Genomic DNA, 72,089 nt, shown 5'->3' on the forward strand with positions numbered 1-72,089 from the left:
TTTTTTATTTCTCTTGTTCCCTAGTGCTATGGTAGATTTCTCTGTTCACAGTGTGTAATGCTTTCCATTGCAGAGCCTGTCAGATTTCGACAAAGTCTCTGTCAAGCTCTGTGTGGTTCATGTGACAGTAAACAGAATTCCTGGCTTTGATCATAGACTTAGTGGGGTATGATAGTCAACAGCTTAAATAAAGGGAAAATCCTGCCTTGAGGGGAAAAACCCCAACACCTCACATTTTAAAAAACAGCGTATTTGAATCCTCTCCTGGATGTGGATAGAGCTTATTTTTTTCCAAAGTGAATAAAGTGACAGTGTCTATGATGGCAGAGCTTGGTTAGGTTTTGTAGAGTCTGCATTTTTTGACAGTGGACTCATTGCTGAGAGAAATCTCTGCTCACAGCTGATGGATGGTTAATGTTCCTTTTGTTGACCAAAGCTGAGAGTTTCAGCCATGGCCTTCAGCCCAAAAAGCCTGTTAACAAAGAGGATTTTCATAAATTCTTTTGGAGAGGGGCTAGATATAAAAAATGGAAAACAGTGGCTAGTACTGAGGCATCAACAGAAATGAAAGGGCACAGGAAGGTCATAAGATGCTGGGATGTACAACATGCTGAAACTGGGTATCCTTAAACTAGATGATCTTTTAGAATCTGTCTAACCCAAACCATCCTATGATTCTCTGAAAAGTCTGCTAGTGACAAATAGAGTATCAAAATAACCTTACAATACTGAAGGATGTGGCAAGTAAGTACAGAAATAGAATATAGACTCATAAGGAAGGAGAGACGAGCAGGTGATCCCATGGGGTAGAACAGATGCAAAAAAAGAAACAATGTGGAGAGAAATAAGGCTGATAAATGCAGAGAAAAAAATGTGGTTATTCTTTCAGTCCACTCGTTGTAGTACCTTTCTGCAGCTGCTAACAGAGCTTGAATATAATTTCTCCCATTTTATCATCTCCTTTAGAGAAGTCTAGACTTCATTAGTAATCATAAGAAAGAAGAGTGTTACAGGTGCCCAGGAATGCCATCTAGAATGAAGGAGTTAAGCAGAAATGATTGACAGTAAATCAGATGTAGGAAATTAATTGCCATGAACAGATAGAAATGGGGAACTGGAGGCTGAAAATTATATGGATGTGAGATAGAAACATATTTGTATGATATTTCAGGTGTTATAAGAATAGGCTAAGAAAAATCTTAATAACAATATTGTTGAAGCATATTTCTTAAAATAACAAAAGAAATTAAAATATGTAAGACAAGTCGTAGTGCTTTGTGGAGTATTTGCTGGAATAAACACATAAAATATGAGATTTGGACTGCATGTGTATGGTGGGTTCAGTTGTGGAAATAGCTTTCTGAATAAAGAGAAGAACCAATTATGTGAAAAATTAAGAAATGAAAGGAAAATGCCAGGAAAAATATGAGGAAAAGTAATAATGTCCACAAATAGTGGATATCACAAATTCACAATGACTTTAATAAAAATGAAGTAATCCTTTTCACATTTGTGAATAAACAAGTAATGATATAGAATTTTACTGAATCAATTATATTATCAATATATGGTATAACAGAATAATTTTATAGAATTAAAAATAACATAAATTAATGTACATGTGTTGCAGTGGAAAAAGAAAATTGAATATTTAAAGCTATCTTCTCAGAATTTGCTTAAAATTATATTCAGATAAACCATCCTTAATAATTTCATAGCTGATCATTGAAAATGTTCATCATTCCAACATAGCTTAGGACTTAGAGTAGATTCAAAGAGGCACTTTGTCATACAGAGGTGTTGGAACACAAGGTGATTAATTCTGAAACCCTGTTGCCAATATCACTCAGTGGATTGGGCTTTAGACTGAGTGAGGAGCTACCTAAAATTAGAAAAAATTGGCTTGTTAGGGCACTTCAGCCAATGACAGTTTGACTTTAAGCTGCTGCTTTCTAGGGTGGAGGTATGATTTCAAGACTGCTATGAGGTTTTCCTAAAGCTCCTGATTTAGGGAGGCAAGAGTAACCTTTCCTCTAGAAACTGAAATGGAAGAGAAATAGGCAAACTCCCTTGGCTCCTCAGTGAAGCATTTAGTGCTGTGAGCTGACTTATCAATTGCTCTTTTATAAAATTTCAACCACATTGCTCTTCTCCACAGAGTTCTACTGTTTATTCTGAAACTGGTCCTAAGAGAGGGACTAGTAGTGTCACTATTCCTCTTTTAAAATTTGTCATTACAAATGAATAAATGGTGAGATTTACTAGGGCAGAAATTGAGTAAAAATCAAAATTATTATATAGCCAAGAAGCTAAAGGTGGAAATAATATTCCAGTATAATTCCACTTTTGCAGCTTTTCCAGTGATTACATCTGTATTTATTTTTCCCACACTGAAAAAAATAATGGTGTGCCTCTATTTAAGAAAGTTGCAATTTTAAACCAGTGAAAATTACTGTAATTCTGTGTTTCTTCACAGATGTAGCCCATGGTCTAAATCTGTGCTACAAACTTGGCCAATCTGTTGCAGATATGACAGATGGACTTTGCTGGCTTTGGACTCAAGTCTGGCTCTGCCCCAAGCAAGGAGCTGCTGCTTTGCTCCCCCAGACAAAGCTGCATCACGAAAGGTTAAGAATTCACAACCTGTGTTCTTTGCTGTCCTCCACTCCAAAGTAAGTGCTCATCACCAAACCAATATCTTTTGGCTATTTGCACCTCCTGCATAAGGGCTCTCTGCTTCTCCCATGGTGCTGCATGTTTGGTAGTTTGGAAAAGGAAAGTATAGAGGAGTGAAAATATTGTCACTTTCCATATAATCTGAAATTTCATGGCTAGATGAAACTACATTTTAACCAATTTCTTGATGATGATTGAATAATTCAGTATGAAGGGCATTTCATTAACTGTAAACAAAATAATATTTTTAATATTTTAGAGGATTTCAGTTTGTCAGTTCTTAAAGAATACTTCAATTACATTGAATAAGACATAGAGGACTGTCTGCTATTAAACGTAGAAACTTGACATAAAAATCTTAACTACTTTTCAGATTTTGCCACAGATTTCTTGTTTTCCTTGGGTAAGCTGTCTATTTTTGTTGTCTAGGAAGAGCATTAGTGAAAATTTTCCTCTGTAAACAAACAGTTTAAAACACAATGCCATCTTTTTTCTGGTGTTAATCACCTGATCAAATGATTGAACTTTGCTGATACATCCCAGAAGTCTTTGGCTTTATGCCCTTGTATTTCAGTAAGAAAATTCTCTCCTCTCAACAGCCCCAGGCCCCATCCTCCAACGTGCCTTCAAAGATTTCCACAGAGATAGGAAATTCAGAATTTCTCTTTAAATCAAACAGAAAAGTGCATCTTGGCATTTTACAGCCAAGCCACAGTCACTGTTCACAGTCCAAGACATCAGGGAGTCACGCAAATGCAGATATTTTGGCATTGATCTTGTGCAAATGCGCCCTCCTTCTTAGTAGGTTGTTGGTCTTTGGTATACCAAAGAAAACTTGCATCTGTTCAGACCATGAGTAGATGAAGCTCCTTATTACCACCAAAATACTAATATATAATATCAGTAAAAAATACACCAGAGCCTTGGTGGACTAAGAGTAGACGGAGGCATCCTTTTTTCCCAAGGCAAGGAATGCCACTTCTCCAAGAAGAGCAGTAAGTTTATACCTTGGATTCTAATCTGGAGAGTAGATTTATATTTAGCATACTCCTCAGCACAGTGCACCAGTGATAGCCAGGGCACCTGGAAAGGTGTCATAGGGAAGATTCATGAATGCTTGCAGTTTCTTACCCTGGTGTTTTTAAACATCTGTTATGACCACTGCTGAAAACAGCATCTTTCATTAGACTGACCTTTTCTCTGACCTAGCATGTCAACTATGTTACAGTTGTAAGTAATTAAGACAATTCATTTTACCTCTTGGTGTACATTTAAACTCCCAGGTTCCCTGATGATGCTAATTTTTTCTGCTTGAATGAATTTACATGGTGAAGACATACATTTCTCCAGAAATATCTTTAGTCTTTAGCATTTTTCAGAATTTTTAAGGACCTTCAAAGCTTAGGGCTTATAATTTTGAAGTATTACAATTAAAAGTCAGTGCTCTTTTCTGTTATGTCTTTCTTGACATGTGAAATTAACTAGGGAAGTCTGGGGAGTGGAAGGCAAAACAGAGAATTTTTACAGTGTGTCAATAGAAGACAGAGCATGGCTGGGTTTGCACTTCAGATTGTGAGGGAAATACATGGAATACAGAATTTATCATTTCAATTCAGTAAGTAACTTTTGCCTTTAGAATATAAGAGTGACTGTAAGATGTCCCTAGCTGAAATGCAACATTGGATCCCACAATAAAAAACATTAATTAATTAATACTGGCTTTATAACTGCACAACCCTTTCAATTCCAGATGCTTTACTATACCCGAAAAGCACTCAGTTTCATCTTATACCTACATGTGAAGTATTCATCACTTCAGAAAGACAAATAAATCTTTTTTTACACTTGTCAGTATTGACTCAAGCAATTGTCAAGTACTGTCTATATTTTTAACCAAATACAAAGTAAAACAAAATAAAGCTAATTTGTTTATGCCAAAAGCAAGTTTGTTATACCTGACAACAGGAGTAATACAGCTGTTGCCTAAAAAAACCCCAGAGTTATTACTTCAAGAACAGACAACCTTTAAAATGTATTTGAAGTTATAAATGGCACACTTACAAATCAATGCTTTTCTTTGTTAAATGGTTAGTTTCTGAAATTCTACAGCTCTTCAAGTGTTTCTCTGTAATTTTATATTTCTCCTTGATACAATTTCAGAAGGTAATTAAATACATCTTTAATCAGGCAAGCTATGTACATGCATGCTTGACATAAGGAGACGTGCTTTGCAATAGCAGATTGAGAGTGAGTGAAATGTTCCTGTACATTATACCTGGCAGCTGCATTTTAGTGTTTGAATTTTCAGGCACAGGTTCATAATTTAGCAATCCCTAGGTTGCTGGCCCTTGTGGTTGTGTCTCCATTTACAAATGGTAATTTATTTTCTTAGCATGATACCCTGCTTTTCTTGCAGCCCTTTCTGAGGCTGTCATGCCCCATTGGCAAGTGCATAAAGCCCTAGGACACAGATTGCCACAACTCATGCAATATCACATTCACTGGCAAGCTCTTGTAATCACTAGTTTAAAAAGGAGCTTATTTCTCTTTCAGTTTATTATGATAACATAATAAAGATGAAACATAAAGATGGAGGGAATAAATGAGTGCCAAGTTAATATATTTTGCCTCACACTTGTTCATGTAAACTGAATTGCAAAAAACGGCTCAGTGTGAAATTATTTTTCTTTCCTTGTTTCCAGCAGCAGTTTTTGCCTTTCCTATATGAATGCAGTGAGGCAATTCTGAAATGTATGTGTATATCTATACATGCACCTGCTAGTGCATAGTTGGAAATATTGTGTGAGAAGGTTTTTCTTTCTTTGAATTTCTGTTCTTGTTTCTTTTCTTTTGAAAATGCCTTGATAATTCTGATGTGCATTGCAAGAAAATCAATTTTCTTCTGCTTTCTGAACTGTTACATTTATGTAAATAATAGCTCCATTCTCTGTCAAAGGATCAAAGGTTTCAGTCGTATCAGGAACTGTATTTTATATATATCCATTGGAAGTAGTGAGATATAATAGCTCTTATGCTAATGGTAGTAGCTAAGTGAATAATAGGTTTCTTTTTTACTTCACCTTCAGTTCAATTTAAAATACTGAAGAATATATTAGAAACTAGAGTAAGAATATGCCAGAAACAGTCTGCACAAATGAAAGATGGAAAATGTTTTTTTAGGACTTCTTAAAACTGACTAATTTCCATGTATTTCCAAATTTCAATGTCATAAACCTAAAAATTAAAGGAAAGTTTGAAACAGTAACTTCTTTAATAATATGTGCTGAAATAATTCACCTGGCAACATTATTGCTCAATCTCTGATGCCACATTTATTTTTTTTCCTTGTGGATCCTGGGTCTATTTCCTCTAGCAGTACTGGTCAAAGCAAAACTAGTTATTGCATGTGATAATTTCTTACATCTGCTCCTGGTGAAACTGGTCCTGATGACCTCAGAGAGTCAGCCACTCCCAGGTGTCCAGAGACTTCAATAAATCATGATGCTGAAGATGCAGCGGGATTGGCTTGTTGTTAAGGAGCCCAAAATGCCATCCGGTAGCAAGCATAACAATAAATTCTGTCCTTGGAGTAGTTCATGCTTCGATTGAAGTGACCCAGCCACTGTCCTCAACATTGCAAAGCACCTGCAAGAGGACTGAGTCTCTGGTCTGAACTTCAGTGTGAGACAAAAAACCATTCCTGCACACAGCCAAGTACCTGGATGACAGATATTGGATAGCTACGAGGATCTGACACCTGAATATGTGTGGGATTGGGAATACCTGCCTGAGGCCTTCCAGGTACAGCAGGCAGGATGATTGATGGCTTTATACATCTACCTCCTGCCTTGTACTTGGGTGCTCATGCTTCAAAGGATGGATGGAGCATATGAATAGTGGGACAGATTGAAAGATGTCACTGCCTGTACAGACAAAATAATGCCTGTCTCAGTGCACCAAAGAGTGGGAAAAAGGGTTTTGTCAGGAAACAGAGCAGGCTGCTCTACTAGGAAGTGCAAGCCAGGAGCCAATAGTGACAGCCAGGCTGGAAAAGCAGGGCCCTTACCCTCAGGCTGAAGCCTCTCTCACAGTACACCAAGAAAAGAGGAAAGAAAGGGTTCAATAATCCGATTCAGCTAACAGCCCAGTGGTGAAGGGGCAAGCCTGTAGTGAAGAAACATACCTGAGTTCAGGCCAGAATGACAAGCTAGGAAGGTAAGGAAAAAATGTATTGCCAGGCACAGCACGCCTCTGATAACTCAGGCTAGAGCAAGAGACTGAGTGCAGCTGCAGCTCCTGAATTAATACTCAGGAGGTTGCATGGTTTGGTGTCCCAGCTAAGACTTCCCACAACTTCACTCTTTCTATGGTACTCAGATCTAAGCACACGCAGTTGTACTGTATTGCTCTTGAAAACAGCCAAGTAAGCATCCAGAAAAGGAGAGTATAGGTAAAGAGGAGAATGACAGACAAAGACAGTTATTAACTGGTATAGGACAGACTGTGCCATTGGCAGAAATATAACTAATGTGACTCCTTGTCTCTTGGTTGCAGGTGGTGGCACTTTTTTACCTTGCCAGGCTCAACCTGCAATGCTTCTGTCAGCAGTGTTGCAGTTATCACCACAGGAAAACTGTGGTTTTCACTGTGGTCAAAACCTTTTAGTGAAGTGTCCAAGGTGAGTAATGGGAGAAGCTTCATCGGGTAGGAACTGAAGGACCTTATGTACCAAGTAAGAGGGCTTATGTGAAGTACAGAAGAATTTACAATATCCAGGGCAAGAGTACCTCATCATGTGAGCTAAGATGCACTTTGTGGACCTGGAGGTTTCTCCAGTTTGGTCACAAGCACCGGATGGCTTTTGGCCTCAAGGGCGTGCCCGAGGGCGACACAAACTTTGCCTCTCATTAGGTATTGCATCTTGGATCCTGCCTGCTGTGCAGAGTTGTCCTGTTCACTGAACTCAACATCCCAATGGAAGTGTATTGCTTCCCCCCTAGCCAGGAGCATAAAGTTCATCATTCCTACATGATGGCATACAGGTTCGAGGAGAAGCAAGAAGCCCTTTGGGGAAAACCCCTAGATTTCTAGCTCAGGAGTCTGTTTTGGGATAATACAGCACTGAACTGGTGTCAGTAGAGATGCCTCAGGGTTTTATTGTCTTAGAGTTAAATCACAGAGGCGGATACCCAAAACTGGTCCCAAAGAGGATGACAGGTTAGCTGTGGTAGGCAGAGCTCTTGAAGAAGATTGTGGTTTTAATACTACTTTTTGTTAAGGGGAGATAGAGCTGCTGTTTTCTGGGCTCTGGAGAAAGATTGGGATGGTGTGAGGGGAGGAGTTTAGAAGTGAATAATGTGCACAGTCATTGCCACATTCCAAATACATCTAAAACAGGGATGTTATGAAACATAGAACGTAAGGAAAGAAAACACTGGGTGGAAAAAAGAGCCGATAAAACCAGTGAATAATGGGAAACCTGAGAGAGGAATTAAAGACATGAATGTGAAAATTGTGTGAGAGAACGTAAAAATAAGCGAAGATACAGAAAGATTAATTGAAATTTAAAGATGTTTAAAAACTGCCTTTTCAATCAGCTTCTGAAACGTCTTTGAATTAATTAATGGCAAAATTATTTGCTGCAGAGAGTGCTGTCTAGGGGAATATGGTTGGTAGAACATTTACTAGTGTTTATTATTTTATATGACAGCCATATGAGTTCTGTCATCAATTAAATTACTGTGCACTTTAGTGGCACAGTATCTTCTGGAATCAGGAGCAATGCTAGTCCTGACCTGACATCTTGATGCAGTTAACATTATGGAAAATATTATTAAAGACTGATTGAAATGCTCTCTGGGTAAATCATATGAAGACATCATAGAAGGTACACTTTAGTGTCACAGTACCTTCTGGAATCAGGAGCAATGCCTAGTCCTGACCTGACATCTTGACGCAGTTAACATTATGGAAAATATTGTTAAAGACTGATTGAAATGCTCTCTGGGTAAATCATATGAAGACATCATAGAAGGTCACACCTTTAATATGTTCAACGTTTTTCAATACCTTTCCAAAAGTACATATTAAAAGACTGCTGTGCCTCTCCATTTATGACATTTGAAACTCACATATTTTGCTGGAGAATTAGTTGTCAAATTTTTAATTGGTCTGGAAGAATATTATTTTTTAGCCAATAAATGAAATTAAGAAAGATCAGTTTTTGGCACTGGAGATCTCTAGTTTGTCAGCGGAAAATGATGCATAGTGAAGTATTACATTATAAATTAAATCTATGAATCAAAACAGCTATCTAATATTGCAGACCTATGATCAATTCCTTAAAACAATCATGTATTTAATTTTGTGTATGCAAATGAACCAGTGGACTGGTCCATTAGTAATATTAGGCATGTGAATATGTGTTTGCAGATTTGGAGCTTAATTATTTCCCAATTCTTGTCTTTCAATTTAAGCTTGTTGTCTAGACAACATAGGTCTTGATGGCCCTAAACTAGTATAATCTTCTTTTATTTATTCAACAAATGTCTGAAGCACTTTTAGACAAATTTAAAAAACTCTTTCTTGAGACTTTGTACTTCCATGTACATCACTGATGTTTTAGCACAATAAGAAAAAGAGACATCTCATATCTTCCATTTTAAAAACTCCACAAAATAAGATCTATATAACAATTTTGCAAATGCTAGCTTTCAGTTCTTCAAATGATTTATGCTTATGTTGATCTCACACCTGTGAGTATTTGTATAAGTGCAGAATCAAGGTAATTGGTAGGAATTTAAACCTATTTGGTAACAGACTCTACTGTCTGTGTAGCTCTCACCACAAAGCAACTTCACTTTTTATGATCTTTTGCATAACGCCAGTACTGAAAGAGTTGTTTATTTAAATGCTAAAATGGTTAGAAGTTTTCAAAATACCTTGTTGACTGACAAGGAAAAATCATATTCTACAATCTAGGTAGAGTTGCCTGCATCAGTTTGGCAATTCTTTAATATGTGTTTATTTATAAAAACATCACCAAACAAAAACCAAGCAAAACCACAATGAAAAGTCACCAAAAAAGGCCAGTTAAATGCATGGGTGAGATATTACAAACACTTTAAGCAATGTTGCAGAAAACCTTTTTTGATAAACTGAAAAGTACTTCTCACTGTACATACCACCATTACATTAGGACTTTAAATGCTTAAAATAGCATTTTTTAAACTCTCAGGCAAATTAGAAGAGTGGTTTTACAACTAAAGTGTGAAACTCCTACCTTGTTTCATACATGAAACTATTATTTTGCCTGTTAAAACAGCAGGGTAACCTGGGCCAAAAATAAATGTGACTTTTACATGTTTTTTTCAAAATGAAGATGTAGTCACATGTTATTGGATAGATAATCTTACATCTTTTCATTTAAGCTGGATAGCCAAATTATTTTTAGTTCGTTTAAGAGTCAAGCAGAAGCAGATACACGGAAGCAATTAATTTTGACAACAAACCTTAAGCTTTTTATCTCAGTATTCTGTAATGCATTCCAAATTCTAAGCAGCTCAAACACAAAAATGTCAAGTAGAGAGTCTAGTTTGAAATACAAATATGAAGTCTGACTTGCCTTAAGCAGTTCAGATAACATGATGTGCTGTTTCTCAGTAAGAAATGCATTCAAAAGTGTTTAGTATCATGCACACAATGCACTGCCATAGCAGTATGTTTTGAAGGTATGCTCTGATTTTGCATGCCAGGTGACTGACACGTGAGCACCTTTTCCTGTTCTTTGCCTGAATGTTTGTAGATCTTGAACTCTTGCTCCAGTGTTGCCAGACGCCTTTACAGCCATTCTTATAGAAAAATTAGTTCAGTTTTATGGTTGAATTGGGTGTTGCATTGCTGCCCATCCCTTACCAACATTTTAATCAGGTACTGAATTAACTTTGAATTTCTGTCTGCACTTCTCTAGTTCCACTTTAAAATGAAGAAACCTTTAGGATCTTTTCATTGCTCATAAACATTTTGTCATTTCCTCTTTGTAGACAACCACAGGTTATTTTCATAGTCGTGATTTTTGTACATTTAATGCTTTTGCATTGGTATTTTCTCCTTGGTGTGGAGTCTGTATGCTTCCTTGCTAAATACTTGCTCTTTACCTTTGTGCAGTCTTTACAGCAGAGCTGTGAAACATTACGATTAACAATGACTTGAGACTACTCAGTGGTGTAGATTCAAACTCAAATGGAGAAATCAGCAGCATATTTTTTTAATGCACTGGATCTTAGCAGGCATCAAGCTTCTTTGTAGAGAGATGGTACCTTCAGACATAAGAAAGAAACCTGTAAAAGCAGCAGAGATCCATAGCAAAGGATAATTAGAAACCATCACTGAACCCATTTGAAATTCAAATCCCTTCTCTCTTTATTTTTTTCCTGCAATTGACACAAGAATCACATAATATGATTATAAACAGATTTGTGCATCTATTGGCTTTTCCCAGCTTTTAAATTAATAAGATACCTTTATTTTAATCAGGTTTCCTCCTTTAAAACCTTGACACTGGTGTAACTTTTTTTCTTCACTCATAAATTCATGTGTTGTGGGATGAAGAATGTGTTTTAACAATTTTCCCAAAACAGAGTGAAATTAAACTTCTCTGGGTAAAGAAAAGGTACTAAAGGGTTACTAATTCAGCCTCACGTTGTCTCCCACAGTTGTTCAAGAGTCTTCTTGGTCCATAAATTTGTTTTATGAAGTTGCACAGACCCAGAAATTACAAAATCCACATTTTGGGGGAAAAACACCACATTTTTCCTCCCAGTTTTGATGTTGCAGAGCGATCCCTGGGCTGCCATGTCTCCCCAGAGACCTTACAAGTTACCTGATGTAGCATGTTCAGGGACACCTAAACTTGGTAATCTTATCTATCAAATGTGTAAAATGTCAATATCCACAAGGAGTGTTCCAGTCTCTAACAGAAAGCACTGCCAGGTAAAAAACTACTTTTCAGCATGAAAAGTATGATATGCATGTCTAGGAATAGTTCAGCAGTGAAGGTACTGAAGTCTTTAGTTTTATTCTACAGCCAACCAAGTTTACATCTTCATACAGACTGTTTGCCCTCTTGATTGTCATATTTCTTAATTGCTTCATATTGAAAATGAGTAATGACCTTGCTATCATTTACATCCTTGATATTTTCTCATGATTTACTGACTTCAAATTAGAGCTGAAAGTTTTCAATGTACATGAAAAACTTGTACCCTTCAGCAAAATGCTTCAGCTATGAATTTGTCAAGTAAGAGAAAACAATTTTGACACGTTTAGACCCCTTGACCTTTTATGAATGAAAATGAACAAAACACTCAAAAGTCCGATGGAAAGGACTACAGAGGTAGGTCACTTGGCAGGTCTCAGTTGCCAGTTTATGCAGTACATCTCCTTAAGTGAGCAAGGGGAATGACAAAGCCATTTGTAGACATCTGCAATTCCAGTTTCAAATTAAAGGACATATATCAATTCTATAGATCAACTGGTGGCCGTGGAAGGAAATAAGAATTCATGTTAGAACCTAGTGAGCAGAAGTAAAATGAACAGCCTGGCCAGACATGTAGGGTTGTAACAATCCATTAAGGATCATGTTAGTCTCAATAAATGAAAAATTAATTATGCACATACGTACTTACCTGTACCTAATCAATACCCAAATAGTAGTTTTCAACATTTCACTAGAATTAGGACAAAAATTGTAGATTCATAAAATTGTAATAGAATTTTCTTTTTTTTTTTGGTCTGGAGTCTTTTTGTTTGGTTGTTTTTTTTTGCTTTCTTTTGGTTTTGTTTGGGGTTTTTTTGGTACAGACATGACAGTCATATTTATACACTTAAATTTGCTACACAACAAAACAAATATGAAATTCGTGGCAGAATTTGCATCTTCAATGAACAAATTTTAAGAAGACCCCGATTCAGAAAGCCTCTAGTCCTGAAAAATGAAGATTGACAGACATTTTACTCTCAGACCCCAAGTCAAGGAACCATTTACCTGGGATATGCTTTGCTGTATATTCATCTCAGTTCAGATGTATTTAAACAACAGCATACAAATACATAGTAATATCTGACTTTACAGACTTAGCTCATTTAAAAATAGCTTTAATATTAGAGCTGGAGAAAATGTTTATCATGGTTACCATGTTCAAATAGGGAACACTATGCATAATGGTCACTACTTTTGACAGTGGTTTCACAGCAGAGAAAGATGTTAGTGCTTACAGCAAAGCTGCCTTCCAGACAAAGGCCAGGGCACTAGGAATAAAAAAAAAAAAAAAAAAAAAAGTGAGAGTGGATTCATTTAGGCAGAGATGGGGTTGAAATGGAAATAGTTCAAAAGTGGTACAGGTGTGTGGTGTATTAAAAGGGAGTTGGTGCTGTACATTTGCAGATCTTGTGCCAACTGCTTGTATTACTGATATGGAATGTAGTGTGGTGTAAATCTGTGAGAAAGGAATCTGTTTAAAATTTTGGCTCCTAAAATGAAAGTCTGAGAGAGTCTCAGAGATCTCCCAGAGCATTTGGGCCACACAAAGCTGATGTTTCATATTTGCATCACAGGCTGTTATGCCCTGAGAGCTTTCTATGTTGTTTTTAATGACGAGAACAGACAAAGGCAGCACTGTAAGTCAAATTCCCCTAAAGACAATGTAACTAGGCCAGCTGACACACTGAGGCCTTGCTGAATAGAGACAAGTGCTGCTCATCCCCCTGCACATTAAAAGCTGTGTCAAATACCTAAAAGCTTCGTAATGCTCTTGCAGTCTTAATATAGCTCATGTCTGAGCATGCACTGTGTACTCGTGTTTGATGAGATGGACCCTTCAGAAGTTCCAGCTGCTGGAAGATGACATCTACTTGATTTGCAAATTCTGGTTAGTTTTCCCCAAAAGCTCAAAAACTTCATGAAATTTAGTGTACATTCAAATAAATAACTAGAGCCATTTCATCATAGAAACTTTTCCTCCTGATCCTGCCTGCAAAATATCTAGTGCATGATCCTGACCCTAAAGCTGCTAGTCCCCTTCTAAGGGATTTGGGAGAAAACCAGGAGAAATGTTTGAGAGCTTGAACAGCAGACTGCTAGGGAACTCCTGTGTGTGTGTCCATGTGCTGTGTGCATAAGTGCATTTCTGTTTCAGCTGTCCTGAACTGATTAAGGAGTTTTCTCAGCTACCAGACAAAATTACTGCTCCAGGACTAAAGATGCTGGTTCACTTCTGTAGGGAACAAAATGTGTCACTGCGACTTAGCACAGCAAATGCAGCAGAGTGCAGCAAGGAGTGTACCCCACTGAGTTCACTCTCAGAATTTCCTAAAGAGCATGTATTGTAAAAATAGAAATGTACTTTCGACTCTCCTGGGTTCTGGTGAATTCCTGAAGGGTGGGAACTGTGCTCCCATCCTGTTTGCCATCAGCTTCTTCCAAGAACATACATTCAGAGCAGGAGCTCTGAAATGAGCTCCTTAATTCAAAGTGTGCCACTCTTAACAGGGCTCATGGCAACACATTGTACACCCTCAGTTGTACAGGTACGGTAATGAGCAAGGTGCTGATTTGAAATTCTGTTATGACTTGTATGATTTCAATGTAATACAAAGTGCTGAACTCCAGTTTTCATGGTCTGACCTGTGCCACACCATGGGATCACAAGCTCCTAGCTGACCCTAGATCTAAATGTACAACTTCTGCTGACAGCTGCAAAATCTGGTGTAACATATGATAGGACCAAAGACAGAGGGTAGATTTAAACCAACAGAGGGTAGGTTTAGATTAGATGTTAGGAGGAACTTCCAACACAAACCATTCTATTATTCTATAAATGCCCTTGTTAGAGCATAAGCAGTAAAAGGTAGTGAGTATGACCAATGCAACAGAAAAATCTAATTTGGTACCGTGGCAGTGACCTAACAGAGTGGTACAGAACTGAATCAATACTAAAATTCTACCTGTTTATGTATGTAATATTGCATAGAGGATATGCTTTACTAACATTTTTGGCACAATGAACCGAAGAGATTTAAACTGCAAAAATATATATTCATGATAGATATAAAAAGAAATGGGAAACTTTCTTTTAATGGCCTTGGGACAGAGCTGTAATATGAAAAACATCAGCAGGTTAGATACATTTTAGAATCCAGCATATTGCTGTGTCATGCCTTAAACAAACAATTTTAAACAATGGAGTTTAGAATCATAGAGTTGTTTGAGTTGGAAGGGATGGGGGTTTCAAGGTCTGGAGCTGTTGCTGTAATTAGAAATGACTTTTTAAAATTTTGTTGTTGTTGTTGTTGTTTTACATAAGTGGTCTATCAAGTTTACTGGGTTTCACAACCTACCCCAAAGCTCCACTTTTGTTATGCAAGTTACTGGTTATGTCCTTCTTCACCAATGTCTATTTTACAATCTTCGCTAATAGTCTTACAATTTTCTTCACTACCAGACTCTGATATGACAGGGCTTGTGTTCAAGTAAAGCAATTTAGAAGAGAGAAACAGCATTATTAACCTCTGACCAATGTGTAACATTAGAGTAACAAAGATATTTGTAGTTGTATTATTCTAATTTATTTCTACAGTAATGGAATTCTTAAATTTTCTCACTGACAGAGGGTAAGACCTATGACAACATTTAGTCTGAGATTTTCAGAAAAATGGAGGATAAATTTAGGCTTTGATGTATCTTGTGACATTCCAATTCATACCCAATATTCACAGCAGTCAAAAATAGCTCCCTAGGAGTACAACAGGACAAGCTCCATAGCAGCTGTCAATATTGCATAGCCTAAATGGGCTTGGACAAGGTGACTGTTCATCACCTCCAGCTCTGCACATATTAAGACTCCTGTCAGTGAAATACACTCAATTTCACTAGGTGACAGCATGCCTCTGGTATGTCAGCAGAAAAACATGAGTATTATGTAGAGACTTTGCTCAGATTGGCATGGATTATATTTTGCCTTAATAGGTAGCTATTATTTTTATAGACATAAATTTCTGGAAATTAGTCTTAGCAAAACAGCCCAGAGCAGACAAAAATTAGAAAGGACAATAATTTGATCAACAAAAGAGAATTATTGAAATTAGACATTTCCCTTTGACAAAACAGTCTCTGGGGATCTGGGATTATAATAATGAGGCATAGCAGTGTGAACTGTCCTTCCAACAATTCTGTGATACTTCCCTCCATGGCAGTAGAAGAGCACAAGCATAAAATCACTACTCTGTACTTATCAAGAGCACCTTGACAAAGCAGTGTGATACCTCAAGGGCAATGCTCCAGGGGTACATAGAGGCTCAGATTCTATCCAGAATACTGATAAACTGCACTGCTTAAATTAGAGTCCACAACTATTTTAGCGGTCAGGAAGTTTGTTGTGAAGATCTTGGCCTACACCTTGGAACAATATGAAATTCAGGAAGATTTGCCAAATTAAATGCTTGGATTAGTTACTCACCCACAGGAAAACAAGCCAGTGAAGCAGTAGTACCACAGGAGAAAATTATTGTGGCAGATAAATAATTACCATCATTCAATAATGTAATGTTATAGCACAGAAAGAAGACATTATTCTAAGTTGTCATACAAAATAGATGTTTGAAAATTTCAGAGACTGGGAAAAAAAAAGTTTTCTGGCTTTGTTCAGTACTGCAGTTGAAGAAGAGAGTCAATCTTCTGCCCAGTGAAAATCTGCTCCCTAGTTGTATGAGTGAAAAAACCTTAAACTATGTACTGAAATGTTATGGAAAAAATTATGGTAAAGCTAATCTGAAGATTTCCTAATGGGGAAACTTCTACTTTTCAGGATACAACCACAGGAGGTCCACTTCTTTGTAAGGACTGGATGATATTTTGCAACAGCACTATATTAATGGGACAAGGCACTCTGTGTAATAAGGACTGAACTATAGTCCACAACAGTCACTTTCCCAGAGGGGCACACAGCAGCAATGTTTTCTAAAACCATATAGATCATCATCACAATGCATTAAATAGCTAGTGACAGACTGTTTTGTCAATAGAGAGATTGTTTGTAAATAGGACAGCTGGAAGCTGACTGTTACTGAGTCAGGAGTCACAGAAAACTTCATAGTGAAAGACAAAATTGGAGTCCCTGGCTCTTAATTTAGTTCTTATTCATGAATTACATCCTAAATTGTCTTAAAAATTGAATTTAAAAATCAAATGTGACTGCTAATGGGTATCTTGTTTCATGCTGTAAATAAACTACATGAGTGTAAAAGAACAAGGTTGCCGTTTAGGTGAAAAATATGCCATGGTACAGAAAGGCTGAAGTTATCTCTAAATACTTTCAGATGACACAGATTGTTAATTGAATGAGTGTTTTGCTGCACATAATTGGCAGCACTTTTTCAGTATAATAAAAATAAAGCATTGGAGAGCTCCATAGAATGACCCCCTCTGGAGAACTGACCCAGCTTTTAAGAAATCTCTTTGGGAGTTCTTAATAATCAGTGGAAATGGGACTTTAGGGACTGACTAACTTCTCTCCTTTTAGCTACTGACAGTGTAAATGTCATGCATGCTTCAGTGACTCGTACAGAGAGTCATGCCAGGGTATGCCACACTTTCCTAATAGGAGTTAAGCACCTGGATGAGGATTGTTTTGCTTTCTCAGTCCCACAGAGAGTAATTATTGCTCACTTGCTGATCAAAATACAATCTTAAATCTGACCTCCTGGAAGTAATGGCAACACAGCCATTGTAGCTAGCATCTCCATAAATGACGTTCAGACAAGGCTGCTTCTGAATCAGGTCAGTTTTCCTTCAAGAGACAGGTCAGCCCTCATGGCATATCTCCCATGTCACTGTGTACACAATTGTGTGTGAGCATTATTCAGTATCAGATAAACAAGATACTAGCTAGAGTAAGGGGCAGTGATAAATGAATTGAGCCTGAGGGCCAGCTCCCCTCACCAGCTGCACTACAGGCAATGAAATAAAAAAAAATTCTTCCAAGTATTCATCAAGAGTAAGTGAAAGTTTTCATTGTTTTGCTCATTTTCATGCTGTTGGAATAGAGAAGATCACTTCCTACACAAGAGATTAGACAGAGATTAAGTTTCTGACATGAAGTTTCCCTCTGCTTTTAACAGGATTAGGAATCCCAGAGTCTCAATGGATCTGCGCCATTTTGTGTGTGGCTACAGTAAATGATGATACAAAAAAAGACTCAAGAATTTTTGTGGGACTTAAGGCACATATCAAAACCAGTTTAGGACTCCTGTCTGATATTATCATAGGCATGTTCTCAAAACATAGGTATAATTTAGATGCTGTGCTTATTTCCTATACCCAAATACAGTGCTACTGCTACTCCTGTAGAGTAGGTACTCTGCCTCATCTGAAAGAATGGCTCATATATTTTAAAAGCATTAGTCCCTTAGGAGTATAAACTTCATAATACCTACAGGGGTTGTGCCAGAGATATGTGTATTTCTGCTATGAAGATAATGGTTTCTGTAGTGATTGTAAGTACCTAGTACAGCTGGAACTACAAGTACCTAATTGAAAATATACTTCCTGATTAGAGATTCTCATTAGTACACAGGAATCTCAAGTGCAGTGTGTGTTGAAGCCAAGCAATGTAGTTGTGGGTTTCTTAAAAAAAAAACAACACCAAAACCAATCTTTTGAATAGTGCAGCTGTCAGGGGTTCTAGTTTCTCTGTGGTTTATGAACTGCATTTCTACAGCTCATTTTCACAACACTGCCCACGCTCATGCCAAACGGATCCTAAGTAATTGTGCTGTGTGTAACAGGCTGCACAGCTGAGGCTATTCCCACTGCAGTAGTCAGTCTATTGCATACAGGTATCGCAAATTATTTCCCACTTTCTTCACAGTCAGAATGTTGTGTTCCACAGTACTGGATATTCTTTTTAAAGTTACACTTCATTAAGTGGTTAATAATCTTTTAAAAACAAAACTGCTACCTTCACATCTGTAAGGACTGCAAAAGCAGTACCACTCAGGAACTGCTGTAGGAATTAGGAGAGAGTACCAAAACCAAAATGCAATAAATTTATTGTTCAATTTAATTATTTTAAAGAACTATACTGATGACACCTTTAAATAGAACATTACACTCTCTAAAACCAAGTGCACTACATGCATATATTACTAATTCCCAACAGGTGTCTGCAAGTTTGATGGAATGAAATAATTAAGTCTGTATTTAGTTTGGAATAAATATAAAATGCTCGTACATCCATTGATAACTCAATGACAATGGTGAGGCTCTTTTGTTGTTCAAAAACAGCCAGTTATCAATGTTTGCAAATTTTCCAATGCCTTATTCAGCTGTCTCAATAAGAGGACATCTGCTTTCGCAAATGGCATTTAACTCTGTGCCCGAACACATGGAAAGAAGAGTGACAGAGGGAAGGGGAGGCAAGTCCCTTCCTTTTCCTCTTCCTTCCTTTCTCTCTCCCTTTCTCTCCTTTGTACTGCTTCCCAATGTATCAGGATTAGCAATGTTCTGATGGCAGTTCACAGAGGTTACCAAAGGCAAAGGAACAGAAAGGAGAATAGGGCTCTAAAACTATGCTTACAATACACTGATAACTTCAAAAAAGCTGAAATGATGACTGGAGAAGGCAGCAGCCTTAAAATGGGATGTCTTGTCCATAACTTGTCCATGAACTACCAGTTGGTATGACACACCTAATAAGATACTTATAATACACTGTCTTCCTCACATATTTATATTAAACATATACAATTTGTTGTTTAAAATTTACACTTTTTCCTTCATTGAAGGCACTGTATGGCTCTACTGCTCAAGAAAGGCTCTTGGGAAGCTGCTTTCTTTCCAAAATCTTCATTGTTACAACCTTTAAAAACATGTCATGGGGAAATAGGCTTCTGTCTCCCCATTAGGTCTGCCTGCAGGGCTGGATGTCTTGTCAAGCTTCTCTCCATCCCTTTCCCTGGTCTGCCTTGCAACATTTATATGTGCTGAGAACATCAAGCCCATGGTATTAAAGGGTCTATGTCTCCTGGTAGAAATTAGACATGACTGAACACCTGATACTGATGGATAGGGTGTTGTTTCACTGATACCTGACCTTGCTGTGATTGTCTAACTGTCTGCATTTTATTTCTAAAGTAGATTGGCCAAGTTTAGCTCCCTTCTGTTTTATCCCTTTATACTATCTGTGTCTTTATTTAAGTACAATGAACTTCTATCAGCTATCTTCCCTTGTATACACTGGCTCACTGTGTCCAACTTATCACCTAAATATTTTATGGTAAATTAAATAAATGAAACTTAATTAGCATTTATGGGACATATCAGTCAGCAGACAACAGAATGCTCTTCTGAATCATGTTAAACTTACCAGTGTCCTTTTGAAATTGAGGACCTCAGAACGGGATGCACTAATTCTTTCAATGGTTTCTGAAACCTTCCCCAAGTGTAATGTCAGAGCTTCCTGATTAGGCATCTAATGATCAAGACTGAACCCAAAACTTCTGTGCATGTAGCTTAGTTTGCAGTGTAAGTCAGGCTTGTTTAGAGAAACAGACAGCTCTACAATTTGATGTGACAATGTACACATGGCACAGACAGGGATAACTGAGCCAGTCTTATTCTAGGCTGGGTAACAATGAAACTCTATTTAGAGTTGCTTTACTTAACCATAATTAGTTGTCTTTAGAAACCATAATATGGCAGCTTCACAGCTTTTGCTAACTGAGCTGGATAAACATTTGGCTCTTCCAGTCTGACTCAATTTTGAAATTTTACTGTTAGAAATAATACTGCCACCACTAGTTTTTATGCACATTCAGTCAGGTGCAGAAATACTGTTTCAAATCACTGTGACTGTAATTTAGGGGTAGGCAGATGAAGGATTGTAGAGATGTTTTACCTACACCTTAAAACAAGGCCAAAATGCCCATAAAACCTTAACACTACCTCTAAAAAATCCCATTTCTCAATCACAAAATTTTAGTGTGCATAAAGAAGTTCCCTGGAAAGAACTGAGCCTTTCCCCAAAGCTTTGACAAAGGTAGTCACTAAAATCAATCAAATAACTCAATCACCATGTAAATGGTATGATTAAAATAGAGAGATGTCATAGGAACTTGAGAAACTACAAATAAAGCCTTTCAGTACTTGCATTTTTTTTCTAAGTTCATTCCGTTTTGCCTTGTCTTCAATGGCTTCTTTGTTTCAGTATCTCTTTGTAATGCACAGCTCTTTTGTGTTCAGAGTGAGAGATTTACAGCTGCTATATAAGAAAGAAACACTAAAGCTGCACGAAAAAATTCAATGTTAGAAGAAATTTGGATTTGTCTTTCAAAACTAAATCATCAGTGCAGAGGTAGGCATTAAGATCAATTATCTGATTCTATGTTGATTTTTTCATTAAATATTCAGCTCTGGCCAAATCCCCTCTTGGACTCCTTCATTACAAATTCTAATTAGTGAGAAATTTAATGGCCTAAAGAGAAAGAGAATAACATTTGGCAATTGAGCTGTTGAGGGACTTATGCAATACTTACCTGTCTAACAGGATTCATGATTTCCATCTTGAAATTCTCTCTCCTCCTCCCAACAGATCTTTGTCTTGGAAAGCTGAGGAAGATCTCCATTCTTGACTGAGCTGCCTAACTTAATGACAATGTCCTGATTAAATCATCACAGGATCTGCAAAATTTTGTGTTTGCATTATCATTTACAATAATTCTTTTGCATTAAAAGACCAAACCCAGACCTTTGAGTTGATGTGTGGGGACACATCTGTGAAAAAGGAACTTAAGCTGGAATAAGAATTATGTACAAGTTTTATACATCTCAATGACATTTACATCCCAGGCTCAGCTGTTAATGTGATGAAATGTCCTTGCTGTGTTTTGAAAAGAAGAACTGAAAGTGCCTCAGATTGTTTTTTGGTTTTTAAAAATAACTCAGGTCTTCAGCTTTCAGATACAGGATGTTAGATACGAGGAGAAATGCCTCCCTCACATCCCTTCATAAGGCTCTAGGGTAAACCATTATACCTCTAATTTCCTAATTGGTTATATCCTGCTATAAATCCCTTCCTCAGGGACCTCATTTCAAGGCATACAGGAATCATGGGAATGTGATTTAGTCTGAGAAACTGGACTGTGGCTGACAGGCACCTAAAAAGTCTACATATGTAATAATGTGAAATTTGAGCAGTGAGTACTGAGCACCTTGCTTGCTTCCAAGATTAATTTCTCCTTCTTTTAATGACTATGTAGTTATTGATATACTGCTCAGCACAGGACTATAGGGTAGCTTTTGTCCTTCATGGACCCACAGAAATTAAGTCTTTTTCTGTTCTATAAAATACTGGTCTGTGGAGCAGGAAAATTTTTTCCTATAACTCTAGTAAGTCTTCTTGTAAAATTTACTGTTGATTCTGAAAAGTAGTGTTACTGAAAACACTCATTTTTACTGTATAATATACTGTATTCAAAGTTGAGAACAAATGAAAATGAAACTTAAATTTGTCCTTACTGCTCTGAAAAGGTAGATATATAAAGTGTTATTAATTTTATAGCAATAAATGCATACAGTTTTCTTTTTTAAAAGATAATTAAAACTAAAATAAAGAATTATTTTCTTGGATGCATAATTTAATCAAATTTTCACGTTTTCTCTCTAATTTCTTTTGTTTCTAAAAAGAAGCTGAAACTTTAATTTGACAAACATAACACGTCTTAAAATATTCTCCTTTTTTATAATACAGTGACCATCAAAGGCTTCATGAATGCAATATCACTAAACATAATAATGCTGCTATGTATGTTTTTAATGTTATACTTAAGGAATGGAACTGCATAAGATACTACTAGTGCCACATACAGCTGACTTAATTTCAAATTATACTGACATTTAGTTAACTCTAAGTTATTCCTAGAATATTAAATATTTAGTTATATTTAGGGCCAAGATATTAACTATGTTGGTCAAATGGTGCATCAGCTTTACACATGACCCAGACTTTCCTGTGCTTTAGAAGGAAGACAGATAATGCACATTATGCTTTGTGTATAATTTTGTGTATAATTTTCTTCAGATTTATGGTAACCAGTAGATATTTGTTAGATATCTGAGAAAAATATTTTTCTTCCTTTTTTTTTTTCTGTAGGAACAAAAACATTTCATAAAAATTCAGTTTTTACTCTTGAAAATTATGATGAGCCATTTTGCAAGTACAACATCATATATGAACTACAGTTCACATAAGTAATTTTCATATGACTCTTTTAATTTTCTTTAGTGAAAATTTATTTAAGTCTGTACAGACTTGTTTCTTACCTTAGTAACAAACAAGACTGATTATTTAAAGTAAGGTGAAATAAGAAGCCTTCTCTACTTCAAATTAAAATAGCTCCATTCTTAATGTTTCATATTTGTCTGCCAATAAAAATAAAACACATTACATTTTAATGAAATTGCTTTCAATATAACAGCAACTTTTTGGCATGCAATTACTATTGCTGCAACTAATAGATCATTAAAATATATACTGATTAAATTATATTCCTTATATATTTAGATTATATTATATAGATATTATGTAATAATATTTATATTATATTATATATTATATATTATATTATACATTATATTAATTATACATAATATTATAATATATATTATATAATATTTATGATATTATATTATTTTATTATATTATATTTATTATATTATATTTATTATATTATATTATATATTAATTTCTCTTCCAGAAAATGCAATGTAGTAAGGTCACTGTCATGACCCAATCATCATCTTCTGTTTATGCCATTTAGCATTCGTTTGACTTGTTTGTACCTTCTTGCTGTCAGAGTTTAAAGCTGTTTTGCTAACCTTTCTGTGGGTATTTCAAATGGAGGAATTCAAACACACTTCATCCAAACAAAAAGAGCCTGTAGACCCATATAAGGTCAACAGAGGAAATAGAATTCCCATGAAAGCAATTCTTTCTGAAAGGCAGAGCTTACAGCAAAAGTCCTACTGTTCAGTTTAGGTACCATGCTTGGAATAAACCCTATCATTCTGAGTTGGCTTATTTAAACTACAGATCAGTTAAGAACTTAGCCATAAAAACATACAATGGATAACTTATTAATTTTAATAATTGATGACTTAAATGCAAAAATTTATTTCATTCTTTTTAAGTATTCTTTCCATTGTTTTCAAATTAACTGAAAAACCCCAGAAGGCTCTTATTGTAGGAATATGTCAGGGAAAACCTGTAGCAGTAGATTTAATGAAATTATTTGGCTTGTTCTTTGGCCTAGGAGAAATACTGTAGCAGGAGTTTTGATAATGACTGTTCTTTTTTGAATTCACTAGTGTTTAAACGTGCCTCTGGGGCTCTGGAAACTGAATCAGTACCCAAATTAATGAAGTAACTGGACTCTGCACCTAGGATGAGATTTACCTATAGAGTTGAAGAGCTGGCCAAAGGTCTCTACTGTTTTGATGGAACTTATTCTGACCCTCTGCACTGCATTAATCTTACCTCAAAGAAAACCTCTCTGCAGTCATCACACTTCACAAGTACGTATATTTTCCTATAAAAGTAATGGATATGTCCATCAGATGTCTTTTAAACTGTACCATAAGGAAAAATGCCCCAACCAACCAACCAACCAACCAACCAACCAACCAACCCAGTCTTTAAAAAGTGTTTCAAGTGATGGCTGCCTTCACTGTCAAAGTGACAACTGATAAAGAATAGCAATGGGTATTAATTGTTTTTGCATTTGTTTGGTTTGTCTCAGTTTTCTAACACAAGAACCTTTGCTATTGTGTTGAGCAATCCACCAAAAGCTGTGGCACAGCTGTTCCAATGTGCTGCAGAATTTTATCTCTGTAGCCAAATGAAGGGCTCATCTTGGCTATGGCCAATATGATGTTTGGCTGCCTGCTTGGCCCCTGGCTGAGGCATACATTTCCCATTAAATTCCACTGATGGAAGAGAAGGCATAAAACACTCCTTTTCCCTTCATCCACTGCAAACTAGCTGAGGGCAGGACTCTGCTCACTCAGCCATGTACACTCCAGCCTAGCATGGAATTGTCTCAGCTTGATGCCATTACTTTCCATGGGTTAATAGAAAGTATTGAGTCTGTAGCTTGAAAAACACAGTTGCATTTCTAGAAATACTTTAAAATCCAATTTAAACTGTATATTTTATTAGAACAGACTTGTACAAAATTCTATAGCTGACAGAAGAGACAATCACTACAGGAAAAATACTGCATAGTTGCCTAAACAAAATTTTAATCGTTTTCAGAGGTATATATACAGTGCCACTGTAAAGCTCAGAGTTGAAAGTAGGAGTAGCTTGGTCCAAAACTACCTTCAAAATAATGGACTGCAAAAGCCATTATATTATGCTTCATGTGACCATGAGGAAGCAGGGAAAAAATTAGAGAAGGAAAGGAGAATCTGGAAAAAAAACTATTTCTGGAGTAAAGGAGTCCTTTGCAAAGCAAATGCTGTTCCTGTTGAGGCAACAGGAACACTTGCATTCACTGTTTTATTTAATCAAGTTCCTAGAGTTAGGTATCCTGAGAAGTAAAGAAATAAACAAAAAGTGAATAATAAGAACATGTCTTCTTTGTAGCATGAGTGTATAATATATAATTAGTGTAATAATAATAATAACGTTGTTCTATAATATTAATATTGGTGTAAATCAGAATAAAGGACTTTGGAGTAAGTTTATTTAGCAAAAAGGAAAGAAAGTGAGCATAAAAAAATAATTGTGGCCTAAGGTTTTGTTACCCTTGAAGACAACTTTAACACGTGCTCACAGGAGCATGAGAAAAAAAGATTATAAGAAGGATTTCAAGAGGAACTTAAAAGTGAACTGCAGTGGCTGTAAGCAAACACAACTATAATGAAAACGTCATTGAAGATTTCAAAGATAATTGTGAGAAAATCATGCATCTTGTTTTCTATGTACTGAAACATTTTGCCATGTAACAGATATGACAGACATCTGGTCTGACAAAGTGTTTGACAGCAGCTGAAAACAAGCTGACACTTGAACTGAAGGGCGAAATAATCACCTTATCTTGCTGCTTGAGCTTGTACAAGCTTTTTATTATGTTATGGACTGAAAATTCTTGTTTGCTTGCTTGTTTGTTTTCTCAGTGAGAAATAGAGTGTGAAAAAATAGGTTAGAAGCAATGCCAAGTGCACAGACTGTTCGGTCCTCGCAGTTACATCTCATGTGGCTTTCAGGATTATCTCTGCTTGCACTGTATGAAAGACTCAGTGCCACTGTATCAGAGCACAACCCAGGCTGCCAGCCACCATAACCCAGTACAATGAAGTAGTACTATTTACTTGTCACACCATTTTTGGAGCAATTTCTTTGGAATTGGTAGAAAAACAGTGCCTTTAATGGGACCAAGATAAAATCTTGCTGCAGTAGTTTTCGTAACTAAACCCATTGCATGTTGTATGTGAGAAGATGGGTGACATTCTGAAGTCATTTCCAGGAAGCTTTTCCCCATTGAAATTCTCTAAGAATAAAATTCAAATAATGATTTTAGCCAAATTTTCTGTTTAACTTTGTGACAGAATAAGTGTCATTAAGGCAGAGTATAAACTAAGTATTACCACATCCAACTAAACAGAAAAAAAAGGTCTGATTTTCCTTTTTTCACGTGAAAATGAATTGAAAAATTACACAGACACAAAAAGAATTATGGAAATGTAAAAATTATGTAAGGAAGAGAGAATTAAAGCATTTAATTTTGATAGGGCATAGTTGTTTTGTTATTTACCCAGCCCTCAAATTGAATGCACTGGCTGTATAACCAAATAAAATTACACACTCTGCTCTCAATTTTTTTGCTAGATGCCTCCTGGATATTTGTCTTCCTGAAGTCCTGCCATGCCACCTGTTATCTGGATGTTCAAGTGCATCATGCCTTTTATCCATGGTAGTAGCTTGCAATCTGCTAAGGAGTAAGCAGTCTCAATTTTCAAGAAGGTACAAGTATTTCACTTGGTTCAGTTTCTAGAAAAGGTATGGCAAGTATATATTTTTGCCTCTCTTTTCTCCATTCAAGAAAAAGGAATAATCAAACTGCTAGGAATTTTCTCTGTGTTTTGTAAACATTCCAAATGTTTTCTTCTAGTACCTATTGCTATCTAATAAAAATAAATTTGTTTTATAAAAGATATAAATACATATTCTGCACAGTTTTTCAATCCAATTCCAAACTGCAAATTGACATTGTTCCCATTCAGTTATATAATTTCTCACTATCACAAGTTTATAGCTTCCATTCAAAATACTTGCTTTGTCATGCAGCTTTAAAAAAAATATTTGATGCTTGATCTGATTTAATAACAGTGAGAACAGAGGGATGATCATATAGTTTAAGTAAGTATCCAGATAGATATCTACAATCTATGATTGTCAAAGAGACCACAAATGGATAAGCATTGCCCTGGATTACTGTAATTAATTTTCAGTGTAATTTGCAACATTCTGTGGTTGTGCTTTTCTAATGCATTTGAGCGAGAATGATAATCCTTGGGCCAGCTGGCCCATGCTCACACTTGTCAGTGAGATCAGCCTGGAGCCAGCTAGGTATCGTAATTCTTGGTCTAGGACTTCTGCAGGACCTTTCCAGCTCTTGGACACTGTTTTGTCTGAGTGGAGGTAGTGGGGTTTTCTCAGGTCAGAGTTCTCCAGATGATGATCAGGCAGAGTCACAGCCCTAACCATGGGCTTTTGTAGCCTGAGTGTGCATGTAGGTGCTTGTCTTCTGCATGTGAGCCTGCAAGGGTGGGCTGTCAGGAAGTGATGATACTGAACTTATTGTTGGAAAGGTATCTCAGACAGAAGGAGCCTGAACAATTTACACCGTGCTTATCTGCATTGTTCCTCTCGAGCAGGTCCTCTTGGGAAATAATGGAAAAGGCGGAAGGAAGCCATTCACATAGCAAGGGTGATCAGAAGGTTGAGGTATCTGTTACAAAACAGAAAGGACACCAAATTGTTATGATAAATGCATAAGGGTAAATAATAAAATAACAGATATTTTGCTCAGTTTCAGCTGCATACAAATCTGTTATAATTTCTGTCTGGACAATTGTCTATAAATTAAAAAGAAATTATATTTTATTTAATATAGGATGGGCTCAGGTTCTTGGGAGTACATCTCAATCTGTAAAGTGACCCAGAATACATGGATCATTATTTTACTAACTCTTACTTCTGTAGATCTATCATGTCTGAAAGGTCTTTATGCATGCTTCTAAGACATAAGCTTCATAGCCTTTCAGGGGAGAGACACAGCAATTCTCCAGGGAAAAATAAAATTAAAATTAACCAAAGATAGACAGTTTTGATAGTGCTAGAAGTAAAATGCTTTTCAGCATTTTACTGTAAGCCCAAAGTGACCTCCTCTAGCAGGAAAAATAATTTTTCATTCTCATTCACTCCAAGTTGCCAGAAACACAATTTCTATCAATTATTTTTCTTCCAGTGTTTCCTTATTGTTTTGGCTTCTTTTCTGCCATTGATTTTGAGAGAGAGGAGGAGACATATCAGACTCACACTGCCATAATTCACTGGGATTTTCACCACCAAAAATAGTTACAGAAAGAATTGGTAAAAATAATTGCCAAGTAATATTTGTCCATGGAGATGAGAAAGAGATTTTTCAGAGATGTGTCAGACCCCTAAATAATAACTAAGAACAGAAAACTTCACTTGTTTAAGTTAAACTGAAATACAAATCATGGGGAATTACTGCAGCCTTGTTTGCTTTAACAATTGAGTAAAATCAAAGGCTCATCTTCCTAAATTTTCCCTAGATTGCCTTTAAAAATCTACAAATAGAAAATTAAAAGTTAGGGCACAAGCTCACTATTTTTATCTTATAGCAGTTGCTTTACTTATTTCTAAAATGACTTTGTAATGACATTTCTAAGAAGCTGTTAAATGGTTGCTTTAGTGACATTAATATATACATAGAGTTGAAGAACTGGAAATCATTAATAAGTGACTGGAACAGCAGTTGAAGAAGAAAGAGCATTGAAGCAGCATTGTCTTGAGCAAAACATGATTCCTCATAATAAAAATAGAATTTATTTAAATTATGACATTGTTAGTCAATACCAGCAGTGAAAAAAAATAATTGAACACTGTTAATACCTATGTTTTCTTTCTCTTTATCAAAGATGCTAAAAGTACATTATCCACACTATTTGTGTGGTTCAGATACAAAATGTTATGGAATTTATAGGGCAGAAAATTATGCAGTAAAATGATGGAATCGTTTCTTTCTGCCTCCTGTGCTCAAGTCTGGTGCCAAGTTTTAGCTTTTAGTAATCAATTAAGCTTGAAAATGCGCTATTCATATTTCTCTGATTGCCATGTAGTTGATTTCTGCTAGTTCATTTTCAAGTAAATACTGTTGTTCTTGCATCTGTTCTGTTTAATGTTTTTGTTGTGCTGTATTTTTATGGTTCCAGGTTCCAGGTAACTGGAACCTTGATCACACTCCGAGGCTTTCTTCTAATTTTGTGAGGTTTTGGCCTTTCAAAAAGATCTAAACTGTAAGCCCAAAGTGACCTCCTCTAGCAGGAAAAATAATTTTTCATTCTCATTCACTCCAAGTTGCCAGAAACACAATTTCTATCAATTATTTTTCTTCCAGTGTTTCCTTATTGTTTTGGCTTCTTTTCTGCCATTGATTTTGAGAGAGAGGAGGAGACATATCAGAAATTGCTTTAATTCTATAAGCATGCCATTTCCTCCAGCAGGACAGTTTTGTCTCAGATGGAGATATATGTTTAATGAATAGTTAGTGAAAGAGCATTTGCTTCATAGTGTCTTTAAGCAGGAGTGGAAGTGTACAAAATAAATCTAGGAGAACCGGTGGACCCAACCTTTTTTCATGTCTGTCTGAATAGCACCTGACAGGGAGCCAAGAATACAACAGGAAAACACAATAACATCAGAAAAAATGTAAATATTTATTTCTTGGGGCTTTGGTCAAAGAGTTTACAGTGAACAAAAATAGCTCCTCATCAAATTTATAAAGCTCAAAATAAAAGTCGAGCTGACTTGCTTATGGTCTGTTTTTGCTGCTCACAAAGACCTGGTGTCCTTAGGAACTGGGTTGGTTTACAGAGCAGAAGACCTAGAAGAACCACAACATTATAGCAGTATGAAAAGATCTCCCATCTATGGGACTCGCTGTTACAAATGTACTTGGAAAAAGGCTGTAATTCAATGACACTGTAATTCCAGGGAATATGACAAGGAGATCTCCCGCCTCCTAAGAACTGCTATGATGACTACTGTGAAAAAGGCAACAAGAGTTGCAGCATTGTTTTGTGCAGGAAAAAAACCCACCAATTCTGTGTGAAAGTTGAATCTTTGGCTTTCAAGGCCATAAGTAATGCCATGCAGCTGAGAAAACAATTGCAATGACCCAACAATGCAGAAATAGCAATTTTTGGTTTGGTCTGTTCCCAGAGGTCCAGGGGTATCACAGGTTTTTCTACCTTTTAAGCTACTCAGTCTGCAACTTCATTATGGTTCAAATAAGGCAGAGCTGTAATTGTGGCAATGTCATATCAGAGATGTCATATTGGTTGCTCATGAATGCAGGAATCCAATCTTAACATTGCAGATTGCATTCCCCACTTGTTGCAAGTAAATAATTGCTTCCTCTTCTGCACTCTGATTCTCTAAGGTCTGCTGGGACTCAGCTCTTTCTTGTAATTCTTCATTTCCCTCACTAAATGATTTTCAAATGTAGAGCATTACAGCATGCAAATACATGGAAAAAGTTCTTGTCAAATGAGTATACTCACCAAGGGAAAAAGTCCACCATAAAATTGCTCTGCAGGTTACTTTATTTTTAATATTTCTCCCTGTAAATATAGTGCCCCAAGACACTGAGGCAGCTGGAAGTAATGAAATGTATTTTTCATACTCTCACTTTTCATTTCAATGTATCAAGCAGCTCCTTAAACTGCTATTTTAAACTATTATGTCTTATTTTAGAAAGCCTTTATAATAATGGTGAATAATTAGAACTCAAAGTGCTTGCTACTTGTAAATGAAAATAAATGCTTAGCCCTTCTTGGAGAAGCCATTTAAAACATTCTTTTTTAAAAGTCATCAATTTTGGTTTGTACTACTGGTTTCTTTTATTTTGCTCATAGTATATTCCCACAATTCAAAATGATGAATTCTTCAAAGTGCTACTGTAGTAGAAGTGGTGTTATGCAAAGAGAATGTATGTATGAAAGAACAGGAATATAATTTTTCATCCCTATTTTATTCTTTCTTGCTAGTAGATAAGCAGAGAAATGAATGGTCTGATGCTATTCCACCCTTACTCCAATAGCCCAAAGTTAAAAAAAAAAAAAAAAAGAAAAAGAATAAAGTGCAATAAAGTGCAAATGGTCTTTAGGAGAAAGGTCACCAGGAGACAAATTATCTATTGGTAATTGAATAAATGTAGGGAGATAATAGAGAAAATATTTTAATGTGCCATTGGCATAGCTCACCAAACAAGCACAGACACTGTTACATTTAGTGGAAAAAGGCTCAGATTCTGATCTGAGGAATAAGCCAGCAGGAACACACTAATCTGTTAACAATATCTGCTGGACACTGCCAAAATCCTAGGACAGATGCCATGCCCTTGGCCTCAGTGCTGTTAGTTCTGGAAGCAGGTTTTCCCACGCGTACAACCCAGAGGCCTATGTGAAGTAATTTTTTATGGGACAGTCAAGCATCTGATACCATGACCAAACCCAGTGCTTTTATTATTATTCATTTGACTGAATATTTTCTTCAGTCTGGGTGATTCCAATGGCTTGTACTAGGACAGCACTAACAATTCAGAGTTTCTGGGGGAAACCTAGGCATATCCAGGAATCAACACAGTCATTCAAAGATGTATGGAAAATTAACTAAATCATAGGTTATTAATTATTAGGGGAAGTCCCCCCTATAATTCTCTAAATAATAAGACACTTAACAAAATATGGTCCAACAAAAAACAGAGTGATAATCAGAGATAGTTAGCTATGTAATATTTAGAGAAATTCACAAAATTTAATTTTTTAAACCTATCTAGACTAAAAGCCATGTAAGAGCCAAAAATCTGCATTTGACTTTGCTCACATATCTCTTGTCTATAGAATTGGTATCTTGGTACCATGCAACAAGTTATGAAGATTAGGAAAATAAAAATCAGGTGTGTGTTTACAATGAAAGTTGTTTTAAGCTATCAAGTGAAAAACCATAGTGTGGAATGACAGCATACACAATGTTTATGATATTTGTAAGGCAAATTTAATGGCATAGTTTTGCATTTTCCATATCTTTTTTTGTTAAGAAGTTTGCAGTTAACAAATGATCAGATCATTGCTGAAGCAGAAATTCTCTTCCAAGAACCAGTGTAAGAAACATTATACTACAGGACAGTTATGAAGCAGTGTAGAAATGGTACAGTGGTAGAAATAAAGCTGTGACTGTAAGATTTATGGTTCTAATTCAGGAGAAGTTAAGGCTTGTAACAGCCAAATTAAAATAAGCACCTATGTCCAGTGCAGCATTAGACATCTAAGTTCTCCAAGCATTGAGAGGTAATTCAGAGTCTGTCTTCACCAGCTGCTGTTTCAAAGTATCTTTCCCCTCAGCTCATTAGCTTCTGTAAATCCCTTCAGTTTTTCACTTTCCTTCATTATAGGAGATCAAATGCCAAAAAATGGTGTGTGAATTGCTTGTGGGCACTTCCATACCCGTGGTTTGATGCCGCAGTGGCCAGTATTAACATGCCTAAATTCAACTGGTGACTCTTAACACCTGCTGCTCGTCTCTGGTGCTTTGTTTGTTCACACAGATGCACAACAATAAACCTAAAGGAAAAAAAAATTATATATATCTATATATATCTATATATATATATATCTATTTTGGTCTTCAAAAAAGTGTGTGGCTGTGTAGGTAGGTTATCTTAACTACGCTATTTTTTTCTCAAAAGGAATTCGCTAGGTAAGTAGACAGGTTTCAAAGCAGGAAAAAAGAAAACTAAAAACCATGGTAATTTGTAGCTCAATTCTGTACTCTTAGGATGACAGTCTTTTCCTAATGCAGAACACAAAAGGGATTTTTTTTTCTCCTGATCTATCTTACTGAAAAGAGCTCTGAGATAAAGAGATTTATTTTTATGGGGTGTCAAAGACACATTGTAGCTTCCCTAATGGTCCCACAGTACTTTAGCTAGACATTAAAAACACAGTTGTAGTAAGAAACTTCTCCTTTTATCAGCTTAGTTATTTATTTTAAGGTACATAGTTTAGCTCTGCTAGTCTCCTTAAAGACAAGAAAAGAATATAAAAAATAACAATATAAAAACACAACTGCATGAAAATACACAACAAAGGCAAAAATCAGAAATGCTAGAAATGAAAGTACACCTAGAGACACTACCAGCAGTCAGTCCTACACAAAATAAGAGTGCACAGTTATTTCTCAGAAAACTATTTTGAAAGCATATTTCGTTAATGGACATTTTAAAGGATTTGCAAGTTGTTAAAGATCATAAGTAACAATCACAGTTAGAATTACTTGTGCATTTGGAAGTAATTTCTCTACATCCTAAAATAGTTTCAATTCTTTCTAAGAATTGTATTTTAACCAATTTTATACATTCACAGTAAGACATGTGATGTAAAAGTTAAAAAAAAATTCAATCCTCCCTGCCCAAAAATTATTGCCTTCTATATTTTCTATTAATGAAATTTACTGTGTGCAAAACACTGGATAATACTAATCTTAACAATTCTAATCTTGAAAGTTAAAAGACAATATAGATTTAGGAAAGTGAGTACTATATAAATTACACATGAATTTGGGTTCTGGTATTGAAGTGATAAAATTTTAATATTTTAGTATTGATATAGATAAGTTGATTTAAAAACCTTTTATAAAAATACTTAAATATATTTAAATATGATTTACACTTAACATTATGGGGTTTATTTTTACAAATTTTAAGAAGCATTTAGAAATCTCACTTTTTTAAAATTAAATCAGTGCAAGATTATCACAATGAGAATGCTGAACCGAAATAAGTAGGATAAAACTAATTTCTTGTTTTCTCCTCTGCTATTACTTTTCTGTAGGCAGTTTTCTAAAAAGTGGCAAACTCAAGGTAACTTGATAATGAATGTAGGCATGTACATAAAAAGCAAGACAAAAATATTCCATGACTGCTTATAAAACTTTAGAGGCGGTAAGGTTTGGAAAATATTTTAGAAGTCTAAAATTAATTATTTCTATATTTTCCTCACGCTTAGACAAATTTCAACCCTTCTTATGGAATGATTTTTTTTCACATTCTTTGTGTAAGTGTTAATTAGGCACTTATTCACAGTTTATTGTTATGGGGAAATAACAACTAAGCAGTTTCACTGCTTCAGAAACTTTCAGCCAGTGACAATATTACACATAAAAACTCTACAGAGAGAACATACTTATGTGCTGTACAACAGGCATTAATAGTACTGGTACTACCAGCAGCATCCAGTTTAATTCCCAAAATCGATCACATTACCATTTATTCCTCCATCCCAGATATATAGACTCAGCCTAAGACTTACAAATCAAATAGTATGTAATTTAATAAGGACTTCCAGACCCAAATCCAGTAAGATTGTTAAAAATGGAAATGTCTCATAACCTTGCTGTGACATTGTAATGACCAAAGCAGCTACACATCATTGTATTCAAACATTTAGGTGCCTTTTTCTTCTGTCATTGAATTTCCAACTAACTAATTTCAGTGGATGGGACCTGATGTGGCTATGTCAAGCGATTTTGAATAATGTCCAAATGGTATCGTTTAAATGTCAAGAAGTAGGATGTTCACAACTAATTCTACTATTCCCCCAGACTTTTGCCAGCGTCTTATGATAAATACATGACATTCTTCAAAAATCATTGCAGCAAAGAATTGGATCATCTAGTTTCCAAGTTTCTGAGATTTGGATATACATGTTAGGTAGGAAATTTCATTATTCTGAAAACTTTCTGAGTGTATATGAAAAAGTTCATTAATGCTTTTTCTTTTTAATTGAAGATAAATTTAGTTTTCTCTAATCTGTAGATTGAGGAGATTATTGGCTCAGAGAATAAAATGGCACTTTAAAAAGAAAATAAATGAATATAAAAATAATATCAATAAGAAATATAGGAAGAGTGAGTGATCACCTTCTTTATCTCTGCAGGAAAAAAAAACTTTCCACTTCTGACAGGCTGTCCAATTATGCAAGTGTATTATTTTTATGAAAGACATTGCTTTTTGAAAGGTGCCAGCCATGGCAGGATAATCACTTTAACAACATTCCATTTTAAGATTGGGAATACACAAGAAAATCTAATGTTCATTTTTTTAACATAATTTATAGCTATAGATAGGAGATCTATTTTCAGAGAACAGGTTTGACAGACATGTCCCTTATTTTTATCTGCAGTTTGGTTCATCCACTTTGATTTATGGTTACTAGTCATCATTTTTGGAAGAACATTGAACATCATCATATTACTGGGAACACATTGCTTTAATTTTGTTTTTCATCAAATGAACTAAATAATTTCTTAGTGTTATTTTGTGCAGAACAATAGGCAGAAATAAACCTGAAAATATAAATTTCATTCATGGGAACTGAAATGAAAATGACATGATTTGGGTAGAGATTTAAGATAGCAGAAATGATACAAGACAATCAAGACCAATTTCTCCAAAGTTCCCCTTGTTCATTTGTCCTAATCAGAGAGAAAATATTGGTGTAAGGTCTTTATCACTGATGACCTTTCATCCACTTCCAGCATTAATATGCATCAAAGAAGGGAAAATACAGCAGTAGCTGAAACACAGATAATGTGATGGAAAAATACAGGCAGAGTGTGCAGTTAGATGCAAATGAATGCGGCAACTCTCTACAGGACTGAGTAGCCAACAGAGTTCTTTTATCCCACTAATCTGCTGTACTGCAACACCTTTTTAGTCAAGCTTCTATTTTGGGTTAGCACTGAAGCTGTGCGCTTACTCTATAGCCTTGAAACAACTGGCTATAACAATGGGCTTGGAACAACTCCAGAGAATGATCAAATTCTTAAATTCTGAAAGAGAGCCAAAATGAGACATATTTATATCCATAAGTATCCACCTACAATATCATTTTAAACAAGACTAACAGCTTATTTTGAAGTTGGACAAGAGCTAGCATGAAATGAGAGGCCAAGGACATGTATGCCACATTTAAGTGTCTGAAATAAATGCAGGCAGGCACTGCAGTCTTGCCAGGCAACAACTTTGAGGGCTCTCAGGAATTTTTGTGAAGTTAAAAGATCAGGGTTTCCCAGTGTATGGGGGAAAAAGATATCTAAATCATAAGAGGTAGTGACAAAGAGAGAGTGAAGAAGTCCTCTATCAATTCTGACTTGCCTGCCAGTTCAGAAAGGAAACTGAGCATATAGATGTGGGACACATTTAGCCCAGGAAAGAGATGTCCCAAGAAATACTTTCCTTTCTTCCATTCTTACTCTCAGCCATACTCAGACCTTCACCCTCCTCCCTGTTCATTCTCACAAAACTATATTACTTTGGGGTACTGTAAAACAAAGCACTTAGCTGATCTAAATAACTAACTGGATTTTTTTGTTGTTGTTTTTAATCAGGGATCATTTAAATGACATTTTCTATCACAATTCCTGAAAAGTTGTACTAGTGAAACATACACAGTAATATAGTGAATAACAGCAGTTGAGAGAAACAATGGAACAGGTTGCCAAGAGAAGTGGTAGATGTTCCATCTCTGAACACATTCCAGATCAGGTTGGATGGAGCTTTGAATTACCCAATCCAGTTGATGGTGTTCTTTCTCATCACAGATGGGTTGGACAAAATGATTTTTAAAGTCCCTTTTCAACCCAAACCATTCTGTAATTCTGTGACTAAAAACAGAACAGGGAGTGCAGGAATTTTTCAAGCTATCTTCATTGCTGAAGGTTAAAATGCTCAATTTTTAATGTTTCCTATGCTATATGGCAGCTAGCAGTAAAGAGGAAATATTTTAATAGCTTCCACAATGAAATATATATTCCAATATGGAATATATACTTGCGATAACTGTCAAGTACCAAAGTATTATTCACCCCGACCTTGGAGCAAGAAAGAGCCTGGTATTCCAACATCCATGAATACCTGAGCATAAAACCTTTGAACAAATTGACCCAAATGAAGTAAATCACAGCAGAGAAACATCAGTGCTGAAATGCATTATAGATAACTCTCAAGTACCAAAGTATTATTCACCCTGACCTTGGAGCAAGAAAGAGCCTGGTATTCCAACATCCATGAATACCTGAGCATAAAACCTTTGAACAAATTGACCCAAATGAAGTAAATCACAGCAGAGAAACATCAGTGCTGAAATGCATTATGTTTTAACTTTTGTACCAAATGGAGTACAGTTTGAGAATCCTTTTTCTTAATACCTGATACTGCACATAATATCACATATTTTGGAGTAGGTTCCCAAATTTAATCTCTTTACTAGGAGAAATTATTAAGGAAAAAAAATTACATGCTCCCAGTCATTAATTTTAATATACTTCCAATTAGTTTTTCTCTGAAACAAATTTTCATCATGTGAAATAATTGTAGTATGTTGGCATTTAACCATGTCTTTAACTGCAAATTTTATAAACATAAATCATATTATCCACTATGAAATTGGACAAATTTTCTTCCTGTGAAACACAGAGTTTACATGAATCTAACAAATCGTATTTGAATAGTTTTGACTTTACAGAATTTCACTGTACAATTAAGATGAGCTTGTGAAATGAAAAATATATATTTTAAATAGATGCTGTGTTCATAGAACAATTTAACAATGTTTCATAGTCATTCATTTAATCTGCCTAGGCAAATGTTTCTTTAAACAAAAATATATCTATTTATTTAAATACTCACACTGAGAACTACAGCATGGATGCAAACTATTACATTCATGGGAATGAATGTAAAGAAGAATGAATGTAAAGGAAAGAATCCTTTCATCTAATGGTAGTTACACGCAAGACAGTAGAACAAAAGTCTGGTATGAATAGTTATGACAAAATTTTTCCTGTAAAAATCCTGGGTTGCCTAGCATTAGTGCTTTAATAATTTCTGCTATGCAAGCAAGAGCAATAAAAGTGTGCATGAGCAATGCAATGGGTGTTGACAACTTATGCCATGGCCACCAGTCTGTCCCCAACTTCCCTCTAGTGTCTCCATAGGGAAACAAAATGATGTAAGGGAAAACTATCAGCCTAGTTTCCCTCCCCCTAATGTATCACTGGTTACATTTCATGCTTCTCACTCAAAGGAGCCCTTTCATATGTATGTGCGTTTTGTCCCTGAGAGGTGCAAAAGAAATGAAAGTTCCATGTTGTATTTGCCCAGGCTTTTTCTTTCATTAATTACTGCCTTTGAAAAAATATTGATAGAACCTAATGATCTTTAGGGGAAAAAAAACAAAAAACCAAAACCAAAAGCTTTTGCTGTGTCCAAACAATTATGCTACTTATCACCACTATTACCTCCAGTAAGGAAGCCAGGCACTTGGACAGATTGCTCTGTAACGTATTTACTTTGATTAAATATCATTTAAACAAAGAAAAAGATTAAAAAAGTGATGGATGGATGCACATCTATTATATATAAATAATTCATCAGTTTCTAATCTCTAATGAAGTGATGAAATGTTCTTACTGTGAGTGGCTGGTCCTCTTTATTCTGAAATAAACCATAGTACTTGTACTTGGGTTTTCCATATGTGTATTTAAGTCTGAAAGCACAGAAGGCAGTAATAGATGGGGCAGCAATCTCGTGCTTTTTGACCTCAGTGCCCTGTAGTCTGCCTTCTTGATGATTTTTTAAGCAAAACAGTTCATTCATAAGATTTTGAGTCACTCTTCGATTCCAAAGTGTACCCCTAAGGTAAATATTTGCACGCTCCTCTATGAGTGAGCCTCAGTTTGCAGATTCCACATGAGAATAACAGGAAAGACTGTTAACATCGGCTCTATTATTTGTATTTATGTTATTCAGAACTGCATGGATGATTTAGCAGAACATCTGTAGTGTCCCTAAAGCACAGAATTCATTTAGATAGCAAAAATTTCAGTTCTTCATCACAGTCACAGTTTTGGATTCATCATGTGCACTCTGTGTACTGTTGCAGTTTCAAACCACAAATTTATGAGAGGAATGGAACACCTCTCCTGCGAGGAATGGCTAGGAGAGATGGAATTATTCAGCTTAGAGAAGAGAGGGCTCCCAGGAGACTTCTTTATGGCCTTCCAGTACTTTGAAGGAACTTAAAGACAGGGACAGACTTTTTCGTTATGCCTATAGCAGTAAGACAAGGGATATTCACTTTAAACTGAAAAAGGGTAGTTTCAGACTGGATATGAGGAAGAATTTTTTTACCATGTGGGTGGTAAAACACTAGAACAGGTTGTCAAGAGAAGTTGTAGATGTCCCCCTATTCCAGGGTTGTTCCCTGGAAACAGCCCCTTGGGACTTTTTTTTTAAGTAAGAGTCATTTGAATGATATTTTTATAGCATAATGTCCCAGACAGTTGTACTAAGTGCAACATACACAGCAATATCAATGAACAACAGTAAAGAAGCTATCGTTGCTCAGAGAGAGGTGGCAGATGCCCCACCCCTGAAAACATTCCAGGTCAGGTGGAACAGGACTTTAAGCAACCTGATCTCTTTGAAGATATCCCTGCTTATTGCAAGGGGTTGAACTAGATGACTTTTAAAGGTCACTTCCAACTCAAACTACTCTAGGATTCTATGCAGTTCAGTTCAAATCAGTATGAGATGTAGTAAGATTTTGTTTATGTATCAATCTACATGTTGTGCTGAGAAAATTTTGTTTAAGGAAGCACTTGAGTAATTTTTTTTTTTAAATTGAAGATGACACCTTTTAGGTACAGGGAAAAAAAAAAAAAAGAAGAAAACTAGGAAAAATCACTTTGGAAGAAACAGGAACAGTGTGTACATTGCAGATTGGGAGATGAAGGTAGAGAGAGAGGGAGAAGAAATGCAAACTTCCAAAGCCACCCACCCAAACAGCCTAACATGTACCTCACACCCTGACACCTTTTCTGAGGGACGCACAGTCAACTTAACCAACTCCTTCTAGGAATTGAACCCACATTTTCTGCATTTGAAACCGGTACACTAAATGCTATGTAAAGAGTGGAAATCTAAAAACTAGTAATTACAACTATACTAAATGTCCATGACCTGTGTATATCAAAAGACTAAGCTCACTTAGAGAACTTAGAGAACACGATGTCAGCTTTAGATCCTTGTCAGATTTAGCTGGAAAATTATTAAGGAGCTAAGGCAGCACATTGGGTCAGTCCTGGATACATGGAAAATTAAAGCTGTAGGCTTTCAGGGAACCATGGAGATGAACTAAATGCTGCCTTGGGCATGCTGGACCCTCCAGTTTGATTTTGCAACTTATTGATGCCTTCACAACCCTTTTTGAGCTTTATATGGTTGATGTCATCTGGACATCCTTAAGCCTCTATACTGGGATGTGACATCTTAGGAAAAATTGCCAGCTGTGTATGTATTTTCCATTAATCTCTGAATATTTTAATCTCTGAATTACTTTTAAGAATTAGCAGAAACGAATTGGCTAAACCACTGGCATTCTTCCCTCTCGTAAAGAAAAGGCACAAAGATTCCCTGAGATTTTTGTCTTGTGTTCAGTGGAAGCTAAAGCATATTCAAGCACAGGCTTCCTCAAGTTGGCATGACTAAGGCAGACCCACTCACCTCATGTCAGCAACAGTTCTGAGACTTGTCTAGTACTGTGCCAAGAATGTGCTTAATCATTGTAACCCCTTCAGGACTTTTGTTTGTGAGATTAGGCAGATCTTTTCATTTCTTCTCTTTATTTCACCTCTGAGAGCACATATGTTGTCAAATCTGGGGGAAAGACCATTATTTCTGGGCAGAGTAAAGAGAAGCCTGCAACTAGAAAAGGGTTATAAAAGCTCACTGGCTGTGAGTAAAGCATTTACTAAAACAGTTTTCAGCAAATATACATTACTTGACCTCATAGATAACCTAATAGTTGACTGAAAATTAACCCAGAAGGAATTTATTTAAATGATGAAGACTTAGCACGTTTATAGCATTCTCAAGAGCAAAAACCAGCATCCACTGTAAAAATCCCACTAATTCCCTTCTTTAAATTAAACATTAAGATATTACAGCATGTCATTTTCAACTTGGCTTCAAAAAAACTGGCCTTCACTGTAATCATCCTACTGGTTTAAATGACTTTTTTAATGGAGAATTTTGTACACTCATGCATCACAGTGATTACTGACAATATTCAACGTGAATTAGGTTTTTGGAAGAACATTTCCTGAAAATGTGTAAATATAGGCAGTGTAAAGTCTACCAAAGTTAACCTTATACTTTTCAAATTCAAATTTTCTATTCTCTGAGTTCCAAGGTTGTCCAAAAATGGGGCATGTTCACACCAACTTATATTCATGCCCTACTTGTAAGAAATGAAATGTTCAAAGTAGTTTAAAGTAGATAGAAACTCTACTGCTAAAGCAAACAGTGTGACCACTGGTTACAGGCACAGTTACTGCCTTAGTGCATACACATATGTGGGTGCTCCTACCAGGCAGTCCCAAAAGCCTCACTTGGAAGCTTCACATTGCAAAAAGATGTGGCATTTGATGCACAGTCATTTCTTGAATGTGTAATATCTGGCTTATGTTATGATCATACTCATGTACCCACATAGAATCCCACTCTCAGATATTTATTCCTCTTCTTCCTTTACAGAGTCCATGGATCATCCCTGCCTTGGAATCATACATGAAGTCTCTAGGTGCAAAGCACTGGAGAATATGTATGGAATAGCTCAAATCCTGAAGGTAAAATATAGGTTTTCTAAAAAGTGATATATTTTTGAAAAATTCACACTATCAGAAACTATACTAGAGACTTTAATTTCTGCAGATGTTGTGGGCGATTGAGAAGAAAATGGTTTTCTGTCTTCATATTGTGATCTTCTGAGTAAAATAATCCTTTCTATTATTCAGCTGCTTAGAGACAGAGGTTTCCATCTTCAGAAACACTCTTGCCTCTCCATATTTAAACCACATATTGTAATAACCACACATAATTCAATGTACATGGCTGATTCAGTTCATGTGGGTCTTGGTACCCTGTGATACTGTAACACAGGCTGCATAAACCCTTTCAAAACTGTAGGCCAGAACCCGGCACTAAGGTTTAACAGGTATTTAATCTTTAGAAGCATAATACTTACAGACAAGTAGGAACTTAGTAACAGGGGAGTAAGCCAACGAATTTATAGATGTTTCACAGATTCTCAAGACATAATTATTTGTCAATCTTTCTGTCTTTCACTTGAAATATTACAATAGTTGGTTAGCAACAAGTGCAGTCAGTGGAGCATTTTTAAAGAAAATATTACTGTAGTTTGACTGTATGATAGATAGAGTGCAGTCAGTGGAGCATTTTTAAAAATATTACTGTAGTTTGACTGTATGATAGATAGGGAAGCTAGCTCTGCACTTCAGTGTACACTAAATTCAAATGCAACAGGCTAAAATCCAAAACAGCTTAATGGGTATTAGAAAATGACCTGAGGATGGGTTGCCAGTAAAATAAAGGCAACCGTATAGCCAGTCTATGTAAACTGGAGATTTTTTCAAGTCTTCTAACACAGAAGACAGAAGAGAAATGGTGAGAGATACAAAAACCCCATCATTTCTAGACGGACACAGTCTCAGTGCAGTCAGAGTTTTATGTGGTCTTGTTGAGTACTTTTGAGTAATTTTCTCAGATGAAGCTCTACTTTTTTACCATTACTCTTTAAATTCTGACTATATCTCTCACAACATTTATTTCTGAGGGAGTCTGCATGATTACATGCTTTGATATTTCAGGAACTACAAAACAATTGCAATGTCTACCCTGACAGCCAAAGCCTGTCCTTATGCTGAAAGAAATTATTATTTTTTCTAAAGCATCCTTTGTAAACCATCTTCACCAAAGTCATCCAAAATACTTTTCAAAGATGCAGCAGAAAATAATGCACTCATAAAGAAAACTCACATCTTCATGCTTTAAAGCAGATTATAGATGATGATTATAACATTAACAGTGTTGAAGGTATTAAGCATAGGGTTTTATAGAAATAACAAACCTTGATTTATGTATTCTTTGACACAAATGTAATATACCAACAGAATAAAGGCAGATATAAATTGAGATAATTTACAACAAAGGTTAACCCATGTATAGATGAAGCATTATTCAGAATACCAATCCACTAGCCTAGCATATGCATTGAGTCTATATTGATTCACAGTCACACTCAAACCACATAGATTTTTTAAAGTCATCATTGACTCATTGGCTCATTATTAGATAGTGATTGCACTATCTAATTTATTTAGCTGCATTTATTAGTTCCAAATGCTGTGTTCAGCACTGTCAGTCGGGACAACTGAGACGGCAGTGTAGTCAAGGGAGGTAAATTATCCATGCAGAGGTGTTAGGATGCAGTGAGATCGGGTTTTTCACATTCTTAGAATGCATTTTTTTAATCTTCTCTATTTGGATCTCACCTACAACAGAGAATCACAACATTTTCTGAATGGACTTAGAGGGAAAAAATATTTTCTCAGATTGCCAGAATGCTTTCCTTTATACTGATGACTATTTGCAATGACATTTTAATGTGAACTTTTTGCATCTCAAAGCCAAATAATCAATAAAAGAAAAAACCATATAGAGTATTACTGAGATGAAGAGCTAAATGAACACTTTATTAAAATTGCTCTTTATAGTTTTAGATTTACATATCAATAAATACTGAGGTCTGACATTAGAAAACACTCTGAGCTGAGCTGCAGCCACAGCATCCTGCTGTTTCCTACCCAGTCTGCACACTGACTTCATGGGAAAGGACTGTCCCAAGGGTTCTCCCAGCAAGGCTGAAGCTACTTGGGCTGTGCTCACGTCTCCAGCTGTTGGGACACCAGCACTGAACCCCAGTCCCATGTGCCCTCCACCACACCTGAACCAGATTTAGAGTCATTGCCTGGCTGAGAGTCCAGCCTGGGCAACATGAAGCTTGGGACAACTGTGACGGCAGTGTAGTCAAGGGAGGTAAATTATCCATGCAGAGGTGTTAGGATGCAGTGAGATCGGGTTTTTCACATTCTTAGAATGCATTTTTTTAATCTTCTTACCATGATTTATATTTTCTGATGTAAGTAAGTTGTGGACAGGTAATCCTTCCTGCAGTGCTCCTGGTACTCCTCCTACAGGTAACCTTCCAGTCAGTGTGATAAAGAAACAACCTGATGTCAACAGTCCTACCTAAATTTAAAGACATTCATAGTACATGGGTTTTCTATAGCTTGCTTATTCAAAACAGGGGATATTTTCAGAGCTTACTGCTTGGCTTTAAGGTTATTAGTAATGACCATGCTAGTGCCCAGCAAAATGGACTCCAAGGAATATTAAAAAAAAATAACAAGAGTGTTGTTTGGTAGTATCTTCATTTTTTTTTTCCCTCAGAGAGCCTAAGTAGTAAAATTAGAATACTAAGTTTTTTTCAAAAAACTGCTTTTGTAATATTGAGAAAAGATTGCATAATTTCTCTGTTTTTCTTTTATAGTGCTTCAAAAATTCAAATCATCTGCCAAGATAATAATTTTACTGCAGGAAAATAGTCTATAGGTTTATTTCTGTTCACTTTGGTTTTTTTTCAGAGTATCTTTTCTACAGATTTTAGTAGCTTATGACCAACAATTGAATAATAAAAGCAATTTTAGTTAGGTGGGCAGATGGTAAATGGATGTTTCACAAATGTTAGAGTCCTTAATGAATTAAATAAGCACATAAATACACATAATTTGTTATGTTATTTCATATTGTATCAGATTTCATAGAATATTAATAATTTCTAAAGCACATTCTATTTTTCTATTTTCAAATAAGTAGGGAATCATCACAAGTGCATTAAATAAGAAACAATAATTTAATAACTATGTGATCACAATTTGCAAATGCAGTCATATTTCGTAATTTGGCCAAGGTGGAAAGTCTTTTGCCACAGTTTCATAGAATGGGTTATATATGTAACTAAAACAGGCATAGTTCTGGCTTACTAAAAATATTATGAATATTTTATAGTAATCTTATTCAGTAATGGATTTTTAAATTTGTTAAATGAGAAGTTGTTTTTCATGCAAGGTAAAAAAAAATATATTTCCCTAAAATCCATAAAAATGTAGGCAAATGTTTCCAATATTTCCATTTAAAAATATAAACACAAAGAATGTTTAAACCCAAAGATTCAGAAGTGTAGACCAAGTCTTATGTTTCAGAGAGTGAGGTAATTGTATCTAATTGTTTTGATTAAAGGCTTATTAAGTAGTCCTGTTAATAATGGAATCCCAAATTCACATTTATATAGATATATCTTGATTGAAATGCTTCTTCTGTATACATACACACACAATCAAAGTCCTTTTTCAGTGTTTTCTCTATTAAAGTTTAATTGCTCTTGGATTAGGTTTAGCATATTTTAAAGGAATGCTTTCAGCCTCACCTTTGCCTGAAAACTACCATGACTACTGTTCTATTTTACTAACCTGTTAGTTTAATATATCATAAAATGATTGCAGAAACAGTATTTGTTCTGTTGGTTCATAAATTTTTTTTGAACATGACCTTTGCTTAGTGGTTTTGTTAAACTGTCCAAAAATGTACACTCTATAGTGCATACTCTATTGCCTTCTGGATGCTTTGCTTGCATTAATGTCCCATTGCCCTTAAGTATTGCCATCACTATCATGCAGGATGGGTTTGAAAGATTCAGTTTTGTCAAAGTATTTAACACAATTTCTCCTGGGAGCTCCACTTCTGAACCATGGTAACATTGTGAGAAATCTTAGCTCCAGGAAGATGGGTAGGTTTGAGTGTAAGGTTCTTGTATTTATTCACATTACCAAGACAGAAAGGCAAAATCGAGGCAAAAGTCAAATATAGCAAACACAGTTAAACAACTTAAAAATTAGTTTCAAAGGGATTAAAATTTAGGACATTCTACTTAAAACATGTTCTTAAAGGTGATGAAAAGTCCAGACCTCTTTGGAGTTAGATACTTAAAAAGATCCCCTAAAATTAAGTGTATATTAATTTGGTTTATTAAAATATTGTGTATAAACTGAATCTACAACAGGATGGATTAGGTTTCCCTCTCTATCTAATTTTTCATTTACCACAAGTCTTTTGGGACCCATATGATACCACAAGTGTGAATTGCTATGACCCAAGGGATTATTTCAGGGTTAGTTTTCTTGCAGTGCCACAGACCATTTTAGTGGTACTACTGATGGAGTGACTTTTATAACTGGGATGAATGGAAGAAGAAAGTGAAAGAACTTCTAAAGGTTATATCACTGCTAATTTCCCATTTTAAACATCAGAGTTTTGGAATAATGAGCTGCTGGGTCCACCCAATAAAAAATAAAAAAATAAAAAACAGGGATAGGGGGCCAGGTTCAAGAGTTCAGTGAATTAATAGCTCCTAAAATGTTGCAGGTTCAGGGATCTGTATCCCAGAAAGTCACTCTGGTGCTCCATTATGTGGGTATGGGGAGATGGGAAGAAGATGATGCGCCTCCAGGTGTCACAGATGCTGTGCATGCACAGCATCCTCTTTGGAAATTTTCACAGCTGTAAGAAGAGGAGGCCTGAACCACCCAACTGTGATTTCAAAATAATCTCTGCTTGGAGAGGCAGACCATCCTAACTCTTTAATGCTGCTGAAACCTCTGGCTTCCTCTGTGTAGGTGGTAAATCATCTTCATAACCATAACTCTTTTTGCACCTGGGGAAAATTCAGCTTCACGCTTCAGGTGGACTAGACTAAGTTTTTGAGTACTTCTGTTCTTAAAAAAGTTCAGAAAAAAAAGACAATTTCCAACTTTTCCTTTGCCCTATGAAGTCCCTGCTAATGCTTACATGGGCCAATTTGCAGAAAAGGCACACTACAAAGCTGTTTGGTCCTTTCTTGTGTGTTTGAGTGTTGACATAACAGGCTATGGCAGTGCCCATTCACCATTTTATCTTTCCACTGTTCTTTTATAGATAAGCTCCAAGGAGAAACACTCATCATCTCCTATTCTAAAACAGTTTTATCTTTGTAGCTACAAGTATATACAGGTATGTGACTGTATTTTGTATCAGCTACATCCTGCCTACTCACACAGCATGGTATCTGTTTTTACTAACCTACTAAGATATTATGACTTGGCAAGAAAATAATTTCTGGGCTAAAGTATTCATGTTTATGATGGTTAGCAGAAGACTTGAGTCAAAGAAATGTTCTAATTTTCTTATTCTGAATCTAGAAACCTATAAGCTTTTGACTCAAGTACATAGTACATGGCATTTCTGAAAAACAGGAGTCTGAGACTATGTCCATCTCATTGTACATATTGCATAATACTTAAATTTAACTTGAGTATACTTTCCTCCTTACTTTTTAAAGTCCAAGCAAACATCAAGGATGTATTTAAACACTTAGATGAGGAAGGACCAGGCTGCAACCTTGATTATTTATGTCGTTTATTTAATTATGTTCATATATGAGCTGTTTTGTAGATCCTTAAATTCCTAACCCTCAGAATAAATCAAAGAGCTGACTTCTATCAGCAGCTGTCTCTTGTTTCACTTCAAAGGAACAAGTAATTCAGAGGGTGAGGAAAAGGCCAGAATTTATTCTTCTCAGTATAAAACTCCCATTTCTGTCAGTAAAAAAGAAAAAGTTAATGAAATGCCACCTTGTTACATATTCTGTCTGCTACCAATATTTTCGTAAAATGCCCATAAATCTGTTTATAGTGCATTCGGCTACCAGCCACAAGTATATGTCCTGTGAGCCATTGAAGTAATATAGGAAATATCCTGAATCACAAGTTTACAGAGCACATAGAATGTAGCTATCAGACTGTAATGGAAAAAATTGAAACTGTTTTGAATCTTTACCATCAAGAAGTCTATTGACTCTGTTTTATGGGAGGAAATAGGAGCTTTCTCAATAGTCTTCTTACTCAGAATCTCACATATCTGTGATACATTGGGTGGCATTCCTGTTATGAAACTCCCTCAGACAAGCTATATTACAGCAGTAAATTCTAGATCTAGCCTACAACGTTGGAAAACATTCCTGAACAGATGGTTTCATTCAATAAAACATCAAAGTACCACAGTAAATAATGCTGTGGAATTTTTTGCCAGTCATTTTGCAGTGCCACATTAAACATTTCCAGAGGCAGCTTAAAGTGAAAGAGACAGAAACATTTGGCAATGAACAAAGTGCCATAGGGATGTTTGACTGGTGATGCTGAGACCAGAAAAAGAAATGAGTATCTGAGTGGCACTTCTTGGGATGGTTTTTGATTTGTAAAGAGCAGAGAGTGCAGGGCAGTTAGAGGTCATCTCCTCTTTCCCTTCCTCTTCCCCACTGCAAAGAACTTAGGTGTCTCATGCTCTTTCCCCTGTTGACTTCTTTCTTTATGAGTTTGGAGAAGAGAAACTTGACATAATATTTGCTGACCTCACTTGAGTGTCTCCTCTATTTCGAGTCAGCACATTCTACTGCCTGCAGGCATTAGCAGAACAGAGTGTCCTCCAAAATCAGTCAAAATCTTGAAGAACTGAATCAAACAGCACCAAAATGGAGTAAGATTGTGGAATTATCTGGCCTTGCCAATGTCTCTTAGGCTTCATATACTAAAAGTAGACTAGCTATCAGTACTTAGAGAATAGACTGTATCCAAAGAAAAAGGCAGCAAACAGAATTATCTAGTCAGTCTGACAAGCAATCCACAGGCTTCAGTGTCCTGGCAGTTAAACCAAAGAGCATGAAGCAATACATGGCAGTAAGCCTCAGGAAACAAATAAAAAATCAGTTCTTGGTTTGTAGTATCCTGCTACTGAAAGAGAAGAATGTGGGTTTTTACCTCTGAAAGTGCATTTTAGGAAGGACCACAGTTTTCAGATAATTCAGTGAATTAAGGATTAGGAGGTAACTCTACAAGAAAATATCTGTTTCTCTTTATATTATTGTAATGGGTACAGTACTGCAAAGATTAAATATGCAAGAATTTAGAAGCTGTAGGACTTCAAGCATAAAACCAAAATCAGCTAATGCAAAACATAGTAGCACTGCCTTGGAATTTTCTGAAGAAGATTTGAAATCTAAAGCTCCTTCCCATTAATATACAAGTTGAGGGAAGTTTTCTTCTCTTCCCTGTCTTCTTTGTCTCAAGGAACAGAAAAAAATTATCAGTTGCCCACTTCAACTAGCCTTGCTATGGCAGCAGCATTCACAGCTCTATCTTCTGCTGTATCTCTCTGCCATTTTTTTCACTATCATCTCCGAAAAACACAATTCAGCTGCAGCCAGAGCCACAGCAATCCCATCTCTACCTGCTTCCCAGTAGTTCCTGCACTGGGTATGAATTCTCATTATGTAAGACACTCAGGCATGGGCCAAACAGCTGCTTTTTACAGAACAGCCTGTGTGAGTGAAGAACAGAGGCAAACCCAGCTCAAATGCAGAGAGAGCGTGTGTCACTGTGTGACATGTCCAGATCCCCAAGGATGTGGACATCGTGAGACCTGGAAGCTGTGGCTCCTCAGCCACGCAGTTTGCCTGGTTTCTCTCTCATCAGAATTCCAGTGGGCTAAAGATACAGAACTGTGATAAGAAGAGAACAGGCAAATAAAAGAGAAGCACAAAATGATGCAAACAATTTTTTAAGCATTCTGGCTGTATCTACCCAGGGGGAAAAAAAAAAAGAAAAAAAAGAAGAGGGAATCAGGTATAAACAGGACTTTTTTCTTCTTTATTCATGACACATTTTAATGAGATTTGAAATGAGCACAGGAAGACAGAGCAAGATAACAAGGTTATCTTCAACTCTGAATCTTCACACTATTTATGATGCTAAATTTGCAGGCTATGCTGCTCACTTACATTTCCATAAAGTAGCATAATAAAAGAAAAAGAACAACTAGATGGTAGCAATTTTTCTTCTGAACTGTCCTTTCTGAAAAAAATATATACAGTCCTCTGGGTTCTGATATTCTTTTTACCTCTGCAGAATAATGTCCCTTTTGTATTTTATTCTTTCTTTGTGCAGAGATAGAGAGAATGTATGTACATTCAGACTGCTACTCCCCTAAGTGATATGACTCATTCACACAAGCATCTGTACCCCTTAAGGGACTGACAGTGCCTTTTCCTCTTAAGTCATTAATTTTACTTTTCTGTTATACTGAAGAACTGCTAATAAAGTAACTTTTCTCAATTGATATTCAATCTCTTCTGTGCCCCTGCAGGCGTCTCTTCTTCTTCAGGACTAAAAGCACAATGTGTTGAACTCTCCCCACAGATGCCATGATGGAGGCATACATCTTCTAACATTCACTCCACCTTCTTGAAATATCATCTGTCTTGCAGATTACAAATTGGGACTAAGGGCAGGCAGTAGGGTCTGCAACAGTAAGAAGTTTTAAATGCTTCCTGCTACCATCCAACTTACACCTGTGTCTGCAATAGTACAGCTACAAGCTGGCTAGCTGTTTTCTAAAGCAATTTTCCCCTAAAGCGCTCTGCTGTAGTTATTACATAAAATCTCATGGCTTCATTTGAATTTAGATACCTTTCCTCTGTGTTCCCAAGTAAATCTTAGGAGCAGCCTTCAAGTTATGGGAAACTAGAAAAATACATTTCACCAGTTCCATGATACCATTAATATATTAAAAATAAATAAATAAATAAATGAAGGCATGCAAAGGAGATCATGCCTTTTTAATTACATTTTTGTTCTTTGTGACTCTCATAATATTGCTAACAATTAAGTTTTCTGGGCTTTTAATGTGAGGTTGAAGAAGTTAACAGCAAAAGAGTATGGAGTCCATCATGTTTGATCCAGTTTACACTGGTATGAATTGATATCCTAAGTCTTTCCCATGTTTATTACAAATGTCAGCATTTTTAAAGGTGAGGATCAAGATAGCTAACACAAATATTAATTGATTTAACAGTAAAGGGAGATTGCAATCAGTAATGGGTGACATATTCCCTCAGCCCTTTCAGAAGAGGTATAAAGGTAGATAATATATTACTGAAAACATGACACAGGTAATTGTAAGATTAATTGGAAATTGAGTTCTCTCATCTCTGCTGAATGGAAAACATCCCATTTGCCTTACCAGTCTTTGATCAGTATACCTGTCTTTGCAGAGACTAATAAGACAACATAAAAGCAAGTAAAACTTCATATTTTAAGTAGTTTCTCTAGTGTTTCCGACACTTGTGGAACAAATGGAGTACTAAATATTGATAATCATATCATTTCAAAGAGAAATAGCCATTTTTTTCTCATGTATTACTCACTTCAATTAATCCCGAGAGTAGTGCAATGTGCAGTGATTCTTTTCTGTGGAAAGTCATTTAAAGGTTTAAATAACTGAAGGTTCAGAAACTACACATATACCAGCATCAATCATCATAGCACCACTTTAAAATACCACTTTCTTTGAAATCACTGCTTGTATTAAAAATAAGGCAATAAGCTACTTACTGAATATAATGGTTTTTAAAAATATGTAAACTGTGCTGATGGGATGTATCTGATTAATGAAAACTAGGTGAATGTAAAGTTCTGACACTGCAAAGTGGCTGTACATGTCAGTGCAATATAAGATCTGACAGCCTTTTAAACCTCAAGTGGTGAAAAAAGAGCAAGGATTAGGAGGATTTGTTCAACACAGTAGGAATATGTTTTGGTGAACTCAATCATTTTTCTGAATAATTTTTCTTCCACTGTGTAGAAAACATGCGAAGAAATATTCTAAGCATCCTACATGTCTGGTCAAAATGGACCAAGAAAAAGATCCAATAGAGTCTGAATGTCAGTAGCAGCGTTCCTTCCAGGCCTCTACATGTAATACTGCCCCCAAGGAACATTCCAGCTGGAACCTCTAAGACTGAAGGGAAATACCAGTTTTGTTAGCAGAGTGTACCAGCCTAGTCCACATTTTGAGGTCTTATGCTTTTCTTAAGTGGCCTTACCAAGAACATATTTTTAGGTAATCATATGGCCAAACTGAGGGTCTGCAGATGAGTTGTCAAGAGTGAATGCTTTGATCCAGCTATTTGCATCCCCTTTGAAGGCACAGATATTATTCCTACTTTCTTAGCATCAGAAATAAAATTATTGTGTTCACATGGTATGACAAAGTGAAGCCCACCAACATGCAACGTCCATGCCCATCCAAGACATATTTGGTATCTTTTTCCCAGCTTAAGTAGTAAGGCCAGCCAACCAGGGCTGCACCACTGAACAGGTATCTCAGAGACCAGTGTTTATTGTTTGTGGTCAGTTTAGAGGAGAAAACCAGCTTCTACAACATCAGATACACTTTGTAATTATTCTGATATATACATATAAAAGAGGGCCACATGCACAGACATCTAGTTAATGATAGTCTTTCAAGATAAGAAGTATTTTTACCTTCTGGAGGCTGCCTCAATACTCATGACCGTATCAAAAAGCACTTAGATATCATCTAATAGATAGTTCAGATGGTGAATGAGGCATATTTGTGTGGATAGTGCAATAATTGGTAATTTTTCATTATATCCAGAGAAAATAGACATGATGAAGAGAATAGCATGAACCCTAGAAGAACACACAAATGGTATTTCTCAAGTGAAGCTATATTAAAGCAGGGCAGCTTGTAATAACAAAACAATGACAATGAAATATAAGTAAGTGAAAAAAAAAATCACAAAATGTGTCTGGCACAAAATAATTTGGTCCCAGAGGTTCTTTTGCTTTGGAACCCAGAATAGAAAACTTCACTTAAATTTACGATCAATAATCACCAGCTATCACATACTGAAACTCATGCTAAGAAACTAGACAAAGGGCTAAAATCCAGTGTTTAGGTTTTTATTTTGCTATCCAGGCTGAAATGATCAACAATTATACCCATTAATAAGCAAAGAGCTATTAGAAGGGCAGCACAAACAAATTATCTGACAGAGTTTGTTGCCTTATTCCTTCTCACATTTTTTAAATGATCTATATAAAGAGTGCTGGAAAACACTGTTCATTAGCTTGTATTGTCTTATGTGTCAAACAGATTTAGATTATTTTATTCTGCTTATAATCATTTGGCTTCCCCCAGATTTCTTTAACAGAGTTACTTTAGGATTTAATTTAGTTTAGTGGGTTTTTTTTCTAACTATGACCAATATATAACACTTCACTTAACACATTATGTGAGCACTGCATTTTGGTACCCCTCTGTTTACAATGCAGCTTCAACACTTGCCTTTCATTATTAATACAGCAAAGTCTAGTAGCTTATATGGTTCTTTCTTATAAACTGTGTGTGGAAAGAAGACATGAGTTAAGAAGATGCTTGCACCCTTATAGAAGTAAATATCCTTTGGCATTTTGAACCTTACTCAGTTATGTCAGATATTTAGTGCCTCTGTTGTGTTTACAACTGAGGTGAAGAATGAGCTGGGTAAGAGTCAGTAGCACTTGAGGCATGGTAGTTCATGCATGTTCCATCCCATATTAGAGCTCCATTCTGTTAGAGGCTGTAGAAAACACCTGTGGTAGTCACCCTCTTATGAAGGGTTTTCAGACTGCCAGCTGAGAAAAGAGGGCAGTATTACTGCACTTTTGAGAACAACAAGCATTGGAAGATAAAAGCTAAAAATCATAATTGACCTCAAATCATATTTCCCTGAGGAAAGAATCAGGCAGAAATTCTTCCCTTATCACTAGCTGAGCTGACTCCCAACTGTCAGGGTCAGGTCAGGTGAACTTCATCACCATCAGATAGCCAAATATTGGCTTACACAGATTGCTGGTTAATGTAAAGACACTTCAGTGGGCTCTTCATTGAGGCACAACATAACAATTCCCAGTAAGATACCAATTGGTAAATTTTATTTCTACTTCTAAATTTCACAAAGATATGCATCTTTTCTCTATGTAGTGTTTATGCTCTATACCTCAGAACCAGAAGTCTTAACAAAACCACCATCACATCATCACATAGCTAACAAGAAAGAGAAGGTAAGCTGACTTGACAGACACAAACTACTGAACCTTTAATTTTGTAAATGTAGATTAGAAATTATATCAGCCCAGATATGCTGGAACCACTACTGCAAGCTACGTCTATGTCCAGTTTTCCTTTCTTCTGTCAGGAAGGATGGTGAGTTTTGAACAAAAGCACAGGAGGAAAGGAAAAGGAAGAGTATGTGTGCATGTGTGTGTGAGAAACAGACTTCCAAACTCTCAAGCTCTCTAGTGCTTTTATAGAGCGCTGCAGCTATCAGCAATTTACCCTTGGAAAAGGAGCTGTCAAGTAAATGTCTTCCTATTCACATCATGTGGTAGGTAAAAATCCTGAGCTGATCCGTGCCTCATGATTGCGCAGACAGGTCTCTTCCCTGCAATCAGCGTTGCTGAAAAACTGATTTTTGTGGTAGTGCCAATCTGATGGTACTAAAATAAAATCTCCTAGACCCTCTGACAATAAAAAATTATCTAAGTGAAAGAAAAAAAGAGTATGAAAAGAATTATAGACTTCTACTTACCTTTAAAATTGTAGAAACATTTTTTCCCAGTAAGTAAATAGTCCTTTTTATTTTTGCTTTCATTAAGCATACTTTGAAGGACTATGATGTTCTTTACCACAGCAGACCACATTGCATCAGCTGCTTCTGAAGAAGACAAAAAGCCTTATCAAGGGAGTGTGGAATAGAAGACAGTCAAAGTGACATCAGGTTAAAGTGTCATTCACATTATTGAATCAAATGCTAACAGAATATTGACATATTCTGCAACCTTTGACCATTTTAGATATTCATTTTGGGATGTCCATGGACAATGTCCATGTCTTCTGGGTAGAAAATATTCAATTATGGGTATGCTACTGAGTGGTGATATCTGTACAGAAATGTAGGAGATATTTCTTCTTTCTTGTTTTCTTTGGCCAGAACATTGCTGTTCCAATTTGTGATGTTGCATTGTGCTTGGCCAAGTGGAGATACGATACAAACCTGGCTACTACAAGTTATAGAGTGGGATAGCTGTTCCCTTATGTAGCAGTTTCTTAATAACTTCACTGCATCAACCTGTGAACAAAACATCAGCTAGTCCTTTATAATTATCACCTCCTTTCCATTTGTAACTCTCCTCTAGTTTTCCATGTTAAAACATGGAATAAATAATTTATTCTGAGGTACATTTTAATATGGAAGGGTTAACTGAATTTACATCCCATCTCATCACATTTAAATTTATAATGAATGATAATTAGTGAGTAAAAGAGGTAAACATTCTAAAAAAATTAAAGAACCATGATTCTTGAAAAGCACCATGAACTTCACAGGAGAAAAATTCAAATAATAATAAAAAAAAACCATCTTCTAATCCTTGAGGTTTTTAAAGATGAAGTCAGTAAAGTTTTCCTCCTACTTAGAGTATCAGTGCTGGAGGAGAGGAAATAAGTCTCCTGCTTTCACTTACCAGAGACTTTGTACTGAAAGATAGCACCTTTGATATCATTATATATTGAAAATGTGGGAGCAAGCTGCTTGCAATCAGTCATAGAGGTTTTTTCACCTTAAGTGAAGATCAGGCAGATCCTGGGTGCTCTAGGGCAGAGGGGGCAGAAATCACATTGTCCTCCCATGGGCAACACACTTCAGGGTTACAAACATAAAACCTGCTGAGAGTAAAAATGATGTTGGAACTTTAGCAAGTTTTGGCTCGGGAGCCTAAGAGTGATAGTGGAAAGCACAATCAATTTGTTTTTCAGGAAATAGCCAGACTGATTCATGGGATGAAGCCACCAGAAGATCATGCATGAACTCATGCAAGAATACATAAAGATGCTGAGAGTCTGTGGAACATGGAAGTTTTAGCAATTGTGAGGAAATATCTCCTGAGCTAAAGAAGCCTTACAAATTTGTCTCAGAAAAAAAGAAATTGCTGAAAGACACATTACATAAGAATCTAAACTTATTGAATAAAGGCACCCATAGGCACCTATCTGGCAATATCTTGTGCAATTCTGAAGGAAGGCGCCTTAGCTCAGATGGCTATCCTATTTCACTTTCTATTAAATATAGCTGGCACATGGCAGGGCAGATTGTGATTCAAAGTAAGAGCCTTTAGTCCTCGAATAAGGATTCTGACCACTGAAAAAATAATTTAAATCCATAATCTTACTGTCTTCACAAACCTGATGCCTTTGAAATTTGAAAAATCTTTGTTCCTGTAGTTTAAAATACAGGCAACAAACAGAAATTGCATGGAACTAAGTTAATAGAATAAATTTTAAGAAGGAAGAGATATATCTGGCTGGTGTAAAACCCACAAATGAACACAATTAAATAGTCAAACTTGAGGAAATAAAGCACCTTTGACTACCTCTTAATTCCATGTGCCACATCACCATTCATTTTGTTATAAATATAACATATGAATACACAGAGGTCTTTTACGTCATTGGTGTAAGTCACTGTTATGCTGCTTATATATAATTTTCTCCAGAAGGCAGGAAATATTAGTGTATTATCTCAATAGTTATTCCATGTTAAATCCCATAATGAGTAACTCCAAATTTGAAGCCCATATTTCTTTAAAGAATCTTTTGTACATGCCTCACTGAGGAAAAATGCATATATTTATCACTTCAAAAGAAAAATCTTTGTGATATATATCACTAGAATTAGAAGAATATATAAAAATTGAAATGTTGGGGGCTTGCTGCAGAGGTTGCAGCACTGCTGCTCCATTGTAATGCTGGCACAGCATGGGCTGCAGCCTGGCCAAGCTGCACCATAAAAAACAACTATTTCTTTTCAGATGTTTAGAAGCCAGGCTCTTTTTCAAGCTCCTCTTCCTTTCTGAACATCAATTCACTGCCTTATTTCTAAGCAGGCATCCACCAGCTTATACATTCAGATACAGTCACAGATGGTTCGGAGACCAATCTGCAATTTACCATAAGAAAGTTCAGCTGATTTAATAATGAGCACGATGAAATGTAAGTACAGCCCACACTGAGTGGATTAAGGAATGGCCAACTGACAGCCCTCAAAAGCATCTGCCAGTGAGGGAACTGTCACAGAACAAGGATTTTTTTTTTTCTCATAGCAATGCCCAGTTTCTTCTATCCAACCCTTACCAAAAAAAAAAATCACTCATACTTTTTGTGAATATTTCAAAACTGGAACCTGCACCTGAAGAAGGTCTAAGGTATCATTTAAATGTGAAACCTAAATTATGGCACAAACCCCTAATCTTGCTAAACTTTAAGAAAATCTCACCCTAGAGGTTTCCCAGCCACATTTTAACTTCAAAGTTTCCAAGATGTGAGAGATCTACACTTTTTCAGAATGGACTCTTTTTAACCACTCTGATATCTATTTTTTACTTCAACTGCTCAAGCTCTAGAAGTCAGCACAGCTAAGACACATCACAGCAGCTGCAAATGGACACTCACAAAATGTAGTTGATGACACTCACCTATGAAAAACTGATTAAAAATTGTTTAATGTTTATGTTAGACTTGCTCAATATTACATGTAAAACAAAAATTTATTGCCAATTATTTGGTATAATAAATACCGGAGGGATTTTTTCTGATATAAGCCTATTTCAATAACTAAGTGTAGCTTGCCTATTTTAGGAGTGTATTTTAAGTAGCGTGACATATTAGCAGTAGATAAAGGGTTCTTTTTTATATCTGTGCAATTCTGTTTCCCTTGCTGTCCTAACTGGAATCAAGTAAATATGACTTCTCATGCCATTTGGAGGTTTTTGGTTTGGTTTTGGTTTGTTCTTTTTGTTTTAATTTTCCAAAGCTTTTCACACCTACATTGGAAAAAGGTTACAAAGTAATACTCCCTAATTCCATGGTAGTAAAATCTCAGAAATATCTAATTTGTTTTCAGAGAAAGTTTGTTCTATTCTTCTCCCTCATAAAGGACAAATGGCATCACACACAATCTAATTCTGGGCACATTTTGCTGTTTATTAAATTACTCATGACCTTCAGATATGGATGATTGATTTCAATAATTAATATAATTACTACATAGGGTTTTTTTTGTTTATGATTATAGTAACATTTTATCTGAAGTATCTGAATGTAAGCCATTGCCAGAATACATTCTTCACAATAGCATGTTCTTTTTCTATAACTCTATATCTGTATTTTCCCATTTCTTTATTATTTTTGTGTGTCTGTTATCTCCCCTAAATAAAGAAAGGCTAACTAGTTATTGACATGTCTTTGTGTTTTTCATATAAACGAACAGATGTATAATATATAATTTTTCTTTTTCTCACTAAAACTGTAGGTTCTTCATCCAGGATGCAACAGGAACTTCAAAAGTACAATTTACTGTCTATCATTAATGTAAGGATCATAGGCACCTGTGATTTTCCTCAGATATTCTGAAACTGCAGTTAATAAATATTTCAAGTACAGTTTTGTCATGATGAATAGAATTAAATAAAGGTATCCCTAATAAAGCTTAGAAGCAGAAAGTAAGGCAGTATTATTACTTACACCATCCAGGGAGGAAAAAAACTCCAAACATACAGTGAAGAGAAATCGGAGAAAAGAATTTGTAGAATCTTAGCATCAAAGAATGGTTAAGGCTGGAAGGGACTTTCAAGATCATCTAGTTCCAACACCTCTGCCTGGGCAGGGATACCTTTCAGTAGATCAGACTGCTCAAGGCCTCATCCAACCTGTTCTTGAACACTTCAAGGCATTGGGCATCCACAACTTCCCTAAGCAACCTCTTCCAGTACCTCTCAACACTCTAAGTAAAGAATTTCTTGCTAACATCTAATCTAATCTAATCTAAGCCTGCCCTCTCTCAATTTAAAACTATTGCCCTTGTGGTGCCATTATCTGCTCGTGTAAAAACTCCCTCATCCTCTGTTTGATAAATCCCCTTAAGGTACTGGAAAGTTGCATTGAGGTCTCCTTGGAGCCTTCTCTTCTCCAGGTTGAACAAGCCCAACCCTCTGTTGCAGGAGGGAGTGGGAGCTTCAGATAAAATTAATTTGAGAAGCCCTCCCTTTGAATCATGAGGTGCAGAAAGGACCCCCTTGTAAAGTCCTCTGAAAGGAGCCTAGAGGCAAATGAAGCCAATCTTAGCCTCAGACTGTCAATGGTTTAAGTCTAAGAAATTATAGAGCTTTGACTGAACCTTTGCACAGCTTTGTCCTGCAGGATTAATGATAATGATAGCAAACTAGGCATATTTATATAAAAACAAATCATTTGTTATGAAAAATGACTAAACAGAAATATGTTAATCAGAATTATTTACTAAACTCTATAAAACCAAAAAAACACTAGTATAGTATGGTATAGTACAGTATAGTATAGTATAGTATAGTATAGTATAGTCTAAGACACTTCATTATATCAAAGCAATTCTATTAAAGCAATGACATTAAAGCTGGAAAAAAGAAACAATAATTGAAGTAGAAATTGATGTAACTCACCCATATCACTGACCAGGGCAAAATCTCTTTCATTCAGCCTGTCTTCATAGGAGAGATACTCCCACATCTGATCACCATCATAGTCCTTCTCTGAACCTCTTTTAACAGATAAATGTCTTATGCTGAAGACCCCAAATCTGAATGCAGTGCTCCAGGTGGGGTTACAAGAGGACAGAGTAGAGGAAAGTATGACCTCCCTCGACCTGGTGGCCGCTCCTCTTTTGATGCAGCCCAGGATGCAGTTGGCTTCCTGGGCTGTGAGGGCTCACTGTTGGCTCATGTCCAGCTTTTCATCCAGTAGAACCCCAGCTCTTTCTCTGCAGGGCTGTTGTTGATTACTTCTACTCTCAGTCACATCTCAGATTGCCTCAACCCAAGTGCAGCCCATTGCACTTGGACTTGTTGAACTTCATGAGTCCCTTGTGGGCACACTTTTCAAATTTGTCTAGGTCCCTCTGGATAGCATTCCATCCTTGTGTTGTGTCAACTGCACCACTTAGTTTCATGTCACCTACAAGTTTGTCAAGGGTGCCCTCGATCCCACTGTCTGTGAAAAAAAAGCATGATGTTTATTGAGCATTTTATAAATGTTTCCCTAATAGGTGTTCCGTTCCCCCAATGAAAACATCTGCATGCAGCTTTTATTGAATGGGCAAATGATTGTAATGTCTGTCTTAAGATGCTATTTAACTACAGAACAAAAATAACAGAACACAAGTCCATAACAAAGGCAAGTCAGAAATACTTCATAAATCACAGTATTAAAAGAAGCACAGACAGCAGTACTTTGAGCAAGTTCTTACTGCGTCCAGGATCTTGCAAGTAGGTCACAGTTTGATACAACAAAAATACTCTCTGTTCTGTGTCTGAGGCTGGACTCTGACTGTTCATTTAACATCTTGTTCAAGCTTGATGATTACTATTTGGGAACTGGAAGTACAAGATGGGACCAGAGAAAAAACTTTTGGTATCTTCTACTAGTTTCTTCAGAATTCAGTGGAGAAATCTACTTTCTGATCAGATTGCTTCTAATTTGAAATGGCAAAGTTTCTAATTTATTGCCAGGAATAACATTAAGTAGCTTCAAAGTTTTGACAAGTATTTTTCAAGATTTCTTAACTTGTAGTAAATTGAAGAGGAGATAAAGAGAGAGATAAGATAGGTGCTTATTTTGCACCTGGTTCAATATGTGGTGAGATTGTTTCATAGTTCTGCCACACTTAGGACCAGTCAGTGTGTAGTTTGGTGGCTGATCAGTGGTATTCATGCAAAAGAGCTCTACTGCATGTGACATTGCCATTCTTGCTGGCAAAGTTTAGAAAGCAGTCTAATCTTGTAAATCACATTTGTCATTTTTAGTGGTGGGATTATCCTGGCCATAGGTCAGACTTGCACTTTTTGTCCAAATTCTAGTTCTCTTTTGGCCCTGTTTTTGTGAATATAATGTCTCCAGCCATTACCAGTAGTGAATTACAGATGACTCTATAATTATTTCTAACTCACAAGTATTTCAGTGATGCATTTGGAAATATGGTATCTCAGCTTCTGTGACAGCCAGGCTAAGGATAGAGAGGAGAGGTTCTCAGCTTCAGAGCAGGGAGTCACAAAGCTCTGAAATATTGTCTGAAACACTATCAATATTAAGGCCTGCCCTTTAATCACATAAGCTGTGAATATGACTCTCCAAGCTCTACTTCAGGGAAATACAGCCAAGTCCCAGTCTAGGAATAGTGCATATTCATCATACAGAAATATTCCTGCCAAGCATTTTTATTTGCTTCACAATAGCATCTAAGAAAAAGGGGTTCACAGAGGATGATGGATAAACACAGATGACCCATGTGTCATGGGTCAAACTCCAGTTACAATGAAGACCTGCTCAGCACATCACTAGTGAATAAACCCCCAATATTTACTTCAGGGTGAACTGAGCTGTTCTCTTGGCTGTCTTGCCTAGCTCTCCATCTCACACCAAGGGAGGGCAGACACTTGGAAGCAGATAGCTGAACTCAGATGTTTTAATCCTCTCCCTCCCAGGGTAACCTTATAAAACAGAGGGGAAACAGCTATAAAGAAACATCCATAGTACAAACCTACCACAAGCCAGTTTGATGTGTCTGAGACAAGCTGTGTCAACAGCAATGAAACTGCAGCCCCCACTGCTGCCCAGCCAGCTGGCTTCATCCATAGCCTGACCTCAGGGACTGCCTCTGAGGAAGCAGTTTGGTTTTCCTTCCTCTGTTGCATTGAGACTGCCAAATCCAGCCCAGCTGTGAGGATGCCTTTATGACTCAGAGAATTTTCATCTAAAAAGAACCAGATATATTATATTCATTTGGTTATTGCTATTATAAAAAAAAACAAACAAGAAGAAACACTGAATCACAACCAGGCCTGGCATAAGTACAGACTGCCCCAAAATAACTACTTGGCTTCCCTCTGCAATTCAGTATGCATCCATTCACCAGTAGGCTTTGTCTGGGAGCCAGTTTGGAGCTCATGGGCTAAGTGTTACAGGCCAAATCAATTTTGATTATTTATTTTTTTCAAATCAGTTTCTGTGAGACAATACACAGTAATTTGCTAAAGTCGCAGTGTTCTACAAATACTCCAGCTACACCCCAGTCACTAATCCTATAACCTTAGTAAAAATCATAATAGAAAAGAAAAACAAACAAAATCAGATTGCCTAGAAAGCAGCTTTTTAAAATCAAATGCTACTGCTAACTCAGTGGTCAGGTTTTATTTTTAATACTTTTCTATTCTTTGAAACTGAGAAGAATGAAGGCCTATAAAATATGATATTCAGTAACATTTTTTCCTGTCTAAATAAGGAGAAATAACTTTATTGCTTTTGTGGGTGTGTGTGCGCGCATGAATTTACAGTGTTCTGTGTATTTCCAAAAAGAAGCTCCATTCCAGTAATATCTCTCTTCTTTCTATAAAACGTGGATAGAAACATTCTCTGGGAATATTGGATGAATTAGAATGAGATCAAAATAATGCAAAAAATGAAATGTTTATTCTCTGACTTTACAATGTTCATACATATCTATCCTTTTTTTTTTTTTCAGCAAATGCAGCTTTTTAGCCATCTTTTCTGCTGGAATCTAAAATAATTGTTTCATATCACCCAAAAACATTTGACAGCAACCACTGCAGCAAGTCATGGTATCCTTGATTTCCCTAAGACACAGCACCCTTAGATGCGTCTAAATATATACATGTTTGGTCATATATATCACTGTTTTAAGTTACAAACATAAAAAAGTTACAAACAGGTGTTAGAAACAAGACTAGAATTTTCTTGTGTTTCCCTTAATTATTGAATCATCTCCTTTCTGATTTGCCTATTTCTCTATTTAAAAAACTTTTATGCATACATTGCTCTGCCTCTCTAAGACACACGAGTTCATGGTTGGTGTAAGCATGTAATTGGACACATTAAGTTGGTGTACAAACTCTACCTTGGAGACCAGCAAATACATCCCATATCTAGGCCTTGATCCTCTTTTGGTAAAGGATACAGACTGCACTCACCCATCAAAGTGCTCACTTACAGGTCTATTCCATGGGTAGGTAAGGCATTAGTTACCACTACACTCTTACTATTAAGGCAGACAGGCTGTTTGCAGGTGCATCATAAAGAAGGAGGGGTAGTGAGAAAAATCTTATCTGTGGTAGGAAAAGCTTTCCAGCAAGACAAGATTTCCCACCACTCTAAGGATTAAATTTATTACAATTATTATATAATAGAATTATAGAATTATATTGTATTATATAATTAATTATTAATAATACTGCCAGTAATTACTGGCAAAAGACAGTTTCCTGTCTCCTTTTAACACAAGAATGTTAAATTTATGTTTTGGACAAGTAACATTTTATTCATTAATAAAATAAATTGATAAATAAATAAGAAAAAAAGGCAAACAGTTAAGTTCTTGCCAGTTTTAATTTGCATCTCTCTGTCCAGAAATGGTTCAAGAACGAATTCAGTAATGAAATCAGAGTTTTAAAAAAACTTATAATGGCTTATGTGCTGAACTTCACCGTGCTTTGCCTTCACAGAACCCATAGAGTTGCCTGATAGATCCAGATTCAGAGAGGATTAAAAGCAAATGATCTGGAGTTGGTTAGAAGCAAACTCTGAGGGTAGGGGGGGACACATAAAAACTTCTGCCCCCCACTTTTTTTTCAGTAGCTACATGGCTAAGGAGCCATTAATTCTGCCTTGAAGCAGTTGTTCAAGTGTCCAGAGGGAAAACCACTTAGTTTTACATATTTAGTTTGATGATACGAATTTCATGTCCTGTACATATACTCAAATAGTACATGTACAATAAATGGTACCATTTATTGCACATATATCGATGCATAAATACCAAACCTCAGCTATATGTTAAAGACAGGTTCCTAAATAGTGCTGATGTCTCCTGGAAAATAATAAAATAATTGGCACAGTGCACCATGATGCTAGCCTTGGAAATTATTGGGCTTTCAACCATGTCTTTCCTTCAGATTATATGCTGAAGGATTCTAATATTTTTCTTTATCTTGGGGGGGGTGGATTTTTTTTTAAGTTTCTGAAAATGTAAGCTGGAAGAATCAGACTCTTAACAGCGTGGAAGCCCAGAGTTGCCTACAGCAGCCATTAACAGCAGTTGCCACTGATCTCAATCACTCCTTTGTGGAATATGAACTGGGTCCTGGTACCTCCTTTATTCCACACATATAACTGCCACACCAAGGATCAATGTATTTCAGGACTCAGTAATGCCTAAATGCAGTCCCCGAAATCTGGAGATTAAAAATGCACATTTCATTAATTTTTTAATAAGTTTATATTTTGGTAATGGTCGTGCTACACAGCATTGCAGACATAGTGGATAAATGTCAAATATTAGAAGATATAAAAAGCACCTATGTAATTTAAACTCTATTGATAACTGAGTTATGTTAAGAACAAATCCATGCACAATAATCATCTTGCATTCATCTATTAGTCTGCCCATGGTTCTGTGTGGCACTCAGACTGCCTTTGATTTTGCTGCATAGACCATTTTTCATTCATGAAGTAGTACAACCTTATTAAAAATTAATTTAGAAATATGTTTAAAAATTAAAAATATTTATGAATTACGGCTGCAATGATACAGATCTTAGAGAATAAGATTTGGTAAGTTAGAAAAAACTAATGTGAAGATCTCTGCTTCTACGTGTTCAGCTGTGAATATTTCTGGTGACACTATCAGCAGACTTGCAGATCTCTTGAACTGAACAAATTATTGCTTTGCTCTTGTTCCTGCTGTGTTTGCCACGAACCACCCATGCAGCAAAAGAATTACTTTTTGTCACTTTATCCTCAAGACTTTGGGATTAGCTGGTATTCTGAAAGGTTTTTTCTTTTTTTGGTAGTTGCATAAATAGATAAATAAAAAAAGGAAAAAAATAAATCAAAAAACCCCAAGCCTTGTTTCCTCTCCCAGTGGGCTCTTACCTTTTCTCCACCAGAAACCAGAAGGCTGAACAGAAGCCAGAACAATGTCAAACTAACCTGAGAAACTTCTAGCTCTTTGTCATCCTCTGAACAGATGACTTTCAAGTTTAGTGTGAATTGGTAAGAATGGCCCACAACAACTGAAGGGTTGCTTGTGCCAAGTGATTTCAGTTACAATTAGCTTGCAGTAAGCTGCCTAGACAAAACCAGGCTTTGTTTTTGAATTTGTATTACCCAAAGTGTAGGACTTAAGGTGACTTGCAGAGGGTACCAAGAAGAATAAAAATGTACAGATTTTATTAGCTACAACCAATGCCAACATTTTAAATTACCACTGAGATATATAAATTTAAATGAGATATATATATATAACATGATGACTTCAGGAATATGGGTCATATGTAAATTTTAAGATTGTTAACACCAGCAGCATAACACAAAGAAGTGAGGAGCAAGAGCTGATATCCTCAGGATGATCATACAAAGTAAATGGTTCTTTGTAAGGAAAGAACATAAAAGCAAGAACATAAGGAAAGAACATAACTCCCTTTCCAAACTGGAGATTTGGGGCTGGATTTGGTCATTCTGTGTATATTAAGAATTAAAATAACTTTATACCACATTTATACTTTACATTGCATTAGTTATGTTAACTCACAAGATTACTCCTGTGGGTCTACGTGTTCTTAACGATACATGTTCAAAAGTATTCAAGCAAAATTATTATATGAAATATGCATTATAATCATGTAAATGCAGATATGTGAGATTTTGGTTGCTTTCTGTGTCAGGCTACAATACAGAAGAATTATCTCATGGGGATTTTTTGAAGTAATTTTGATCCCAATCCCATCCAAAAGTTGTGAGGTTAAAGATGATTTGGGAAGGGTGGGAAAATGAGAACAAAACCAGTCTTATACTGGAATATTCAATTTAGAACTATCTGAAAGAACAAATAATGTCTCATTAGATATCAGAATACAATTATTTTAAAAATATAAATATAAAATATAAATATAAAATTCCAATTTTAATTCCTTATAAGAATATTGAGAAAGAGACACACGGTGTCTTCCATCTGGGCAACACATCCCAGGGATTAGAACAAAATATTTTCTGGTTTAATCAAGGTTTTTGTCTAAAACACGTAACAGTTTTTTATGAAGAATGGACCTTACACCCTGTGGTACATACTGGCTTAACTTAACCATACCATGATTTGAAATGGTCTTGTGAAAAACATGTAACAGCTTTTTATGAAGAATGGACCTTACACCACTGTGGTACATACTGGCTTAACTTAACCATACCATGATTTGAAATGGTCTTGTGTTTCCAAAGGAGAAATACCAAAACCTGAGGTTTTTCTCCCCAATGTCTTCCTACAACTATCTTTTTTTTCCCCCCCCTAAGCCAGAGAGAGTAAGTCCTGACCATAATGATCTCAGGTGACACCATGCCAGATCCTTTCCCAATGTATCTGAGGTGACATGACAGTACATTACACAGTGAAGTAGATGTTACCACTATTGTGACCTTATGAAACCTAAAAGAATGCTTTAATGTTCATATTATAGATTATTCTGACTTTTAGCTAGATAAAAGTAGAATATTTTGATCCAGCATTTTCATTTGCTGTTATGTGGAGAATAATAGGATGACAAAATTACTCCCTAGAATTTTTGCATAACCCCAACAGACAAAGATACAAAAATATACTCTGTGGGGATTTTGAATACAAGACATCTATAAAAGGATTCAAATGCACTGTAAAGTGGAAGCATTTATATTTCAATTTTTGCATAATTTGACTGTACCTAGGAAAAAAAGCAATTTTTTTTTAATCAAAAGAGCTATATTTTAATCTAATGTGGACCTTTTTAAAAACCAACTCATATTAGTTGAAGGTTGAGCCCTTCAGACATTATCCACCTCAGTGAAACTCAGAGAATATTTGAATATGATGTCTATTTCAAGGTGAACAGGGGTGAAAGAAAGAGGTCTCAGATACATGCAACAAAGCAAACACAAACAGAAAAATACTGTAGAATAATTTTGTTTTCCTAATATAAAACATTTTCATATCACCTGAAAATTTTGATTTCATCAATACAGTTGTACCAGGAAGCATATTTAGAACCCTCTATTTCTGACCACATCCACACTGATTTCACACCAACATGATTTCATATACTTTAATTGTATTATTTTTGTTTTTCCTCATTGCAGACAGTCAGACCTAAACCCTTATTATCCCTCCAAATAAATTGCTCATTATTTTAACAGCTTCCTGCAGTCAGAGTTTCTCAGCATGTATCACATTCCTATTTCCTAAGATAGAAATGTAAAGCAGCTGGGGGTCTGCCTGATTTAACGTCCAGATTTGCTTAGAGGAAGCAAAGATGATTTTATGTTTCTGTGTTCACTGATGATATGTGGTCTTTTAGCTCCTTCAACTATATTTAGAAGGACTTATCAGGCATCATTACTGAGAAAAGAAACACAAAGTAAGGCTAAGTCTCAAACAAGGTAATCAAAGTTACTCATGTCCTGCTGGGGAACTTCAACCACCCCAACATCTGCTGGGAAAGTAGCAGAAGGAACTGCAGGCAATTCTGGACACTCCTGGAATGAATAACTCCTTGAGTCAGCCAACAGACAGCTCTGCCAGAGGGAATTCAGTACTGGATCTGACCAACAGAAGGCAGGAAATCGGAGACACCAAGCCTGGAGGCAGCCTGGGCTCAGGTGATGGTGCACTGGTGGAGTTTGTGGTCCTGAGGCATATGGCTCAGAAAGGTGTGAAGTTAAGCTCCTGTACTTTAGGAAAGCAAACTTCCAGCTTTTCAAGAATGGAGTCAATAGGATCCACTGGGAGACTTCCCTCAGAGACAAGGGAGTGGAAAGAGCAGACCTTTAAGGAAGTCTTCTACAGAGTGTAAGAACTGGCAACTCCCACGAGCAAAAAATAGGTGAGAGACTGAGTAAGGAGCTGCTGGTCGAAGTAAAATGAAAGAAGCAAATGCAGGCAGTGGATGCAAGGTAATATACCCTGGAAGAGTGTAGAATGAAGTTTGGTTGTATAGGGGTGAGGCAGACCAAGGAGAAACTGGAACTGAACCTGGCAAGGGATTCAAAGAATAACAAGATCTTCTATGGGTATGTTAACCATAAAAGGAAGGTGCAAGAAAGTGCACCCCATGAAAAACAACAGTAACAAACCAGTAACAGTGGGTTAGGAGAAGACTGAGGTAATCAATAGTCTTTAGCTCAGTCTTCAATGGCAACCTCTCTTCCCACACCTCTTGAGAGGATGAACAGCAGGATGAAGACTGGGGGAGCAAAGTGCTTCCCGCTGTAAGTGAGGATCACGTTCATGACAACCTGAGGAACCTGAATGCACATAAATCTATGTGCACAGAGCTATGAGATGTAGCCCAGAATCCTGAGGGAAATGGCTGATGTTGCCAAGCCTCTCTCTATGATATTTGAAAAGTCATGGCAGTCAAGTGGACACAGGGAGTGTACCCATCTTTAAAAAGGCTTGGATTTTAAAGGTGTGAAATGTCAGTCTAATCCCTGAAAAGAGCTATGTGCATACCTTATTTCAGCACAAGTAATCCTGCCGAATTAATGAGTGGTTGAAAATATGAGAAATATTTCACATCGTAGAAAGTTGAAGACTGGATGATGAACCACTCAAAAGTTTAGTATTTTATCCCCTATTTACAAGCTTGTAGAAGTATCTTATGTCAAGTGTGAAAACTGAATTATAAATTAAAAAAAAAAACCACAGATGAAAAGGTAGGTCAGGACATTTGGGCAAAGATGCAAAAACTGAAAATCTCTGTTCCTAACTACTTTACTTGGAAAACTAAAAATAAAAAGGAAATATAGATCTATATTACTTGAAAAAATAAATTAAACTTTTGCATATTTCTGGCACAACACAACAATTTTACTTATATTAAATATAGCACTTGATTTTCACCAAAATCCTGAGAAAGGCAAGGCTATATTTTTTGACCTGTAAGTTGTCTACTTCTTAATGCTACAGCCTCTTTCAAAAAGAAAGGAATAATTTTGAATTTCTTAATAAGTTTCTATGTGAACAATTTGTCTAAAATAAGACCTTCACCTAAGCCAAATAATTTCTGGATTAAATGAAAGTGAAACACATCCCTTCTACAATAAGTGTAGGACCTTCTTTTTTTTGTTCCCCATGCAGAATCTTTACTAGGAGAATCAGTACACACTATGGAACAGAATCTAATAAGTCCAACAAAGGAATAAGATTATTACGTCTTAACCAGTTTAAAGGGGTTTTAAGGGCTCCTGCTGAGCACTTAATACTTTGGACTTAGTTTCCTACTGAGGTATTTTTGTCAGCCAAAGATAGAATGGGAGATGCATCAATGTTTAATTCTATTTTGACCTCCTTGTTGCATCTCATGGAACAAGGATTGTGTGCAGAATTTCCTCTACAGGATACTTTGGTGCTCCAGTGTATTGATACACTGATGCTATAGTGTATATGGCTTTATGTGTCTGTGACAGATACACCCATAGCAAAGGAAGATTAAACAATGATTTTGACTGCAAGAACAAAAATCTACCCTATTGCCCAATTTTTGGTTTGCTCTCTGGCTTCTGCTTGGTCTCTGCACCTGGCTCTCTCTAGAGCAGTTCATTTAGAGACACCTTGGAAAAGGTTAAAGGAATGTCACAGCATGAGTTTTATATCCCTCTGTACTGCACAAGAATTATCACAGTTTCTACCTCATACAGCAGAGTCTAAAAAGCACCTTCACAAAATACCATGGGGAAAAGTTTGATTCAAAATTACTCCAATCAGTGTAAAATCTAAGATTGCAATAAGTTTTGAAAGTAGAAGCCAGTCTGGTGTCATACCCAAACCTTCTTTGGCTTCTGAAATGGACCTGTGTGAGTGGTACACACTACAGGATAAATCATGCACTTGTGCAGGCTAAGGGAGAGTACCATAATAAAGTGGAAACTTGTGGCTTTCCCAGAAGTCAGGTGTGTCTGCTCCAATACCTTTCAGTGAGAAGTACGTGATTCCAGCACTGGCTAGAAAGCCATTCTGAAGACAAAATGAACCAGGCAGATAGTCCCAGAGGCATGATTTTAAACAAAGATAGGTTTTGCCAGCCAAACCAAGTGAAGCAAACAAATGAACTCAAACTGACAACCCTCATGACAGTAACTTCTAAGTTTTGAGAGTTAATCATGCTGCATTTTGACAGATCACTGATGAAATCTTTCAGATTTGCCTTGTCAGTCATTTGTTAGCAGACATCTAATGAATAGCATATAAAGTAGGCTTGTTAAGTATAGTGCCTGCTGACAGTTCAATTTAAAAGTGAAGGGTATAGAAAATTCACTCCAGAGCAATTGTCAGTTTTTCCACAGGAAAAATCTACTTTGTGTTAGCAGTCTGTAAAGGCCTGGTAGGGATGTTCTCCATCTCCGAGACCCTGGCTGTCACAGGGATACAACAATTTCTTTAGCAAAGAAATGGTCAAGCAAATATTACTGGAATTATGACATTACCATATTCATTTCCTTGTTTAAGAAAGATAATTCAAAGATACTCCCTGAGGTGTATCAGTTATATTTGAAACTGATTTTTTTTGCAATTTTTTATTTTCTTTACAATATAATTTATGAGAGGAATTATTAATGCCATTAATTTAAGCTATCTCTTTTCCCAGCATAATACAGCATGTAAATTATAACATCTAGCATTAAGCTTACAAAATAAAATGCATTTTTATGAGATGTTTCCTATTGACTTTGGAAACAAAGTATAGCAAAAAAACCCATCCTTGTTGAATATTCAAACCTTTAAGGAAAGAGATTAAAGCAAATTCAAAGACTCCATTGATATTTTTGATATTGAAATATTTATCTTCTCACATACAAATACATAGGCCCATAAAAATATAGCATTGCTGAAAACCACAATAAGAAAAAATGACTGAAATGCAAATAGAAAACCTTATTATGAGAAATGGATAAAATACCTTTTTTTTTTTTTTAAATATGTCTTCTGAAGGACTGTGGTTTTTGTAAAGGAACCTTACAGGTGGTTTTCATTTGCAGTCTTCCAATTTATTAACCTATGTTGGTTTAAAACAGGTGAAACTCAACTAGTTATACAATTCTATCTCTCAAACAGGATAGGGACAAGTGAGGCAAGAGAAGATCAAATGTTTGTTGATGGGCAGGCAAGTCTAACAATAAAGAACTTTCGACTGCACAAGATCTTTTTCAATACTTTTTGTTTTTTACCTGTTACTTTATAAACTTATTAAGGTTATGAACTCAGATATATTGCTGTCCTTCATCATCACCTACAAACATGGCATGGGACCAGACTGGAGATAGAAGACTGGAAGTAAAATAAAAGCACATAGACAAAAGGGGGAAAATGAAAAATACAGAAGGCATCTTAGCACAGCTTAAAATAGGCAGAAATATAACAGACCATGAGGAGAAGAAGTCATTGTAAAAGCACAATGATGGCCCTAAGATGCGCTTAGCTAAATTAAATAGTCTACAGTGGCTTTCTAAGATGAAGAGCTGCATGGTTTCTAGACAGTGATAGGAAGATGAGAAGAATACTAATTTCCTGGAAAGTGTGACTCTTCGACAGGTATCTCTTTCATGTGAGAAAGGAATAAAAAAGGGAGAAACTTTTAAAAGCCTGTAAGGATTTGAAACTACTGCTTCTAGTGTCATGTTGAAAGGTTCAACACATGCAAAGAGTCCTTAATTCCAACAGTAATTCTAGTGGTGCTCAAAAATTGATTAAAATATTTTAATCATGTTGATGTTTATAATGATTAGTAAAATAAAAATATACAATAGATATAAAAGGTTTCATAGGCTGATGCTGTTTGTATATAGATGTACTTGGGAAACTCTAAATCCAAGGCTTTATGTAACTTTAGCCAGAAAGTTATATCTGAAGTTTTAATACAGATTTTTCCCTGCAGACACAGGGATATGTTACATGA

The sequence above is a fragment of the Passer montanus genome, unplaced genomic scaffold (assembly GCF_014805655.1).
Source record: "Passer montanus isolate IOZ18808 unplaced genomic scaffold, ASM1480565v1 scaffold14, whole genome shotgun sequence".
Taxonomy (NCBI): domain Eukaryota; kingdom Metazoa; phylum Chordata; class Aves; order Passeriformes; family Passeridae; genus Passer; species Passer montanus.